The sequence below is a fragment of the Oncorhynchus masou genome, chromosome 28 (assembly GCF_036934945.1).
Source record: "Oncorhynchus masou masou isolate Uvic2021 chromosome 28, UVic_Omas_1.1, whole genome shotgun sequence".
In the NCBI taxonomy this organism is placed as follows: domain Eukaryota; kingdom Metazoa; phylum Chordata; class Actinopteri; order Salmoniformes; family Salmonidae; genus Oncorhynchus; species Oncorhynchus masou.
Genome location: NC_088239.1, coordinates 21,219,335 through 21,291,423, shown reverse-complemented (window position 1 = coordinate 21,291,423; position 72,089 = coordinate 21,219,335). Strand labels below are relative to the sequence as shown.

Here is a 72,089-nt window from a genome sequence, read left to right as displayed (position 1 = left end):
AGACAGAGAAACGTAGCCTGAGGAGAAAAGAGAGAGAGTGAGAAAGGAGGGAAAGCATGTCTTCTCTTTCCAACCAGCCGCCTGGCTCTCCGTTCTCAGAGTACAGTGAGCTGTGTAAGGTCCCCTCCATGGCCCCCGCCACAGCCCCCCAGGCTTGGGACTGGCAGCATGGAGACATGGGGCCTCCCAGGAGCCTCGGTGGGGCCCCGGGACTCACCGACGAGGACAAGCTGTGCTTCTTCGACCCGTCAACCGGTGTTGGCTTGGATGCGGATCTCAAGGTACCTGGCAGGGGGGGCTGTCAGGGGTTAGGCAGCGCTGGGGAGAGCCCAGAAAGCCAAGTGTCTTCCTCCCCCTCCCCTCTGAGCTGTGGGAACAATGGGGTCCTACATCCCCCCGTACCTGGTTCCCCAGCTCGACGCATGGAGTTACCCTCACCCTCTAGCCCGCCCATACCAGCCCCAGCCAGCACCGGTGTGTGGAACCCTGGATTCTCAGAGTCCAGCCCCAAGACCCTTCCACCCCAGAATATTGCCAGCCCTAATTACTGTGTCATCGGTGTTGTCAATGACAACTACCTGGAGAGGGGCGACGAGGACAGCGCATCAGCACTAGGCGGCCTCCAAATGACAGAGGGATCCTCGGAGGAGAGCGAGGACGAGGAGGAGGAAGAGGTGGAGCTTGAGCCGTGTTTCATGGGGCGTGCTGACCAGCAGCGGAAGGCTCTGCGGCGGGCCATGTCCGAATGCTCCCACCTCTCGGTACCCTCTAGCCTGGAGCTGCCCGACCATTACCCTGGAGCTGGGCTGGATGAGCTAACAACGCCCATGGGCGGTCCGCGCCGCTCCTGCCACTCTGCCATGAAGCGTTCACTGACTGTTTCGGACGACCAGCTGCCCCCCACTCTGTTTGCTGCAGGCGCCACCCGCTCCGACCTGAGGCAGGACCAGGAGCCCACCCTACACTTCTCACCCTTCCCCACAATGAGAGACTGTGGGGGCAGCTCTCCTCTCTCACCTCTAGAGGGCATCTTCGAGGGGCCCGGGGCAGACAAGAACCAGGACGTGCTGCTGCCTGTACCCCTCAGCAGCCAGGCCATCAGCGGGATGGGCACCGGCCTGGGCATTGTCACAAACCCAGGAACCGGCATTGGCACGGGTATGGGTACCAACATCTGCACAGGTATGGATACCAACCTTGGCACTGACGTTGGAGCAGACGTGGGCACCAACTCAGGCACCAGCTTTGGCGCTGGTATGGGTAGCAACCCAGACAACAGCTTGAGAGCAGGTATGAGTACCAACCTTGGCACCGGCTTTGGTGAAGGCATGGTTACTACCAGTCCTTTCACCAGAATGGAAGGTAGGTAATGGTGATGCTATCTGGCTGCTACTAGCGCTGCCCTCTGGCAATGGCCTCCTCAAATGGCCTGCAGACTGCAGACAGCCCAGATTGTGTGTAGGGGGAAGATGTGGCATCACACTGTCTGATTTACAACTGAGCTGCTTCCACCAGTCTGAGGTGCCAGTCAAGTAGTGTGAAGAGAATGGGAAGGAGGAGGGAGAGAGGGAGAGTTTCTGAAGGATGGTATAGTGATTGATGGCATAGTACAGTATATGCCCAGTGTAGCCTTGTGTGTGTTTTGCTTGCTGGTGTATGTGCAGCAGGAGTGTACTTGTCACTTTGCACGTGATTCACTAAGCGTGTTGTATGCGGATGTACTATATCTAGGTGACCGTCAGCGGACCGGGAATGTGGGACTGGGTCATGCTGCCGACACAGCTCATTACCACAGACCAGAGTCCAGAGCTAGACTTGGCCTCTCTCGCTCTCTCTGGCCACCGACACGGTCATTAGTCCCCTGGGAGGAGTGGGGGAGAGGCAGAGCCAAGATGGCCTCGGTCACATCCGATAACTCCTGCCCCTTAGCCGAACAGGGTCACTGGAGATGTAAACCCAGCAACAAAATCCGTCTGTTTCTTCACTCGTCGCTTTTAATGACCGCCCGCTCTCTCTCTCTCTCTCTCTCTCTCTCTCTCTCTCTCTCTCTCTCTCTCTCTCTCTCTCTCTCTCTCTCTCTCTGTCTGTCTGTCTGTCGCTAAAGTGTGCCAGCAATCTGCCTCGTGGATGCTGGAGCATTAAAGGGCCAGCGTCCCGGAGAGCTCAGAATGAGAGTGTGTGAACTGGTCAGAGGAAGAGTGTGTGTGAGCATGCACTGGCTTGACAAGGTCATTCAAAGGCAGTTTGCACGTGTAAAAAGTGTTCATGTGGAGCGTGCACATTAATGAATCCACACACACGTCGGCCGGCTAGCTCTGTTCAGGCATTCGCCTTGGCTCCCCAATTGGGGTGTGGGAAATATCGATAAACAGATTTGCCATCTCTGGCTCCAGACGGGAGAGAGAGATACACAGAGTCATATAGAGAGAGAAAAAAAATAGTTTGTCCCAGTATAAGAATCAGCCTGAATGTATTTTTACTGACTACCTCAGTTCCATCCAGCCCCCTCTTTTTATTTCTCTCTCTCTCTTTCTCTCTCTCTCTCCGCCGCCCCCCCCCCTCCCCCATTTGGAGAGAGGGATTAGGAGATGATACTGGAGGAGAGATGCAGCGTGGAGAGACAAAGGAACTCGTACTCAAACAGGCTTTGAATCATTTAAGTGTCTTTCTTCATGGTTTGGAGTCATAGTGGGATGTTTCTCCCCAGAACGAAACAGATAATTGTCACCCAATGTTGCTCTCCTTATCTCCTACTAAGCAGAAGGATGAATGTGGCCCGTAATGAGTGCTCTGTAGTAAAGACTCTGGGCTTTGTTGGTCTGTTTCTGTACACACTTCTGTTTGTGTTTCTTCTTGTGTGCACAAATGTGTGGTACTGAGTGTGTGAGTGTTTTTCTTTGCGTCCATTTGTCTCAGATTAATTTAGCCTTACGTCAATACAATTAAAAGAAGAATTACCCATGTTTGTGACCTCAACATCCATAAAAATACCATAAAAAAGTTTGTTTCAATTATTAACACACTTGCAATTTGGGCAAGCTTTTAAAATAGGAGTCAAATGCGTAAAGGTGATTCGTATGCATGAATCATTTTCTACTTATGCCATTATGCTTAAGATATTTTGACACGTTCAAACGTTTGTCTCAGTGTTCCTATGTGGCTCTCACTTTGTGCGCATGCATATGTCTCTGTGAGTAAGTGATCGATGTGGGTACGCTTGTGCGTAAGAAGCCTGTTACCCAGGGGGACAGAAAGCTGTAGAACCTTCCAGATCTCATCAGCCCAGCTCAAGTGTTTTGTTTTGTCCTCTCCGCGCTTAAGTCAGATCCACTCTACTGTATATGATCATGCAGTTACCAAGGACACAATGCACTACTGTCTGAAAGGGGGAGTGGAGGAAGGTTCAGGTCTGGATGTGATGGATACTTTAGGCTCATATATTAGCAACACTTTCCTGACCTCCGTCACATACAGAGTAGATTAGATAAATCCCTCTGCAATGACATGTCTTGCAGTCAAGGCTGCGGTGCAGTGGTAGCGCTGTGTGTGTGTGTCAGAGAGAGAAATACATCCAATCCAGAGAGGACCCCGTAAGTGTTTCCATGGTCAATGTGGATCATCCTTGTGTGTACATGTCAGGTGTCATGCCAGTCTACAGTAGGTAATGCCTAAGTCCTTCCAAAAGCTGCCTGTCCAACCTGACACCGTATGGAATCACTTTGATTAATAGCCTGGGTTTTGTCGTTTATTTCTGCCTTTGAAGTTGCCTTGTTGGATACAAGCCGTTGTGGTGACGAGATCCGCACCTGAGCCACACACCAAGTGAGCAGCTTAACATGAACAAAGAAAGGCTCCGTTTTCTGACAGTTAAATACAGTGAAACGCAATGGCATCCACTTTCACTAAATCACTCCAAACATTCCATAGGCGGCCAGCAGCTTCTTTGACGTGTGGAGAATAGTCACTAAGGAGGATCGTTCCTTTGGAAGGCACAGATACGTTGTCAAGGATTCTGCCTCGTAGCGGCTTCCGGGTGAGGCTGGAGGTAATGACTGTCTTTTAATAAGGCCACGTTCGCCTCGAGGATTGATCTTGTCATCTGAGGAACCAGAGAGAAATACCCAAGAAAATGGTCAGGTTATGCCTGTTTAAAGTAACTGTCCAGTGTCTCCAGATATCTATGAAATATGACTTATAATTAATTGCAATATGAGTGAAATAATTGTCCTTCCAAAAAAATGGTAATTATTATGTTAAAAATGTGTGTGTGTTGGTAAGGTGTGGGCGTACACCAACAACAGAAAGGTGTGGGCAAATACCGGTCATTAAAAATATTCATGTGACTAGACTGCTGATTGGCCAGCTGGCCAGCTCATCCTCTTCTGGAGGATAACATCATCCTCTATGAGGAAATGGCAAGCATTTTTTAAACGTCTGTTTGAGATACAAGTTTGTGGTGTTTTTGAAATGTTTTTTTTTCCTTCTCCAATTCATGATTTGGCCACAAATACGAGTATAGGATAAGTCAACAACATTATTTGGTTATGAGTTAACAGAATATTAACTTTTAAAATGAGATTTTCACTGGACAGTTACTTCATTGGTAGTTTTGAGTGTTAGTGTTGGAGCAGTGAGGGTTTTTCCTTATCTGATGCGACTCTGAAAATGATAAGAAGCAATCCGATGGTCTCAACATCCATGTGGAGATGTTGTCTTATCGCTGTCATGTTTTTCTGCCATAAAAAAAAATCTTAATTAAAAAGACCATAAAAGTGGTTTAAAGGCTGTTTAGCCACCTTAACAGAGCTTGAATTGTGTCTATGCTAATGTGTGGTCTAATGAACTGACCCGGCATAGAAAAGACTTGAGAGTTGTCTCCCACTGTGTTAGTTGGCTAACTGAAATGAGAGATGAGGGTGCCAGGCGGCTGTCTGTGAGATTTATTGGGATAGATATAATGGATTCACGGGTGACCGCCACAATGTCATCATATCTCCAGAAAATGTCTTCCCTCCCAATGATATCAGCGTCATAGGCTCTAAGAGTGATGAATGCTTCTAATCAGATGCTCCATTCATGATGTATTAATTCCCTTCTACTGGAGGGTTCAAAATGGCTGCTTGTTTACATTTAGCCCTGCTGCTCAGTGGTGGGGAGACTGAGACACAAAGTTGGCTGTTGAGGTTGTTTGAGTATGTTGGCTTCAGCGGCTTTATAGGTCCCAGCGCGCTCGGAGTACTCTGCATATCACCTTTGTTGGTATTCACCGGGTAATCCATAATTACCTCGTGAATGTAGCTTGAAAATCCACCGTGCTAAAGCTTCTCACAGGCTTTCTCAGGCTGGGAAGGAGAGAAGAGTGGGAGCAGAGTTGATGAGGTTGTTTTGAGGGTGGCTCTTCATACTGCTTCATAAATCAACCAAATAATGGGTTTGGGGTCAGTAGAAGTCTATTGGATCTCCAATGTCTTAGCTAATTAAGATATACAGTTTATATATGATTTATTAAGTCTGTTAAAGCTGTGGACTACAGAGACGAAGCCTCGTGTTGTTGTGCCTTGCCTCCTTCCATTCCCTTTGTCTTGTCGTGTAGCTTGACTGGATTTGGGTAAGCACTTTGTTTTGTGCCTCCATTATATTAGTCCACCTATTGGGTTCTCTGGCTGTCCACTGTTGTCCTCCCTTCTGAAGTTTGTGGAGCACTGTACCCAGTTATGTATGGCGTCTACCCCCCCCCCCCCCCACGATCCCCCACTTCAGGCAGCCCTTTGCCCTCTCCAATCTCTCATTTGGGTGCTTAGACAAAACACTTGAAAATGTATTATACAAAGGTAGGGATTTAGGTCTGAAGTAATTGAAGCGGGGTCAGTGGTAAATGGGTATCCTGCTTCCTCTGGGGTTTACTCTGACTGATTATGCTGATGTGAGGGAGGCGTTGTTAGCGGAATCGCTAACACTGCTAAAGAGCCTTTTCACCATTTGTCATCACAGTGTAGCTAATAGACTTTTAAGCTAATGGGAGGATACAGGATTCCTCAGTTTCTAGATATTAAGGGTTGAATGTGGCCATAGTGATAGCTCTATGGTATTTGTCCTTTGTTTTGAATAGACTCCCACAGGTTGTACAGTCACTACTTTCAGTGGACTTCTCCCAGCAATATTATCCAAAGGTCAAGTAATGCAGATGCTTAATAGCGGGGAAATATGAAAGTCTACGATATCTAATCCTCATTTTGGGTTGTTTATAATGGTGGATTAACAGTTTAACTCGGTTGACGCTGACACACTGCACAGCTGAGATATTATGCATGGCTGTATAACTCCACAAATCTCTGGAACAATATTGATTTAGTTGGTTATTTAGCCAGCAAGATACCGCTCTATTTTAAAAGGACTGAGCTATTTGCGCTTAGCCAATGAGGATTTGCGATCTTGTGGTGTAGTGGTTTCATTAGGCCGTCCTCTTGTCCAGGTGTTTAATGGGATAATCCCTGTAGCTCCGTATCATTATATCAATATAGTACAAATAAACAGAATAATAACTATTGACATTCCTTATAACTGGACTGAAAGCCGGGGGTACCATCAGTCTAGTCATTGTCATGGCTTTTCCAATCAATCCATTGACATTTACACTATATATACACAAAAGTATATGGACACCACTTGAAATGACTGGATTCGGCTATTTCAGCCACACCCATTGCTGACAGGTGTATAAAATTGAGCACGCAGCCATGCAATCTCCATAGACAAACATTCACAGTAGACTGGCCTTACTGAAGAGCTCAGTGACTTTCAACGTGGCACCGTCATATGATGCCACCTTTCCAACAAGTCAGTAAGTCAAATTTCTGCCTTGCTAGAGCTGCCCTGGTCAACTGTAAGTGCTGTTATTGGAAACCACTAGGAGCAACAATGGCTCAACCGCGTACTGGTAGGCCACACAAGCTCACAGAATGGGAGTGCTGAAGCGTGTAACGCATAAAAATTGTCTGTCCCTGGTTGCAACACTCCCTACTGAGTTCCATACTGCCTCTGGAAGCAACGTCAGCACAATAACTGTTCGTCAGGAGCTTCATGAAATGGGTTTCCATGGCCGAGCAGCCGCACACAAGCCTAAGATCATCATGCGCAATGCCAAGTTTCGGCTGGAGTGGTGTAAAGCTCACCGCCATTGACCAACTAATCTGGGTTTGGTGGATGGCAGGGGAACACTACTTGCCCGAATGCCAACTGTAAAGTTTGGTGGATGAATAATAATGGTCTGGGGCGGTTTTTCTGGCTAGGCCCCTTAGTTCGAGTGAAGGGATATCTTAACGCTACAGCATACAAGGACATGCTAGACAATTCTGTGCTTCCAACTTTGTGGCAAAAGTTTGGGGAAGCCTTTCCTGTTTCAGCATGATAATGCCCCCATGCACAAAGCGAGGTCCATACAGAAATGGTTTGTCGAGATTGGTGTGGAAGAACTTGATTGGCCTACACATAGCCCTGACCTCAACCCCATCGAACACCTTTGGGATGAATAGGAACGCCGACTGCGAGCCAGGTCTAATCGCCCCACATCAGTGTCCTCACTAATGTTCTTGTGGCTGAATGGAAGCAAGTCCCTGCAGCAATGTTCCAACATCTAGTGGAAAGCCTTCACAGAAGAGTGGAGGCTGTTATAGCAGCAAAGGGGGGACCAACTCCATATTAATGCCCATGATTTTGGAATGAGATGTTTGACAAGCAGGTGTCCACATACTTTTAGTCCTTTCCATGTCATCTAATGTCAGTTACTACTTTGGTTCTGAGCATCATTCCTACCGTGTGAGCTTGAGGCGTTGTGGGAACATTAAGGGCCTGGGGCCCTCTGGTGTGGAGCGGGGCAGTACCCCAGATGGCCTGCCCTCTACTGAGGCACCCAGGAGTGAGAGAGGAGGTGAAGGATGAGCTGCCTCTGGAGAGGGGGCGGCGCTGACAGCTAGAGGGATGGGAGGGGGCAGAGCTTCAGGGATATGTCCGGGAGAAAAGAGTGAATTAGGTGGGGGATTGTGTTTCACATACTGCACTTTGCTAGAACACTGTGTCACTATTGTCCTCTTGATGATTATTATTATACTCAGTGAAAGTATCAAGGCCGCAGAGCTTGTGTTTAGGCTAATAGGCTGCCTCTCATCTTTATCTCTGGGTGCCTGTGCTATGGTGAATTAGCTGTGTCCACCCCTCAGGCTGCCATGTCTGTGTGTCCAGCCCACAGCTGCTCAGTGACTAATGTGGCAGGACAGGCAGGCTGGCCTTCCACACTCTCACGGCCATATTTTACTCGACAACCATACTTTACTAGGCAAGCAAAGCACCATAACACATTTGCGGTGACCAAAGGGTCTTTATAAACTACTGCCACTTTCTGTCTGTGGAGTCTGTTCTGGCCTTACTGAAAACACTTGAAGATACAGTAGGGTTGGTGGAATGAGTTCAAAGCGACACTATGTAGTAATGCAATATGTATTCCAAATGAAATTGAATTGAGTTTGTGTGTTTGTCTTGTGTGCCGGTGTATGTGTATCTGCGTAGATATGTTGGTGTATGCATACATGTCTCTGGAATGCAAATGAGATTGTGTGTGTGTGTGTGCATTTGTCTGCCTGACTGTCGATCTGTCTGCCCGGCTGAATGTTGGTCTGTCTGCCTGACTGTCGATATGTCTGCCTGACTGAATGTCAGTCTGTCTGACTGACTGAATGTCGGTCTGCCTGACTGTCGGTCTGACTGTCGGTCTGTCTGCCTGACTGTCGGTCTGTGTAGACCGTATTGAGAGATGGTCATGGTCATTGGTTATGGTTTTTCCTCAGCTCTGCTGGTTGGTTGATTGCCAGGGTCAATGGCCATCTCTAAATCAGGCTTCGCCCACAGGATAATTCCACTCCAGACTTCCTGTGTGTCCAAAAAATGTAATCAGCCTGAGCTACTGTTGATTCATTCCATTATCAAAGGTGATTCACTTGTTCAAACTTCAGCAGAGATTGATCTTTGCATGCCTTTGAGCATGACTTTGGGACTATAGGATATCGTATGTGTGTGTGTGTATAGTGGTTAATCACTTCAAATGACATTAATGTCATCCGGTTTGGTCGCTGGCCTGTCTGTGGAGGTACTTGAGGTCAGCAAGGCATTTGGTTCTTTGTATTAATGATGATGTCATTCACATGATTGGTATGATTCTAAAATATGTTGTTTGCTCTCTCTCCTCTCTGTCTCTCTCTCTCCCTCTCTCTCTCTCTCTCCTCTCGCTCTCTCTCTCTCTCTCTCACACAGTCAAATCAGAGAAGATGGACAAACCAGAGAAAGAGGAGACGATGGACCACTTTGAGAAGTTGGACCAATTTGACATGTTGGATAAGCTCGATAAAGTGGAGAAGAAGGATTCGACTGGGAAGACTGAGGCGTCAGTGAAGGTGGCGTATGCAGGACCACTGGACAAAGGAGAGGAGATGGGTCAAATGGACAGGGCAGAGAAAACGGAGACGCTGGAGCCGGCAGAAAAGGTAGACAAAGAAGAAAAACCAGAGAAGGTGGATAAAATGGATAAGGGCGACAACACAGACAAGGTAGAGAAAACTGACAAAGTAGAGAAGATGGACAAGGTTGAAAAGCCTGAGGAGACTGAACAGAATATTGAAAAAATGGAGAAGACCCCAGAGAAACCGGAGACAGAGGTAAAGTTGGACACATTTGACAAGATGGAAACACAGCCTGGCAAGATGGAAACACAGCCTGGCAAGATGGAAACACAGCCTGGCAAGATGGAAACACAGCCTGGCAAGATGGAAACACAGCCTGGCAAAATGGAAACACAGCCTGGCAAGAAAGAAACACAGCCTGGCAAGAAGGAAACACAGCATGACAAGATGGAAACACAGCCTGACAAGATGGAAACACAGCCTGACAAGATGGAAACACAGCCTGACAAGATGGAAACACAGCCTGACAAGATGGAAACACAGCCTGACAAGATGGAAACACAGCCTGACAAGGAGAAGACAGATCATGTTGGAAAGGTAACAGTAACAGGTGAGAAAGAAACAGAAAATGTTGAGAAGCCCAAAGACAACGTTGGGAAGGAGGATAAGAAGCCAGAGAAAACAGAGCTGGCTCAGAAATTAAACAAGCAGGTTAAGGTGGAGAAATCGGAGAAAAAAGAGCTGAAAAGTCCGGAGAAAAAGATGGACAAGAAATCAGAGACCATTGATAAGGCCAAAAAACCTGCAAGTAAACCCTCGACCAATGGGAGCAGTGCCGCACCAAGCAAGGACCTGCCCAGTCCAGACAAGAAGACCAAGGTAGGCCACAGTCTAGATTTAAAGAGGAACATTATCAAATCATACATCACTCATGCTGCTAACGCTTTTTTTGCTACTTTTAAAGCCACGTATAGTTGTGAGATAGGACTATTGAAGTTAACAGAATGAAGTAATATCTGTCATAATCAACAATATGAAGAACAAGGAAAGGATGTTGGTCTTTGTTGTTATAGTGCTGATTTTAACTTGATGTAACTGAATAGAGTTGTTGTTTTTGTTCAGCTGGCAGTTCCATTTGTTGGTATTCTGTTGATTATGATTAAGGCTGCTTCTGCTGCTTTCTCCTGCTGCTACTGCTACTATCTTGTGTTTTGTTGTTTTCTTTCTCGCCTTTGTTCTTTGTTTCGCTCTTCATTTGTCTGGTGTGCGTTCCATCTCGCAGCCTGTTGCCGGGGCAACCAAACTGAGCGCCGCTAAGCCGCGGCCGAGCTCGGCAGCATCCGCTGGTGCTGCCGCCCCCAAACGCCCCACCCCTTCCTCCACCTCCACCTCAGCCACCCTCCTCAACAAAAAAACGCCCGTGCCCAAGGCCCTTACCCCCACTGCTGGCCCCAAGCGGCCTTCGTCCACAGTCAGCCGACCCACATCCGCAGCCACCGCCTCCACCACTGCGCCACGTGAGGTCAAGCCCAAGGTGAGTGGCCCTGCCCTGCTTTAGGGACAGCCGCAGTCCCCTCCACCTCCATAGCCACCCCTGTGTGGTGTCTCTGTGTCGGGAGAGGTACCTACCACTTCTCCCATGGCATTTCTTTCAACCTCCTATTCATCATCTTGCTGATCAGAAGAAGGAGCAGGTTCAGTTCTGTTTAGCATAAGTGTTAGTTCAGCTACTATGTTCATTTCCACAGGAGCTATAGACAAAGGCTCTGTTTTACTGCAGTGGTGCTGCTCGGAGCCTAATCTGCCTGTAATGTATCCACCTTCTAAACATGTCTCCTAGTAAGCCCTTGTGTCCCAGGTGCTGTGTGGCAGGATTACTCAGTGCAGGGTTCATAGAGGGTTCAATCATGCCCCAGGGCAGTGATTGGGGACATCGCCATGTGTAGGGTGCCATCTTTCGGATGGGATGTTAAACGGGTGTCCTGACTCTCTGAGGTCATTAAAGATCCCATGGCACTTATCGTAAGAGTAGAGGTGTTAACCCCAGTGTCCTGGCTAAATTCTCAATCTGGCCCTCAAACCATCACGGTCACCTAATAATCCCCAGTTTACAATTGGCTCATTCATCCCCCCTCCTCTCCCCTGTAACTATTCCCCAGGTCGTTGCTGCAAATGAGAACCTGTTCTCAGTCAACTTACCTGGTAAAATAACAGATTAAAAAATTTTAAAAAAATAGCGGGAAGGTCGGGCTGGAGGGTAGGGGGCCAGAGGAGGTGCAGCCAGCATTCATCACTCCTCCCTTGGCATTTACTAGAGAGACCCAGGGCCAAGCATCAGTCGCTCAAGGCTTCCCTCACCACACCTAAGTCTCTCACCTTCAGCCGTCAGCACTGCAGATACACACTACAATGTACATGATGTACCGCCACTTCTCTATCCTGTGGGTGTATTTGCCTTTAATGGCATATTAAGTAGCCTTGCATGGGAGCCCATCTCCTGTTTCTGTAGCGGAAGGCAGCTTGATGTGCAAGTACACCCCCTGGACAGGACGCTAGTCTATCGCAGAGCCTTACCCCATATCTGTCTTAGTGCTAAGCAGTGATGGATCAGGTCCCATTTTTACAGTCCCTTGGTATGTCTCGGCCCAGGATAGCACTCCCAACCTTCCAATCTCAGGGCTGGCATTCTAACCAATAACTACATATTACACTGCTGTTTAATATTGGAGTACAGTAATACAGTCTAGGTCAAAAGAGCGGGCGACTCGAGAGATCGCAGGACACGTTTGAATGAGAGGGGGAATGAATGAGGAGACGGCGCGGAAATCCAAGCTGTTTTCCATGCAAAGCCTCCCTCAGGCAGTGTATCTATGCATGGGGAAATCAGACACACAGCGCATTGGCATTCTCTTCTTATCCCTGGTTCCTAGTGCAATCTTTACATCAGCGCCAAGGCAACACACACCATGTTGAGACCTATCAACAGTGTACCTGCTTGAGGATTCTGGCGCGTGCTCGTTGTTGCCTTCGAGTTCCGATGCAACACATGCTTCCTGGACAAGATTGACTGGAGCCTTCGTTTGATAATGCTAATCTGAACTGTGCACTCTGAGGTTATATCTGGTGTTGATTCAGAGCCAGATCTTGCCATACACTGTATATAAGTGGGCCTGTGAAGTAACAGTGGTTGACTTTGGTTAGTTCAATTAATCAGGTGTGTTACTGGTTGGTTGGAAAAAGGTCTGGACTATCACCAGCCCCGTATGTATGATAATGGCCACCCCTGTTGTACACTGAGTATACAAAACATTAAGAACACCTGCTCTTTCCATAACATAGACTGACCAGGTGAAACCAGGTGAAGGCTATGATCCCTTATTGATGTCACTTGTTAAATCTACTTCAATCAGTTTAGATGAAGGGGAGATAACAGGTGAAATAAGGATTTTTAAGCCTTGAGCCAATTGAGACATGGGTGATTCAAAAGGGTGAATAGGCAACACAAAATATTTAAGTGCCTTTGACCAGGGTATGGGGAGTAGGTGCCAGGCACACCGGTTTGTGTGCCTGGCACCAAAGGGCATCCAACCAACTTGACACAACTATGGGAAGCATTGGTGTCAACATTAGAAAGGTGTTCCTAATGTGATCTATACTCAGTGTATGTGATGGCCCATAGTTGTTAGAGTGAACTTTGAGTTCCATACACACTCCAGGCAGGAATTATCTGCCATTTCCCTCTAGTGGTTGCTTGTTTTACTACAGGCAGTGACATTATTGCTTGTAAATTAAATTACTCCTCTTTTTTGGCTAAACAACACACGAGGGGTGAGGCAATCTAGAGGGCCCACTCTGTTGTGAAAATGCCCTATAGAGCAGTGCATTGAGGGAATACTTTTAGACACCATGGAGCCTGGCCCTTGAATGTCCTGCTTGGATATGATTGCAGAGGATTCAGTACAGGCTGGCCAGATGGCAATGAGAGAGATATGATAGCAATTACTCTATGAGGATTTGCTGATGCTTTTGTTGTACATCAAATACTAGATAGGCAAGTGGTTTTATAAATATAACATTATCCAATGTTCCTTTTTAGTAAGGAATGTAACATTACGCAACAAAGAGGTTCTTTGCCACAGCTTCAGTTTATGAGAGCGCCATGATGTACATTCAACCTTTTATTTGTTATTAAACTCCATTACTCCATTATTTGTAACTGAATAGTGCAGCTCCATCCTTCCCTCCCTTATGTATCTGTTTACCAAACGTCTCCCATTCCCTGTCTGTCTCTCCCTCCAGACGACCACAGAGAGGCGTCCTCTAGTGCCAAAGGCCACCGCCGCCTCCACGGCTCGAATTGCTGCCCCCAAAAACGGCACTGCCACCACGGCGACCACGGCAACCAGTAAACCAGCCACGGCGACCCGCACGCCCCTTGCATCCCGCACTGCCGGCAGCGCACCTGCAACCAGACGCCCACAGGGTGAGTCGCTATGTTGCACACTTACACATTTTTGAACACGCGTACACACAAACACACACACACCATGACCTATTGTTTTGGTGATTCAAAGTGTCTGACGTCTAGCCAGCAGAGTACCAAACTGTTTCTGTATTCCACAACGTGACTCCACTGCTTTGCCAAACAAACTTTGACAAGACAATAACAGGGAGCAACAGGTTGAACTCTGATCTCTTCTGTTCTGCCTCTTAGCATCAAAGACTGACAGCAAGCCAGGAGAGGACAAGAAGCCCAGCACTCTGAAGTCAACAACAGGTACAGAAGCTCTCCTCTTCGCTCCCCCCCCCCATTTTCTCTCTTATCTCTTATCTCCTCCAGCGCTAGTCCTTCAGCCAGACAGCCACAGTACTGTAACACCAGTTGAGGGATTGGGGGCAGAGAGAGACAGGAAATGAAGAGTGACAGTGTCATGCAGGAACACACAGATGAAGCATGAGGCTGGGACAAAGAGGTGGTGAAGTCGTGGAGAGAGAAGAAAGCAGCAGAGTGTAAAAAGCTCAACACAGCACACTCTGAGGATTACACTCCCCTACTGTTGACATGAGCTGCTGACACTGCCACTACGTCTCAACGTTGCATAACCGGCAACGCAGGCAGAAGCCCGTTACTATACGCATAAAGAGGGGATGATTTTCTGATCCGAGCATGTCTTTCTGCTCAGAAATAAGACTCTTTCAGGACGGATTGGACGGATCTAAGACTTAAGTCCTCGGCAGGGTACATTTAGTTCATCACGTGATGTCCGTTAGACATTTGGGAAGTGGGATAATAAACGTTGCAGTGCATACTGGGGTTTATGTTGCTACAGAGCAGAAAGGATACCTGCCTGATGTATGTTCCCAAAAAGGGTTTTCAAATTGTTGCTAATAGCATATTAACCATCACCTGATCTTAATCACAGAATAGTAAGAGTAGCGAAGAGAGCAGGTCTATATAATTTCTCTGAACTGAGTTGAAGTATTTTAGCATCTAAACGGCTTCTTTACCTGGTTGTTGATTGTCCTCTTTTCTCCTCCTCCTCCCTCCGTTCTAGCAGACTCCACCCGGCCCCGGACCAGCACCACCCGCAGCTCTATAGCTAGCACCACCAGCGCCACCCCCCGTGTCCGCCCCTCCACCACCAAACCTGCCCCCTCCTCCTCCTCCACAGTATCAGAGAAGAAGACGACTGTGCCCCGCGTCCCCCGTCCCACCACCACCAGCACCACCACGGGCAGTGCCAACGCCACGCGTACCACCTCCCGCCCAGGCACAGCCCCTGCACCAGACATTCGCAATGTGCGCTCCAAGATCGGCTCCACGGACAACATGAAGTACCAGCCCGGAGGGGGGAAGGTAAGGGGTTGTGCATCAGTGGTAGATGCAGATACCCGTATCATTTATGCGGCTCCACGTTTAATATTTCCAAGGCTTATTGGTCAGGTTGTGTTTTAGTCATTATATTAGTAAAATAGATATTGTTTCACAGATGGGCTTGTTTTACAGACAATGTCATGATGATTTTGTGTAGGGCTCTGTAGTGATAGTGTTCACAGTCTAATGCAGGGGTGTCAAACATACGGCCCGGGGGTCCTATCCGGTCCTTGGGTGGTTTGAGTAAAAAATGAATTAACAGAACAAATTATTTTTTGGGGGGGGAATGAACTTGAATACTTTAAAATGATTAAATATACTTTTAAATGCAATGGAAACTGTGTATAAATAAGAATGGACCTACATTCATACAGTTTCTTGACTGTAACCAGCTCGAGAATAATCACCCAAATGACTATTAGGGAGCATCGGAAAATCAAAAACGATGGATAGAGGACTATTTTTTGCAAATTCTGGCGGCAAGGAAATACAACCAATTTTCAGTGCGGGACTCCAGATCTCATTGAAGACTGAATGCTGCCCCTGGGGCAAAATTAGTTTGACACCCCTGGTCTAATAATGGTTTTGCCTCCCTCAGACAGGTTATGTTCAGTAGTTGAAGCTCCAGCTAACACGGAATTTTCCATAGTGCACTTCTCCTAATGCCACATCCCGTAGCAGAGCTTTCCCTGTTAACAACCCCTCCTAGTTTCTTCTCCCAGACAACTGGTCCCAGCTTGTCTCATATTTTACCCTTTGCGATCCAAAATAGTTCCCAGTTAACTTCAGTTAACTCAGTGACTTCCTCCATAAATCTCCATTTGATTCAATTCACCATCTTGCACTCATGCTGACATCTCACCCCATTCTCTACATCCACCTATACACTACTTTACCTCTCACTTCCTTTTCTACGGCTGAGACCCCTTATACATTATAAGTCCTCCTAACACGCTTTTTAGCCAGATACACTATGCCTTCACTTCTACTGTCAAGTGTCAACATGGTGGCATAACCAAGTCCAACGTTGGAATGACCTATAACAACGTTGAAAGACATATGGTGCCACATGTTGAGCGATGGACCCCAAACTGCATGTCAAAGAAAATGCAGATTTTCTTTGTTCTCTGAAATAAACCGAGCCCTGCTGCTTTGGATACAGCATCAGAATAGAGGAGGTAGTTCTGCGGACTCCTGCTGCCCTATGTCCTGTGTGTTGTATTGACCCAGGTTGGGGCTTGTCTCCCCAGGTCTCTGGCAGGAGCGACGCCCTGGCCAAAGGCTCCTCCTCCAAAGAGACCAGCGAGGCCAAAGTGAGTTCACCCCCCATACCTACCCCTATCTCTTCAAATATCTCTCTCTTCCTCACCCTCTGTTTACTACTCTCACTTTCTGTCTCTCTCTCTTTGTATGTCTCATTGTGTTGTCTCTCACCCGCTCCTTCTCTGTCAACCTCTCTCTTTCTTCTCTTCCCCTTTCTCTCTCATTCTTTGTCTCTCTATCCTCTTGTCATTTTCTTCTAAAGTGAGATACATTTCCTCCAAGCTGTTCATCTCTCTGACCTCTGTTTTGTAGGTTAGAATATTGTGGTTTTGCAGGTTTTTTTATTGCCATATTTCATTGTTCACAAACACAAACACTCACTCATCTCTGGTTATCCCTCATTCACTGCATGGACTGACTGAAGGGCAGCTGTCTAAAACAGATGTTTAGGTGACTGACTCACCGACTGACCGACACCATACTGGTGCGCACCGGTGACTATGTCTTTACAGCCAGACAGTTCTGGAGTTACCAACATCAACGTGAGGTTTTGTGGGAGCGGACCACACCCGAAGAAGAATCATGCGTTTGAAATACAATCCTTCTGATTCATGTTGCGTCTTAGATTTCGCCTCAAAAACATTTGGTTAGGTTATTGTTTACAGTAGACATGGAAGAACGGTCAATGAGATACCAGATCAGGTGGCATACCCTCGGAGGGGAGGCACGCGTCCGTGGTAGAGCGCTAAGCATACTAACACACTGCCTTGCTACAATCTCTCTCCTCACAAGACTTCATACAGTAACGCAAGGCTAAAGCCAGACCCAGAGAGCCAGGAGTCCATATTAACAATGTTGCTTGACAGCAATACGAATACTGTATATCCCTGGTTTTAAAATGGTCCTGAACCTAAAGCAAAGTATTAAAGTTGGCCTACCCTGTGGCAAAGTAGGGGCTGGAGGGCTGTGATAAGTCATTGTACAGTAGCGTATGTCTGCACTGTAGACGGAGGATCCGGACGGAGAGACTTTCTGAGTTCTGCTCCGTCACAACCTCCACGAAAGCTCTCCATCCCCCTAATTGCCACAACATAATGATAACCAGAGGGCTCCTATGGCTGTCAAGGATCTGAGCTTAAGCCTGCTACTGCCTAGTATCTGTTTGTCTGTGTATGTGTGGTTCCTTTGCTTAACTGTCAGCTGTGATCTCTAACTAAGATGTCTGTATGAAATGTAGTACTTTTCCTGTCTAAACCTAACTACTGGGTTTGTGGGTTCATGGTACCAATGTCATGTTGTCACTGTGCGATTGTCCGTCTATGTGCCAACCAGTATGAATGTGTCAATATGGCAGAATATCACCAAAGTGAATTTTAAACGGAGACATTCACTTCAGCCATTCACTTAAGCCCATTAAAAGGGCATACAGTATGCATAGCAATATCACAATTCAGGCAGTCGGACACAGTTATAGTAATTATCACTGTAACAACACACGTTAGCGCCAACATACAATACATTACAGGTGAAACAATCACCGTGATAATACATTCACATGCCTGTTTCAATAATCTATTTTAATACCGTAGCAATTGAGCATCTTCAAAGGGCAGGTGTAGATGTGGGACCCCGCATGCGTGTGTCAATAGACGTCTGTGTGTGTGTGGCCTCTAGACGCTTCTGCGCTCCTTCTCTTCCTTCCTCGTCACAGCTCGCCCCCACCCGACCCTCCCTCTAACCCCCACAGTGAATCTACTCTTCCTCTCTGCCTGCTCTATGCTTTGTAGGTTCAGATAGTCTCCAAAAAGCTGGACTTCAGCCACGTCACCTCACGCTTGGGTTCCAAGGACAATATCAAGCATGTTCCTGGTGGAGGGAAGGTTAGTACCGGATTGCGGCTTAGCTTGAATGGCCCCCAACCCTACACGGCCGACCGCACGTCATGACCACTAAAGAGCTCGGGGCGGGGGGGTTATCTTCTGAAGACCCCACTGGAACAGGCTGAACATCACTCATACAAAAAAAAAAACTTCTGCAGACCTCAAAATGTCTGAGTCACGGTTCTATCATTGACAAATTTGGTTCTAGTCTAGGAAATGCTACAGTGCTGCCGCCCTTTTGGCACTGGCACAGTCATTGCCTGAAAGCATCGCTCCTGCCGAATGACACCACCGAACGCTTTTAAGACGTCACTCTTATTCACCGTTTTTTTGGGGGGGGGGGCCTTGGCAATAAGAGGCTGTTTTATGATGTGGCTTTTGGACAGCATGGTGTCTCTAGCTAACCCTCCTCCGGAGTACCTGCTACTGTCCATGGCTTAGACCAGTGTTTCCCAACTCCAGTCCCTCCAACAGCACACATTTTTGTTGTAGCCCCAGATAAACTCACCTGATTTAACTCATTGAGAGCTTGATGATTAGTTGACAAGATTAGTTGACAAGCTTTTCCGGGGCTACAATTGGGAAACACTAGAGTTGTAAAACACTGGCATAGACTCTACCTGTCGCTGTTTCTAACTCACTCAACACCAATCAAACACCACCCTTACCTGTCTAACCTCTGACCTGCCCAGACACTCAACTCTGATTGGCTCTCTATGCAGACTTCCTCCTTTGATTGGTTGTGCGCGTGCTGCTACTGTATGCAGTGGACACATGAGTACATGAGTTTTCCCAAGAACAGATGGCTAAAGATAAAGCTGAATAGGTTCAACTGCATGGCGAAGAAGATGGCCGTCATGGATCTTTGACGGGTGGTCATTCATTTCCTCTTCTGTGTGTGTAACTGGGTCTAATGTATATTTGCAGGTACAGATACTCAACAAGAAGGTGGATCTAAGCAAAGTGACATCGAAGTGTGGCTCCAAGGCCAACATCAAGCACAAGCCTGGTAAAGGCCCTCTTGGTAGACCTGTTGAGTTGCCATACTGAATGTACACTGTAATGCATGTGTTGTGTATGTTTCTGTGTGTTTTATTGACCAGAGCACATTACTGTCATTATATGCTCAAGATGTTATTAAGGACCATTCAAATGTGACTACCAAAGATGATTATAATGATTAAGCAGAACAACAACTGATCTCTGTTCTGCGGACCTGTGCAGTGTGTATTGTCTGTGCTGTCCCATTGACTGTGTGTGTCCTGTAGGGGGCGGCGATGTGAAGATCGAGTCCCAGAAAGTGAACAACAAGGATCAGGCTAAGTCCAAAGTGGGCTCAATGGACAACCTCTGTCACGAGCCCGGCGGTGGTAACATCAAGGTGAGGTCACTGGACAAAGGACCCTCACACTGAGTGACTGCTTTATACTCCTACTTTCACGCTGACAGTTTACTGTCAGACACCTGTCCCCAGTATAGTCTATTACATCTGGTGCATCAGATCAGATGTTCAGCCTGTGTCAAATGGTAAATTCCAGAAAACAACTTAGAAATGTGATCTCCACAGTGATAGCATTCGGAAAACATTTTAGTGAAGATAGCCATTGAGCATGGCACAGGTACGGTAAGTTATTACAATACATTGTGGACAATACTGTCTGTGGAAAGTGTCGCTCCCCACAGGAGGGAGAGACTTTCTTTAATGATACATCCTCATTTCATTAAATCCTCACCACCACCACCCCCTTCAAAAAGACAAATATCCCCTGTGCTGCGTACTCACCTTGTCCTTTACCCCACGATACAAAACAACATCACACATCACAATAACCAAAACCTCACCAATTCTGCAACCGTATATCCAACCCATCTTCCCCAGCTATACAGACGGCCTCCCCAACACACCATGTATCCAACCCATCTTCCCCAGCTATACAGACGGCCTCCCCAACACACCATGTATCCAACCCATCTTCCCCAGCTATACAGACGGCCTCCCCAACACACCATGTATCCAACCCATCTTCCCCAGCTATACAGACGGCCTCCCCAACACACCATGTATCCAACCCATCTTCCCCAGCTATACAGACGGCCTCCCCAACACACCATATATCCAACCCATCTTCCCCAGCTATACAGACGGCCTCCCCAACACACCATGTATCCAACCCATCTTCCCCAGCTATACAGACGGCCTCCCCAACACACCGTATATCCAGCCCATCTTCCCCAGCTATACAGACGGCCTCCCCAACACACCGTATATCCAGCCCATCTTCCCCAGCTATACAGTATCCAACCCACAGACGGCCTCCCCAACACACCATGTATCCAACCCATCTTCCCCAGCTATACAGACGGCCTCCCCAACACACCATGTATCCAACCCATCTTCCCCAGCTATACAGACGGCCTCCCCAACACACCATGTATCCAACCCATCTTCCCCAGCTATACAGACGGCCTCCCCAACACACCATGTATCCAACCCATCTTCCCCAGCTATACAGACGGCCTCCCCAACACACCATGTATCCAACCCATCTTCCCCAGCTATACAGACTGCCTCCCCAACACACCGTATATCCAGCCCATCTTCCCCAGCTATACAGACGGCCTCCCCAACACACCATGTATCCAACCCATCTTCACCAGCTATACAGACGGCCTCCCCAACACACCATATCTCCTGAAACATCTTCCACAGCTATACAGACGGCCTCCCCAACACACCATATATCCAGCCCATCTTCCCCAGCTATACAGACTGCCTCCCCAACACACCATATCTCCTGAAACATCTTCCCCAGCTATACAGACGGCCTCCCCAACACACCATATCTCCTGAAACATCTTCCCCAGCTATACAGACGGCCTCCCCAACACACCATATCTCCTGAAACATCTTCCCCAACACACCATATCTCCTGAAACATCTTCCCCAGCTATACAGACTGCCTCCCCAACACACCATATCTCCTGAAACATCTTCCCCAGCTATACAGACGGCCTCCCCAACACACCATATCTCCTGAAACATCTTCCCCAGCTATACAGACGGCCTCCCCAACACACCATATCTCCTGAAACATCTTCCCCAGCTATACAGACGGCCTCCCCAACACACCATATATCCAACCCATCTTCCCCAGCTACAGACGGCCTCCCCAACACACCATGTATCCAAACATTTTCCCCAGCTATACAGACGGCCTCCCCAACACACCATATCTCCTGAAACATCTTCCCCAGCTATACAGACGGCCTCCCCAACACACCATATCTCCTGAAACATCTTCCCCAGCTATACAGACGGCCTCCCCAACACACCTGAAACATCATCTTCCCAGCTATACAGACGGCCTCCCCAACACACCATATCTCCTGAAACATCTTCCCCAGCTATACAGACGGCCCCCCCAACACACCATATCTCCTGAAACACCAGCTATACAGACGGCCTCCCCAACACACCATATCTCCTGAAACATCTTCCCCAGCTATACAGACGGCCTCCCCAACACACCATATCTCCTGAAACATCTTCCCCAGCTATACAGACGGCCTCCCCAACACACCATGTATCCAACCCATCTTCCCCAGCTATACAGACGGCCTCCCCAACACACCATGTATCCAACCCATCTTCCCCAGCTATACAGACTCCTCCCCAACACACCATGTATCCAACCCATCTTCCCCAGCTATACAGACGGCCTCCCCAACACACCATGTATCCAACCCATCTTCCCCAGCTATACAGACGGCCTCCCCAACACACCGTATATCCAGCCCATCTTCCCCAGCTATACAGACGGCCTCCCCAACACACCATGTATCCAACCCATCTTCCCCAGCTATACAGACGGCCTCCCCAACACACCATGTATCCAACCCATCTTCCCCAGCTATACAGACGGCCTCCCCAACACACCATATATCCAACCCATCTTCCCCAGCCAGACGGCCTCCCCAACACACCATATATCCAACCCATCTTCCCCAGCTATACAGACGGCCTCCCCAACACACCATATCTCCAACCCATCTTCCCCAGCTATACAGACGGCCTCCCCAACACACCATATCTCCTGAAACATCTTCCCCTATAAGACGGCCTCCCCACACCATATCTCCTGAAACATCTTCCCCAGCTATACAGACGGCCTCCCCAACACACCATATCTCCTGAAACATCTTCCCCAGCTATACAGACGGCCTCCCCAACACACCATATCTCCTGAAACATCTTCCCCAGCTATACAGACGGCCTCCCCAACACACCATATCTCCTGAAACATCTTCCCCAGCTATACAGACGGCCTCCCCACACACCATCTCCTGAAACATCTCATATCTCCTGAAACATCTTCCCCAGCTATACAGACGGCCTCCCCAACACACCATATCTCCTGAAACATCTTCCCCAGCTATACAGACGGCCTCCCCCACACCATATCTCCTGAAACATCTTCCCCAGCTATACAGACGGCCTCCCCAACACACCATATCTCCTGAAACATCTTCCCCAGCTATACAGACGGCCTCCCCAACACACCATATCTCCTGAAACATCTTCCCCAGCTATCTCCCCAACACACCTGATCTCCTGAAACATCTTCCCCAGCTATACAGACGGCCTCCCCAACACACCATATCTCCTGAAACATCTTCCCCAGCTATACAGACGGCCTCCCCAACACACCATCTTCCCCAGCTATCCCCAACACACCATGTATCCAACCCATCTTCCCCAGCTATACAGACGGCCTCCCCAACACACCATGTATCCAACCCATCTTCCCCAGCTATACAGACGGCCTCCCCAACACACCATGGCCTCCCCAACACACCATATATCCAGCCCATCTTCCCCAGCTATACAGACGGCCTCCCCACACCATGTACACCCACGGCCTCCCCAACACACCATGTATCCAACCCATCTTCCCCAGCTATACAGACGGCCTCCCCAACACACCATATATCCAGCCCATCTTCCCCAGCTATACAGACGGCCTCCCCAACACACCATGTATCCAACCCATCTTCCCCAGCTATACAGACGGCCTCCCCAACACACCATATCTCCTGAAACATCTTCCCCAGCTATACAGACGGCCTCCCCAACACACCATATCTCCTGAAACATCTTCCACGGCTATACAGACGGCCTCCCCAACACACCATATCTCCTGAAACATCTTCCCCAGCTATACAGACGGCCTCCCCAACACACCATATCTCCTGAAACATCTTCCCCAGCTATACAGACGGCCTCCCCAACACACCATATATCCTGAAACATCTTCCCCAGCTATACAGACGGCCTCCCCAACCCCATATCTCCTGAAACATCTTCCCCAGCTATGTATCCCCAACACACCATATCTCCTGAAACATCTTCCCCAGCTATACAGACGGCCTCCCCAACACACCATATCTCCTGAAACATCTTCCCCAGCTATACAGACGGCCTCCCCAACACACCATATCTCCTGAAACATCTTCCCCAGCTATACAGACGGCCTCCCCAACACACCATATCTCCTGAAACATCTTCCACAGCTATACAGACTGCCTCCCCAACACACCATATCTCCTGAAACATCTTCCCCAGCTATACAGACGGCCTCCCCAACACACCATATCTCCTGAAACATCTTCCCCAGCTATACAGACGCCTCCCCAACACACCATATCCCCAACACACCATATCTCCTGAAACATCTTCCCCAGCTATACAGACTGCCTCCCCAACACACCATATCTCCTGAAACATCTTCCCCAACACACCATATCTCTCATCTTCCCCAGCCATACAACGGCCTCCCAACACACCATATCTCCTGAAACATCTTATCACACCAGCTATACAGACTGCCTCCCCAACACACCATATCTCCTGAAACATCTTCCCCAGCTATACAGACGGCCTCCCCAACACACCATATCTCATGAAACATCTTCCCCAGCTATACAGACGGCCTCCCCAACACACCATATCTCCTGAAACATCTTCCCCCCAACACACCATATCTCCTGAAACATCTTCCCCAGCTATATCTCCTGAAACATCTTCCCCAGCTATACAGCCTCCCCAACACACCATATCTCCTGAAACATCTTCCCCAGCTATACAGACGGCCTCCCCAACACACCATATCTCCTGAAACATCTTCCCCAGCTATACAGACGGCCTCCCCAACACACCATATCTCCTGAAACATCTTCCCCAGCTATACAGACGGCCTCCCCAACACACCATATCTCCAGCAGAAACAACACCTGTACTTTTTTTGTTTTACAAATTCACCCAACAGACTCCTCTGACCTGCATCTCTGGCACCAATTAAATTAAGCGAGCCTAGCCAAAGAGTCTCCATAAAAAGTGGGAGAAAAGCCAGCAAAGAAAGAGACCAATAGCAAAGCTCAAAAAGCCCCAGTGCCAGAAAGAAACTATTCATCTAAACAGCATCTGAAGGTAGACCCTTACGCACGGTGGTTGTGACCAACTTCCTAAACCTAACACATTTCCTGAGTGAGAGGACACCATGCTCCTTGTTTTTCATAGTGTGTTTGAGGTGGGACCAAGCCATTGTTTTACAAATCACAAGTAAGTCTCAAGTCAGGTCTCAAGTCTTTAACTTTGAGTTTCGAGTCCTAAACAAGTCATAATGTGCTCTTCACCAAATGTAATAGAATTTCATATTTTTAACCAGAGTAATAGTTAGTATATTACATTTACGCAAATCATGAATGCTTTTAAAAATATCTATATATTTATTAGTTTCTAAAGAAATTTTATTTTTCCATGGAAACAATAGTGATCGACTATCGAGAATCGCTATGGGGCGCAGTCGGGCGATGTAGGCTTGTACTCAATCGCCCAACCTTGTTTTAGGAACATCAGGCAAGATTGAGGTTACCAAGTGGCTAGCCAGTTGTAGCTCAATCTGGGGTGGAATGATCACATTCCTACACTGACTGGCTGTGTGGAGGCTCATTGATTTAACGTTACATTAGCCTACATGATACACTAGTAAGGTAATAAAATATATAGCTCTCGGCTATATTAGCCGCGGCTTACCGTTCTTTGTGCAGCTTCAAATGTCAAACAAAGTTGGAAATTGTTGCGCCTCCGTCTGTAATTTTCTTCCTGCATGTTTTGCAAGTTACGATCTGTTTTTTTTGTTGATACAGCGTCGTCTTTATATCCGAAAATAATAATTTGGGGTATCATCTTTCCAAGGGCTCCATCTGAATTCACCTGCCGATGTTCCTCTACACTGCCACGCACTTTTTCTCAGCTGGCACAATTTGATTGGCTGCTGTCCGATTCCAACTGTCATCCGTTAAATGAAGAGTTGATGCGCTGCACACTTTTTTTAATAGCATCATTTTTAATATTTGGGCTTAGGGAGGATATCAAGTCAGGTCGAGTCATAAGGCTCAAATCCAAGTCAAGTCACGAGTCATTGATGTTGAAGTCAAAGTCGAGTTGCAAATCATCATATTTGTCCAAGTCATATGACTCGAGTCCACACCTCTGGCGTGTTGTACTGATCTTACAAACTTTACCGGATCACAAAAAAAAGCTTCAAGATTCCTTTTTCCCTTCGGGATTATTCAGGAACCTTGACAGTTCCCTAACCTTGTACTTTGACCCCTCTGCCTGACTGACTGTCAGCTCTGGACCCATTGAGTCTGAAAAGAAAGCGACCTTCTCGTCCTTAGACTCACCCTCCTCCTCCGCATCTCCATCTCCCATCCTGACCACCTGCCCTTTCTCTCTAGCTGCCCCCCCCCCCTGGCACCAAGCAAAGGTTCCTTAGTGCCTCTCCCCTCCCACCTCCTTTCTTCTCCCCCTTTTTCATTTTCCGCTTGATACCCTCCTCCACCACCCCTATTCACTTGCCCTTCCCCACTATACACTCCTCATCCACTAGCATAACCTGACTAGGCCCAGCCTCATCTACACCACCCTCCATTACATGACTAGACCCAGCCTCATCTACACCACCATCCATTACATGACTAGACCCAGCCTCATCTACACCACCATCTATAGCCTGACTAGATCCAGCCTCATCTACACCACCCTCCATTACATGACTAGACCCAGCCTCATCTACACCACCATCTATAGCCTGACTAGATCCAGCCTCATCTACACCACCCTCCATTACATGACTAGACCCAGCCTCATCTACACCACCATCTATAGCCTGACTAGATCCAGCCTCATCTCCACCACCCTCCATTACATGACTAGACCCAGCCTCATCTCCACCACCCTCCATTACATGACTAGACCCAGCCTCATCTACACCACTCTCCATAACCTGCCAAGACCCAGCCTCATCTCCACCACCATCCATTACATGACTAGATCCAGCCTCATCTACACCATCCATTACATGACTAGACCCAGCCTCATCTACACCACCATCTATAGCCTGACTAGATCCAGCCTCATCTACACCACCCTCCATTACATGACTAGACCCAGCCTCATCTACACCACCATACGTTACATGACTCGAGCCAGCCTCATCTACACCACCAATTACATGACTATATCCAGCCCCATCTACACCACCATCTATAGCATGACTAGACCCAGCCTCAGCTACAGCACCATCTATAGCATGACTAGACCCAGCCTCAGCTACACCACCATCTATAGCATGACTAGACCCAGCCTCAGCTATAGCACCATCTATAGCAGGACTAGACCCAGCCTCATCTACAGCACCATCTATAGCAGGACTAGACCCAGCCTCAGCTACTGCACCATCTATAGCAGGACTAGACCCAGCCTCATCTACAGCACCATCTATAGCAGAACTAGACCCAGCCTCAGCTATAGCACCATCTATAGCAGGACTAGACCCAACCTCCACTATAGCACCATCGATAGCAGGACTAGACCCAGCCTCATCTACAGCACCATCTATAGCAGGACTAGACCCAGCCTCAGCTATAGCACCATCTATAGCATGACCAAGGAAAGAATCAAGAAAATAAGTAAGGACAGAGCCCTCCACACGGCCTCTCAACTACAAAACACTCCCAGAGAGAGAGAGAGGCAATGCGGGGGAAAGCATAGCATTGAGTTTATCCATGTTTGTGCTCTTTTCTCACTGTGTTCATAACAATACTCAAAGAATGAAGTCCATTTATCAGTCACATGACCAGCATCTCCATGGATGCACCGTTCATCTCCTCTGGCACTGTGAATGAATATTGATATTTCTGCATGCAGTGCATACTGTACACAGTTGATAATGAACACATACACATATTGACATGTTCTCAGTTGGTCCTCAATCACACTCTTTGGACACATACTATATGACTATTTCAGAGATGTTATAATATACCTGCACATACAGTACCTTTCAGCTTGCACCAGCAGTATACGCAACACTTGCACAATCCATGATAACATGTTTAATTTGGTGCTCTCTATGGTTTAGGTATGCACATTTCTTTTGAATGAAAATGGTGATAAAACCCAGGGTTTAATGGTGCGGGTGATGTGTAGTGTTGTGTTGAAACACACACACGTTTACCAAACCATCTAGCTTCCCATGGATGTTGTTATTTATTCCTTCCCTTGTGGTCTTTTTGTGAAATAGAGACACGTGTTTTATGTACCCAGAGCTACTGGACACATAAGCCCCTGTCTAAAGATAATTATAATTATTATTATTCTAAAGAAATTTCAGATTTAGCTGAATAATATATTCCATATCCAAAGCCAGCTCTCATCTAATATGTTTGAGTAAATATAGCTCTTTTATTTTCCACAATATTTGATACCGTCAGACCACTGGACCTATTTTAGCTTTTATGATTTTCTACCATTTTTATTTCCCTCATTGAAGACATCCTCAGTGCCTACCATGTTTTGTTTGAGTACGCTTGTAGTTAATATCTCATCTGTCCTACTGTACACACACTGCAACCCCTTCTTCTATTCCATTGCAACCCCCCCACCCAATTGACACCCTGCTACTGTATGCATCTTTAGGCTGAGGGAGCCGAGGAGACGGCAGAGGAAAATGGGGCTCCCTCCAGTGATGCCTCAGCCAAGGTGCCAGGGCAGGCAAGCAGCCCCGCCCAGGAGAATGGGGTGAAGGAGGGTGCCCCCTGCGGAAGCCAGGGCATCCATGACCCCCAGGGCTTTGACTCGCGCATCCCTGAGACAAGTAAGTGTGCCGTCCAAACCGAACAGTCCTCTGCCTGTCCTCTCTCCACTAGGGCTGCGTCCCACTCCTTCCTCCTCATTCTCTCAGACTCCTATCCCTTGATGTGAGCTAATATGAGGCCTCCCAAATGTTCTTTATGATTGTCTGGTCTGGAGAGGGGCCTTATGAAGGGGCAAATTTGGATACAAAATAAGCAGAGATGGTCTCTTATCTAAATGACTTTGAGACTTTCATATTTATTTTGTGATTTACATGTCCCTGACCACCCCATTACCTTTGACTTCTTATTTTACAGGCTTCTAATTCTTCTTTGTGCTATCCATCTACCCTCTTCATATTAACCCCCTCAACATCTCCTATGTCCCCCACTCCTCTCTCCTTCTCTCCTCTTTCCCATTCTTTCTGTCCCATTTACACACTTCCTGCTGCAGATTGAGTCTTTGAAGCTCAACTTCCGCGAGAATGCCCGCTCTCGCACGGACCACGGCGCCGACATCATAACCTGGCCAGCCCTGGGAGACAGCCCCTCACACCCACAATGCAGCGTCTCTCTCAACGACTCCCTGACTTCTGCTGGCAACCCCCGCTGCCCCCTCCCTCCTCCCCCCGCTGGGACAGGGGGGCAACGGCACGCTAGCAGGACTCAGGTCATGACCCTCAATCCCACATCCAAACACCTCACCCATGTATCATTCTCTTACTACGCCTAAACCTGCGCTTACCTACCTACCGCTGTCCTGTGTTCCCATTGGATGAGCTGACATTGTACATACAGTAGACCAAGCTTCAAGCAGGTTGGGATAACATTGGGAGGGGAACGGAGGCTTGCCATGTTAACTGTGAAGTCTAATTCATGTTTCCTTACCTCTCCAAGAGCATAACATGGCAGTTGCAGCGTACAGTAGCAAAAATCAGTCTTATCTAGTATTACAGTACGTCCTAGTGCCGTTTTAGTGAGAGTAATCTACCAGGCATCGCCATCCCTGAACACACCTGTTTGGTTCACATAGACACCCCCAATGGGAAACCTTCCTAGACTCACCTGTGGGTTATGTACGCAGACTAATATGTGTGTAGAGCCCTTTTACTTGTGAGCATGTAGGGCTGTGGTGTGTTCCCAATAACCATTGATTAATTTACTCACTATTCACCAACCATCGACTCATTCACTCACTGCCTCACCTCCCTCCTCTCTCATATCCATGTACCCAGAGTCCAGGTCCCTCTTTTTCACTGTCCAAGGGTTAAATACATTTTGTTTTTAAAGAGCACTCACAAAATATTAGTAAACTAGTAGACTGTACTTGAACAGTAGGCTATTTAACTCTTTAAACGGTGTGTTTGTGATGGTGTGTTTGATTGAATAATACTGTAACAATGAGCTGTGGCGTTCTGTTCTGTTTACTTTTACATGAGTTTATTTTCCTCATCAGCTTAGTTTTAAGGTTTGTTTCATTATTTTCTTCTTTCGTTTTATTTCCCGTGTAAGAAATATGGTGGATGGTCTCTGCCAACAGGGCTCAGAAATCCTCTTGAATACACTCACATATATTTTTCTCGAAACAAAGGCACACAGTCATGAAGATGCGTCTCCGTTTAGGGCGTTGAGACTGAGAAAGCATGTCAGGGGTGTGACGAGGGAGACAGACAGATAAAAAAGGGAGACAGCGAACACTGAGGCGTAGTGACGTAAAGACGGGTCCTCTTCAGTGTGTTAAGACAACAATGTGATGTGTCAGAATAGTGCTGTCTAGGAAAACTCCAGAGGGTAATAGAATGTTAAGGTGAATTATGTGAAGGAAAGTGTCTTGGAGGTTGGTGGAGCGATGTGTCTTGTACTGTACGTGCCTCCTGTCCTGCTTACCTGAAACTGGGATGGGACTCGGGCTGGAAGCTCAAGCTGATGGACCCTTGTCCCTGGAGTGACACAGACAGACAGAATGTCATAGTTGAAAATGAAACCGCACGGTGGCACTGTAGTTGGATTAGGATTTAGAATAATCGTATTTTGTGACCAGTCCTGCTTGTTGTCCCATTTCAGCTGTTTTCTGAGGGTTCTGGTAAAGTGTTATTGACAGTTATAAGAGGACTTGCTGAAGGACTTGTTGGAACATTATTAGAGGTTCTGCTGAAGGACTTGTTTTTGTCAGGCTGTTGGCAGTGGAACATTCAATGTGGCTTATTTTACTTGTAGTAATGTATCCAACAATTGCCTCCAATTGCCTTTTTAGTGCATGGCCAGGTAATATCATGCCCAGAGCAGAAAGCCTATGTGCATTATGACTTGCAGTGTTGTGGTTCAGTATATTTGTCCTTGGGAGCAAATAGTCGGTGTTGTATTTTCTTTTCTTTTTTTTACAGTGGGCAGAAAGAAAATTGGGGGCTGTCAATTTGATTCTAAATTCTATTGCAGTTTGGTATATTATATAATTCAGCTATAAGTTCGTCATGTTTTTTAAATGTGTTGAGCTCAAAATAAGGACAGTACACCAGGTACTCTTTTTGAGGAATGATCCCCCCCCCCCCCTAATTCACATCAAGATGTAGACCTACTTTAATATCCTCTTAAAGAGATATGGAAACTATTAAAATGACCTTAAATTATTGAATATATTAAAGAGGGTGTGTGATGGTAATGTGTATTTGATGAAAGGTAAAGCTCTCTCTCCACACACTGATTTACTCCCATATTGTTCCTAGGATATCCATGAAATATTGTTTAAAAGACATTGTAATAATGTTTTTAAATTAAATTAATCACAATCTATTGAGATGTGTGGAATAGGCCTAAACCCAGAGCCAAAAAAAAGTCCATTTAAACGTTTTAAGAAAATGGGTCAATACATTTTATTGTTATCAACAAGATGTTATTTTAAAATTGGAGAGGTTTGTAGATATTGATATTTGAGCGGTTTTGTAGTACAGCAGTGATTGTTGTAAGAGGAACGGCAGCTGAGGTGGATCGTAGTATGGCCTCTGGTGACACGATCCTCATCTGATAAGAGACATTTCAATATTACCCCTGATCCTGACTTACCACACTCACCGGTATGTTCTCTCTGAGATTGCACACGGTTGTATATAAATAGATATTTTACTGTTTTATACACTTTCGCCACAGGGGAAAAAAATATATGAAAACAACAATGATGGTAATAAGGATGTTACAGCTTTTATGTTAATATGTCTTTAACAGTTTTAATGGTAAGGGGTATCATTATTGTTATTGAGCAAGTCTGCCTTTTTTCCAAGAAAAGGGCTGCTGAAGTGAAAGAATGTTATAGAGATATAATGTTCTATAGATGCAACACTTTTGTATTTATCATGTGTTCCCATAGCGACATGGTGGTTGGGTCAGTGGGGAGTGTTTGAGGGGTTATACGCATGGGAGGCATAATGAGGTCTGGTCCAGTTTGTGGATTGCTGTCTATTGAACAGTGTTTATTTCACAAATTGTAAGAGTTTTGTTAACTTTCACATAACCTTTGTCCATCCCCACAACCCCAGTCTTAAGAAATGAAAATACTCTTATTTACAGGTAGACCTTCAGTTGTGATTTTGACATTGTAGGATACAGTGACCTTCTTGCGTTGATTTGAAAACAAGATACGTGCAACATGGAAGGGATTGAAACTAATGTGTAGAATTGCACTGTATAACATGCCATTGTGGTGCAGGGCTTCCTGTTAAAGCAGGAAGTGGGATTAGAAGTCAGGTCATATGTCATTTAGGAATATTGTTGCCCTTGCCCTACATGCACGCACACACAGAAACACACACACACACACTGTCCTGGAGTGTCATGGAGACGTCCGCGCCCTAACACACCCTTATGTAAGGTTAACAGTAGCTGTCAGGTTTGGCTTGTGTTACTTAGAGCTCTCCAGTAATGCTACAATGAGCTCCATAGAGCTGCTTCTTCCGCTAGCGCACACCCAATGTGCAAGTGTACTCATAGAAAACACCTATTTAAGAGCATGCAGAAACAAATGAAATGTGTTCAATAGACTTATGTCATTCGCAGAATTTGTCATTTGCAGAATTTGTTTTCTTGTTTTTCATTCATTTTGAATTGACATTTTTGGTTTGAAAGAAGTGTTTATTGTGATTAATTGTTAATTAGTGATGTGATTATTGAACATTAAAAAACAAAATGTTTAAGATATTGTGCTTGTCTTTTGATCAGTTACATTATCCTCTCTGTCCTCTTAGACATAATATAAGCCACTTGGCCTATAAGCCAGGTAACTGCTAAAATAACTGAAACACTTGAGTAAATGAGGTACAAAGTATACTGAACAAAAATATAAACACAACATGTAAAGTGTTGGTCCCATGTTTCATGAGCTGAAATAAAAGATCCTTGAAATGTTCCATATGAACAATAAGCTTATTTCTCTCATTTTGTGCACAAATTTGTTTACATCCCTGTTAGTGAGCATTTAACACTTTGCCAAGATAATCCATTCACCTGACAGGTGCGGCATATCGAGAAGCTGATTAAACAGCATGATCATTACACAGTTGCACATTGTGCTGGGGACAAAATGTCACTAAAATGTGCGCTTTTGTCACACAACACAATGCCACAGATGTCTCAAGTTTTGAGGGAGCATGCAATTGGCATGCTGACTATATGAATGTTCACCAGAGCTGTAGCCAGAAAATTGAATATTAATTTCTCTACAATAAGCCGCCTCCAATGTCGTTTTAGAGAATTTGGCAGTATGTCCAACCCGCCTCACAACTGCAGACCACGTGTAACTACGCCAACACAGAACCTCCACTTCCAGCTGCTTAACCTGCAGGATCGAGAGTCTGAGACCAAGCCACCTGGACAGTTAATTATATTTCTGTCTGTACTAAAGCCCTTTTGTGGGGATAACTCATTCTGATTGGCTGGGCCTTGCTCCCCAGTGGGTGGGCCTATGCCCTGCCAGGCCAACCCATGGCTGTGCCCCTGCCCGGTGATGTGAAATCCATAGATTAGGGCATAATTAATGTATTTCAATTAACTGATTTCCTTATACTGTATGAGCTGTATCTCAGTAAAATCATTGAAATTGTTGCATTTTGCATTTACATTTTTGTTCAGTATATATTGAAAGCAGGTGCTTCCACACAGGCGTGGTTCCTGAATAGTGCCGATTTTAGCATGTACATCTTGGTGGGGAAAACTCAACCAATTTTTTTAGATGCATGCCAGCAAAGCCACTACACAACATTTTATTATTTTATTCGATTACAGTGCATTCAGAAAGTATTCAGACCCCTTGACTCTTTCCACATTTTGTTACGGTACAGCCTTATTCTAAAATGTATTAAATAATTTTTTCCCCTCATAAATCTACACACTGCTTTTGCAACAGCTAATGGGGATCCTAATAAAATACCAAATACCCCATGATGACAAAGCGAAAATAGGTTTCTAGAATTTAAAAAATTCAGCTGAGATGCATCCTGTTTCCATTGATCATCCTTGAGATGTTTCTACAACTTGATTGGATTCCACCAGTGGTAAAATTAATTGATTGGACATGATTTGGAAAAGCACACACCTGTCTATATAAGGTCCCAGAGTTGACAGTGCATGTCAGAGCAAAAACCAAGCCATAAGGTCGAAGGAATTGTCTGTAATTTTGGAACTACCAAGACTTACTTGAGCTGGCGGTCCGATCAAACTGGGCAATCGGGGGAGAGTGACCTTGGTCAGGGAGTTTCTCTTTGGAGATGGGAGAATCTTCCAGAAGGATCTTCCAGAAGGACAACCATCTGTGCAGCACTCCACCAATCAGGCCTTTGGTAGAGTGGCAAGACGGAAGCCACTCCTCAGTAAAAGACACATGACAGCCCACTTGGAGTTTGCCAAAAGGCAAAGACTCTTAGACCATGAGAAACAAGATTATCTGGTCTGATGAAACCAAGATTGAACTTTTTGGCCTGAATGCCAAGCGTCATGTCTAGAGGAAACCTGGCACCATCCCTACGGGAGACTAATCAGGATCAAGGGAAAGATGAATGGAGCAAAGTACAGAGAGATCCTTAATGAAAACCTGCTACAGAGCGCTCAGGACTTCAGACTGGGGTAAAGGTTCGCCTTCCAACAGGACAATGACTCTATGCACACAGACAAGACAACGTAGGTGTGGCTTCAGGACAAGTCTCTGAATGTCTTTGAGTGGCCCAGCCAGGGCCCAGACTTGAACCCGATTGCACATCTCTAGAGAGACCTGGAAATAGCTGTGCAGCGACGCTCCCCATCCATCCTGACAGAGCTTGAGAGGATCTGCATAGAAGAATGGGAGAAACTCTGCAAATACAGGTGTACCAAGCTTGTAGTGTCATACCCAAGAAGACTCAAGGCTGTAATCGCTGCCAAAGGTGCTTCAACAAAGTACTGAGTAAAGGGTCTGAATACTTATGTACAGTACCAGTCAAAGGTTTGGACACACCTACTCATTCAACGGTTTTTCTTTATGTTTATGATGTTCTACATTGTGGAATAATAGTGAATACATCAAAACTATTAAATAACACATGGAAACATGTAGTACATGTTTCTTCATAGTAGCCACTCTTTGCCTTGACAGCTTTGCACACTCTTGGTATTCTCTCAACCAGCTCCATAACCTGGAATGCATTTCAATTAACAGGTGTGCCTTGTTCAAAGTTCATTTGTGGAATTTCTGTCCTTAATGCATTTGAGAACAATCAGTTGTGTTGTGACAAGGAAGGGGTGGTATACAGACGACAGCTCTATTTGGTAAAATACCAACTCCATATTATGGCAAGAACAGTTCAAATAGGCAAAGATAAATGACAGTCCATCATTACCTTAAGACATGGAGGTCAGTCAATCTGGAACATTAAGAACTTTGAAAGTTTCTTCAAGTGCAGTCGCAAAAATCATCAAGTGCTATGATGAAACTGTCTCTCATGAGGACCGCCAAAGGAAAGGAAGACCCAGAGTTACTTCTGCTGCAGATGATAAGTTCATTAGCGTTACCAGCCTCAGAAATTGCAGCCCAAATAAATGCTTCACAGAGTTCAAGTAACAGACACATCTCAACATCAACTGTTCAGGGGAGACAGCGTGAATCAGGCCTTCATGGTCGAATTGCTGCAAAGAAAACACTACTTAAAGACACCAATAAGAAGAAGAGATTTGCTGAGGCCAAGAAACACGAGCAATTGACATTAAACCGGTGGAAATCTGTCCTTTGGTCTGATGAGTCCAAATTTTAGATTTTTGGTTCCAACCGCCGTCTCTTTGTGAGACGCAGAGTAGGTGAACGGATGATCTCTGCATGTGTGTTTCCCACCGTGAAGCATGGAGGAGTTGGGATGGTGTGGGTGTGCTTTGCTGTTGACACTATCTGTGATTTATTTAGAATTCAAGGCACATTTAACCAGCATGGCTACCAAAGCATTCTGCAGGGATACGCCATCCCACCTGGTTTGCGCTTAGTGGGTCTATCATTTGCTTTTCAACAGGACAATGACCCAACACACCTCCAGGCTGTATAAGGGTTATTTGACCAAGGAGGAGAGTGATGGTGCGGCATCAGATGACTTGGCCTCCACAATCACCCCGACCTCAACCTAATTGAGGTGTAAGGGTCGACGTTTTTACGTCTTCACTATTATTCTACAATGTAGAAAATAAAGAAAAATCCTTGAATGAGTAGGTGTGTCCAAACCTTTGACTGGTACTGTAAATGTGATATTTCAGTTTTATTTTTAGAAATTAGCAAACATTTCTAAAAAACAGTTTTTGCTTTGTCCTCTTGGGGTATTGTGTGTAGGTTGATGAGGGAAAAAAATATTTAATGAATTATGGAATAAGGCTATAAGGTCACAAAATGTGGAAAGGTCAAGGGGTCTGAATACTTTCCGATTGCACTGTATGTGGTCTGAAAAGGAAGGAAAATACAATCATGAGGATCCACTTTTATAGACAATATATCAGCGCACAGAAAGCGCATTTCTCAAACAAAAAAACACATGCAATATCAACTGGAATTACATGGGTATATTACTGAACTTTTTGTTGGCAAAAAATATTTCAATGGGAAGAGACTGTCACTGACAAACATGGTTACAGACCCAACATCATGATAAATAACGGGGCATATAAGCAGACAATGAAAGCTCTTACAATATTCAATAATGCCATTTGTCTAAAACAGGCTATAGGCTGTATGTGCACCACCAAAAACAGTAGGCTCCATTCTGAGGAGAGGGACCACATTTTTAGTGTGAGACACAGGCTACTAACAGGTACACAATATACACTTAGTATTACTTTCTTAGCTACTGTATACTATACATATCTTCCTGCCATATTACATAATTTATGCAGCATACATATTTTTGGGACTCACCGTTGTGCTGTAATCACTTGAACGTGGCGTGGCGGTCCTTCTTGTGGGCAAACGTTGTCATCAAATCGTGTCATCAAAGTCTGGCATTCTCTGGATTTATGGTACTTTGAAAACAACTGGGAACTCGGGGGGAAAACAGGGTCGAATCATGACGTCAGTGATCTTCAGACACAATGGCTTCAAGTGATTCCTCTCGTCAACACAAATTCGACAATGGAGTATCTATTAGCTACATGGTGACATTCAACCATACATGTTTCTTTTGTTACATATATTTTTATTCAAGTTTTACAAAATGTTCATCAATGTAAGTACAAAGATATAGCCATATCCCAACTGCCCTCCCTCCACACAACACATCCACCAAACTTGCTTGGACTGGATAGCATTATGTTGATGACTGTATTATGTACCTATTATGTAATGACTACTGGAAATACCTACTGGGAAACCTTAAAGCATCTCATCAGAGGGGAGCCTCTGCAAGCCATTGAAGCATGATATAAATGGTTGCCATTTTCTAACAAATGTATCATTGGAACCCCTAAGAGAATACTTAATTTTCTCAAGCTTTGGGAAAAACATTACATTGTTAAGCCATTGAGAAATAGAGTGGGGCTGAACAGACTTCCACTGGAAAATAATTCTATGCCGAGCTGATAAGGATGTAAAAGCAACAATATCGGCATGTTTTGGGTCCAAGGAGAACAAGTCTTCTGGAATACCAAAAACAGCTATCGGGACATGGCTGCAGGTTCATTTCAAGCACCTCGTATACATTTTTCAAAATAGAATCACATTAATTTTGTAGTTTAGAGCATTGAATAAACATGTGACAAAGGTCACATGGTGAGACATGACATTATCACACATCATTTACATGTATTTCAGAGAATCTGGATTTGGAAAAATGCACTCTATGTAAAACCTTAAATTGTATGAGACCAAGACAAATCGCCTCATCCCACCACTACAGTGTAAATTCAACACCCATTTCTTGTTCCCAAGCATATTTTGTTGGTGGAGTGTTTGTCATATGACATAATACACAGATAGATCTGAGAAATGACTGCTTTCTGTTGAGGTAATAGAGTCGATATGCCATCCCAGGGTTGGCAAGGGGGTGGAGAAGGGTAGCCAGAAAATTGTGAGGAGACACAATGCCTAATCTGAAGGTAACGGAAAAAGTGAGATGGAGGCAAATATTATTTAGAGGCCAGGTTGGGAAAACTAGAAAAAAATTCCATTTACATGTCTTGGAAGGACTTAATACCTTTCCTTGTCCAGTAAGATAAAACATGATCTATTAGGGAAGCGGGGAATAAGTCATTCTTATCAATAGAACCTATAGTAGATGCAGAGGAGAAAATGTTGTCGAAACTGGTACCACATCTTAAGTGTGGAAAGCACTACAGGATTGCCAGTATAGCGAGAGTAGGGCGCTGGGAGAGAGATGCAGAAATACAAGAATGTGCCTGTAGGTGGCACCATGGGGTATCTGGAGCATGTAACCAGAATGGCAATTTCTGAAAGTTTGCTGCCCAGTACAGTAATAGCATAAAAAGTGCAAGCCCTCCACTAAACTTGCATCTCTGAAGTAAAGAACTACTGACTCTGGGTACCTTTCCCCCCAAGAATATTTGGTAACAGCCTGATTGAACAACTTTGGTAAAAACAATGGGATAGATTGAAACAGATAAAGGGATTTGGGTAAACTGTTTATTTTTACAGTATAGTATAGTATAGTATAGTATAGTATAGTATAGTATAGTATAGTGGTAAGCTACTGTAACCCATCTCTGAAAATCAGATTTCATTTGCGTAAGGATGACACAGCCCCTTGACTAGGTCAGCAGAGTTCAGACCCATCAGATATGCAGCTTTGTCAATATCTGGAAAGGCAAAGTTTTACAACTGAAAGATTTTTAGATTTTTCAGATACTACTTTATAATGAAGTGAGAGGTTTTAAATCCTCAGCACTCACCCTCAGTGCCATCTGCCTCTGCTTGCTCCTCCCGCTGTTTATTCTTGAACTTCATGTTGCCGTAGTGCATGATGGCACCAGTCAGCTTATAAATGCCATTAATCTCTTCTTGGGCAAATCCAAGCACATTAAAGGCATCCTACTTCCAAATGAAAGGTCATTGTTTAGCATTGGAGAAAGGGTTGGAATATTATTGCATATACAGAGTATAGATACAGTGCCTTGCGAAAGTATTCGGCCCCCTTGAACTTTGCAACCTTTTGCCACATTTCAGGCTTCAAACATAAAGATATAAAACTGTATTTTTTTGTGAAGAATCAACAACAAGTGGGACATAATCATGAAGTGGAACGACATTTATTGGATATTTCAAACTTTTTTAACAAATCAAAAACTGAAAAATTTGGCGTGCAAAATTATTCCGCCCCCTTAAGTTAATACTTTGTAGCGCCACCTTTTGCTGCGATTACAGCTGTAAGTCGCTTGGGGTATGTCTCTATCAGTTTTGCACATCGAGAGACTGAAATTTTTTCCCATTCCTCCTTGCAAAACAGCTCGAGCTCAGTGAGGTTGGATGGAGACCATTTGTGAACAGCAGTTTTCAGTTCTTTCCACAGATTCTCGATTGGATTCAGGTCTGGACTTTGACTTGGCCATTCTAACACCTGGATATGTTTAGCAAAAGGTGGCGCTACAAAGTATTAACTTAAGGGGGCGGAATAATTTTGTACAGTTTTTCAGTTTTTGATTTTTGATTGATCTGGAAGAGTCTGGCTGACTAGCGGATCCTGGCAGACTGACGGATCTGGCTGCTCAATGCTGACTGGCGGCTCTGGCTGCTCCATGTAGACAGACAGCTCTGGCGGATTCTTGCAGACTGGCAGCTCCTTGCAGACTGGCAGCTCTGGCTGCTCCATGCAGACTGGCAGCTCTGGCTGCTCCATGCAGACTGGCAGCTCTGGCGGATTCTTGCAGACTGGCAGCTCCTTGCAGACTGGCAGCTCCTTGCAGACTGGCAGCTCTGGCTGCTCCATGCAGACTGGCAGCTCTGGCTGCTCCATGCAGACTGGCAGCTATGGCTGCTCCATGCAGACTGGCAGCTCTGGCTGCTCCATGCAGACTGACAGCTCTGGCTGCTCCATGCAGACTGACAGCTCTGGCTGCTCCATGCAGACTGACAGCTCTGGCTGCTCCATGCAGACTGGCAGCTCTGGCTGCTCCATGCAGACTGGCAGCTCTGGCGGATTCTTGCAGACTGGCAGCTCCTTGCAGACTGGCAGCTCCTTGCAGACTGGCAGCTCTGGCTGCTCCATGCAGACTGGCAGCTATGGCTGCTCCATGCAGACTGGCAGCTATGGCTGCTCCATGCAGACTGGCAGCTCTGGCTGCTCCATGCAGAATGACAGCTCTGGCTGCTCCATGCAGACTGACAGCTCTGGCTGCTCCATGCAGACTGACAGCTCTGGCTGCTCCATGCAGGCTGGCAGCTCTGGCTGCGCTGAACAGGCAGGAGACTCCAGCAGCGCTGTAGAGGAGGAAGGTTCTGGCAGCGCAAAACAGGGGGGAGACTCCGGCAGCGCAGGAGAGGAGGAAGGTTCTGGCTGCGCTAAACAGGCGGGAGACTCCAGCAGCGCTGTAGAGGAGGAAGGCTCTGGCTGTGCTGAACAGGCGGGAGACTCCGGCAGCGCAGGAGAGGAGAAAGGCTCCGGCAGCGCTGGAGAGGCGAGGCTCCGGCAGCGCTGGAGAGGCGAGAGGCTCCGGCAGCGCAGGAGAGGAGGAAGGCTCGGGCAGCGCTGAACAGGCGGGAGACTCCGGCAGCGCAGGAGAGGAGAAAGGCTCCGGTAGCGCTGGAGAGGCACACTGTAGGCCTGATGCGTGGTGCTGGCACTGGTGGTACTGGGCCGAGGACACGCACAGGAACCTGGTGCGGGGAGCTGTCACCGGAGGACTGGTGTGTGGAGGTGGCACTGGATAGACCGGACCGTGCAGGCGCACTGGAGCTCTTGGGCACCGAGCCTGCCCAACTTTACCTGGCTCGATGCCCACTCTAACCCGGCCAATACGAGGAGCTGGTATGTACCGCACCGGGCGATGGACCCGCACTGAGACACCGTGCGCTCCACAGCATAACACGGTGCCTGCCCGGTCTCTTTAGCCCCCCGGTAAGCACAGGAAGTTTGCGCAGGTCTCCTACCTGGCGTAGCCATACTCCCTGTGAGCCCCCCCCAAGAAATTTTTGGGGCTGACTCTCGGGCTTCCTAGCCAACCATGTTCCCTCGTATCGCCGGCTCCTCTCTCCGGCTGCCTCTGCTCTCCTAAGTGCCTCCACCTGTTCCCATGGGAGGCGATCTCTTCCAGCCAGTATCTCCTCCCAAGTGTAACAACCCTTGCCAATCAAAACGTCTTCCCATGTCCATTCCTCCTTTCGCTGCACCTGCCTGTTACCACGCCGCTTGGTCCTGTTGTGGTGGGTGATTCTGTAACGGCGTTCTTCTGTTGAAGGAGGAGCGGACCAAAATGCAGCGTGGTGGTTACTCATGTTTATTAATGAAAATAGACTAGACATGAAATAACTGAATGTACAAAACAACAGAAGGAACGTGAAAAACTATACAGCCTATCTGGTGAACATAAACATAGAGACAGGAACAATCACCTACGAAACACTCAAAGAATATGGCTACCTAAATATGGTTCCCAATCAGAGACAACGATAATCACCTGACTCTGATTGAGAACCGACTCAGGCAGCCATAGACTATGCTAGACACCCCACAAAACCCCAAGACAAAAACACACCACAATAACCCATGTCACACCCTGGCCTGACCAAATAAATGAAGACAAACATAATATATTTCGACCAGGGCGTGACACAGACTTTGGAGGCGCACACACCACACCTCGCTTCCGAGCATATTACTCGCTAATGTCCAGTCCCTAGATAACAAAGTTCATGAAATCAGGGAAAGGGTTGCTTTCCAGAGAGACATTAGGGATTGTAACATACTCTGTTTCCAGGAAATATGGCTCTCTTCGGATATGTCGGTACAGCCACCTGGACTCCATTTAGCTCCTCCCTTCCTATAGGCAGGAAGTACCCATGCTCAGGACTATTCAATGCTTGTCTGACCAATCGGAATCCACCCTTCAAATTTGTTTTGACCACGCGGACTGGTATAGGTTCCGGCTAGCCTCAGAGAATAATATCGACAAATACACTGATTCGGTGAGTGAGTTTATAAGGATGTGTATAGGAGATGTTGTACCCAACTGTGACTATTAAAACCGACACTAACCAGAAACCGTGGCTAGATGGCAGCATTAGAGCAAAACTGAAAGCGCTTACTACCGCATTTAAACATGGCAAGGGGCAAGGCGGCTGGGAATATGGCAGAATACAAACAGAGTAGTTATTCCCTCTGCAAGGCAATCAAACTAGCAAAATGTCAGATTAGAGACAAAGTGGAGTCGCTATTCAACTGCTCAGACACGAGACGTATGTGGCAGGGTCTACAGACAAACTACAAAAGGAAAACCAGCCACGTCACGGACACCGACGTCTTGATTCCAGACAAACTAAACACCTTCTTTGCCTGCTTTGAGGATAATACAGTGCCACCGACGCAGCCCGCTACCAAGGACTGTGGGCTCTCATTCTCCGTTGCCGATGTGAGTAAGACATTTAAACGTGTTAACCCTCTCAAGGCTGCCGGCCCAGACAGCATTCCTAGTAGCATTACAGACATATTCAATCTCGCCCTATCCCAGTCTGCTGTCCCCACATGCTACAAGATGGCTACCATTGTTCCTGTACCCAAGAATGCAAAGGTAACTGAACTAAATGACTATAGCACCATAGCACTCATTTCTGTCATCATGAAGTGCTTTGAGAGACGAGTCAAGGATCATATCACCTCCATCTTACCTGTCACCCTAGACCCACTTCAATTTGCTTACCACCCCAATAGGTCCACAGACGATGCAATCACTATCACACTGCATACTGTCCTATCCCATCTGGACAAGAGGGATATGTAAGAATGCTGTTCATTGACTTCAGCTCAGCATTCAACACCATAGTACCCTCCAAGCTCATCATTAAGCTTAAGGCCCTGGGTCTCAAACCCGCCCTGTGCAATTGGGTCATGGACTTCCTGACGGGCCGCCCCCAGGTGGTGAAGGTAGGAAACAACATCTCCAGTTCGCTGATCCTCAACACTGGGTCCCCACAAGGGTGCGTGCTCAGCCCCCTCCCGTACTCCCTGTTCACTCATGAATGCGTGGCCATGCACGCCTCCAACTCAATCATCAAGTTTGCAGACGACACAACGGTAGTAGATTGATTGATTACCAATAACGACGAGACAGCCTACAGGGAGGAGGTGAGGCCTCTCGGAGTGTGGTGTCAGGAAAATAACCTCTCACTCAACGTAAACAAAACAAAGGAGATGATCGTGGACTTCAAGAAAGAGCAGAGGGAGCACCGTTCTATTCACATCGACGGGACAGCAGTGGAGAAGGTAGAAAGTTTTAAGTACCTTAGCGTACATATCACTGACAAACTACAATGGTCCACCCACACAGTTGGTGTGGTAAAGAAGGCGCAAGAGCAACCTCAGGAGGTTGAAGAAATTTGGCTTGTCACCTAAAACCCTGACAAACTTTTACAGATGCACAATTGAGAGCATCCTATCGGGCTGTATCACCGCCTGGTACAGCAACTGTTAGATATTACTTGTTAGATATTGCTGCACTGTTGGAACTAGAAGCACAAGCATTTCACTACACTTGCAATAAACATCTGCTAACCATGTGTATGTGACCAATGAAATGTTAATTGATTTGAACATGGGACTTTTTTGACTTAGTAATGCTAATGCTTAAAATAATCATAAAAATCTTCTCATGGACGAAAGGTCAAATTCCCACAGAATGTGGTCTTTGGTCTCATCACAATAGTTTGATTAAATAACATTGATATATTCAAAGATGGCAACAATATACCAGTAGATTAATATATTTCAAAAATATTCTTCTCATGAACCATAGGACCAATTGACACCAAATGTGGAATGAAGGTCCATGGTACTTGTCTTAACTTAGTTTGAGTGGATATATATTCACTGGAAACCTTAGATGGCTGCACCAGACCAGTTGGTGGCACTACAGATGTCAATGACACCAGTGGCACCATAGGATACTAGAGCAATAACTATTGATCAAGTAGACCATGTCTTGTGTAAATTAATGATAGATTATGCAATGAAAATAATGCTGAACATTTTTCACAAATCTTAACATGAACTATTAGTCAAGTTGACCCCATAATTGGTTTAAAAGCAATAAGTGGCCTAGTGGTTAGAGTGTTTGGCCAGTGTTTGGTTAGAGTGTTTGGCCAGTGTCCTTTTTGTTGTCCTGTGAACCCGATTCATTGCTGCTCAAAGCTATATGTTATTTGTGTGTTTCCTGGGCTCCTGACTTGATTGTGTAATTGCTTGGTCTTGTAATGCAGGGATCCTTTGAAAAAGTGACTTTGGTCTCAATGGGACCCTCCTGCTTAAGCGGCACTCGTATCCTTTTCACCTCATTTAAAACCTGATACATTTTTTACAAATTATTAACCGAGACTCACATTTTACATATACATGGGGCCCTTCAGGGGTGTGTACTTAGTCCCCTCCTGTACTCCCTGTTCACGCATGACTGCACGGCCAAGCACGACTCCAACAACATCATTAAGTTTGCTGACGACACAACAGGGTCTGATCACCGACAATGATGAGACGGCCTATAAGAGAACTGGCAGTGTGGTGCCAGGACAACGACCTCTCCCTCAATATGAGCAAGAAAGGAGCTGATCGTGGCTACAGGAAAAGGCGGGTCAAACAGGCCCCTATTAATATCGACGGGGCTGTAGTTGAGCGGGTCGAGAGTTTCAAGTTCCTTGGTGTCCACGTCACCAACGAACTATCATGGTCCACCAACACTGTCTGAATTCCATTGATTATTTGGCTTCACATCACACAATAGTCCAGGGTAGGTTTGTTAGCAGATAATAAATAAATGCTACAATAGTTTATTTGCTAATATTGGTTCACCTGCATATATGATTTAATAATAATCCATTTTTGATTAAACCACACAAATCCTTAGTTTTATGCCAACAAAATATGATTTGCTCATTGGTATTGGTAGGTGTTTCACTTTGTCTAATTAGTTGTTGTTGATTAGTTGTTGTTTTTTTACAATATTTCTGTTCATTTAGGGGACCCAATTTGGCTCAGAAGCACCCCCAGACACAAACGTGAGAGATGTTTGTCTGTCTTCATGATTCCTTGTGAGGTAAGTTACCAGTATATTATGAAAACCAGTGTTAACTTAATTTTGTTGAATAATAGTGGATTCCATACCTGTTCATAATAGAATCAAGCAATACACAGAGGGGCTGTTTAACTTGACCTTATTCTTTATTCTGCTCATGTTACATGGAGAATAGAGAAACAACTAAAGCACTACAGTCAGGAGATTTTCAGAAAGGTCCATCCGAGAGCTTCACTCTTCATCATGTCCTTTCTGTAACACAAGATGGATGAAGGTTAAAATGTAATAAACACTAAAAACATTCTTACAATATTCTGTGCTTTGTCAACTATATATTAAACAATGGGTCTCCTTGTTTGAGTGTATAGAATACACTATAAATATCATGAATTACACCAACTCTGTCTAGTAGTAAATGAAATATTCCACAAAAATATTTAAATAAGCAAAGATGTCCGGCATTTATCACAATAAATATAAATGTGTTACTTGCCATCACACAGTAACTCACCACTGAAACTAAAATTTGTCATGCTTTTGAAGATTTTTTTAAAACCATGACAGGGCACAATAATATGAATGATAGTATGTTTATTGGAGATCAAATACTTAAAAAGCAATTAAGGTTGGGCCTGTCGTCATACATGATTTGAGTTTGCAAATGATAACCAATATAATTCATCTGATTGAAAGAACTAACCTGGGAGCCAGCATCACAACTCTTGGCCTCACTCCTCATCCTTTCCTTTCTGTGACAGAGTAGATAGATAGATTGATTAACAGAACATTTAAATGTGACTGTGTACTGTTTACTACCAAATATTGTGTACTCTGGTTAAAATTGTACCATGTGGAACTTCGAACAGGTATGTATAGTTACTTGGTAACAATGCAACAGATGATCCATGTATTACTTATTTTCTTCAGGAATCAATGAGTTAATATCGAGAATCCAAATGACCATTAAACAAGATACCACAAAGTTTAGGCTTTCCCATACATTAAATTGAAACAGCAACTTCACGGACCTTGGAACTGGCATCACGACTCTTGGCTCTCATCTTGTTGACCTGAGACTCTGCAATATCAGCCCTCTCTTCTGCCTCATCCAGTTCATGCTGAATCTTACGGAACTTGCCCAAATTGGAATTGGCTTGTTCCTCCTGTGAAAAATGTTTAATACGATTTAAGTTTCTAGCAAACAAAACAATTAGAAAATTACAGACGCATCAGTTGGATGATAGAAGGTTACTTACAGCCTCCTCTGAAGTTCTCTTGTAGGATTTGACCTTCAGCTGCAGTTTGTCCACCAGGTCCTGCAGGCGGCTCAAATTCTTACGGTCTTCCTCAGTCTGCACACAAAAAGAAGGGAAAAAATAGTAATGCTGTAGATATATCTTACATTTCATTCTGAGCATGTTAATGTATTTGTGCATTGTCAAATTAAAGTATATAATGTACCTGGTATGTGAGCTCCTTGATGCGTCTCTCATATTTACGGACTCCTTTCACCGAATCACTGCTCCTCCTTTGCTCCAGTTCCACTTCAGTCTCTAGCTCTCTCACCTAGAAAGATATGATCGATGTTAACACAACATTTACATTTATTTTGTTAGTTACCACTACTTTCAATATTGGAGCTAGAAATATGTGACATTGAATTAATAGAAGAGAATGTAGCTTAGACACTTACTCTGGCCTCCAGCTTCTGGATCTGCTTCTTGCCCCCCTTCATGGCGATTTGTTCAGCTTCATCCAGGCGGTGCTGCAGGTCCTTGATGGTCTGCTCCATGTTCTTTTTCATGCGCTCCAGGTGAGCACTGGTGTCCTGCTCCTTCTTCAGCTCTTCTGCCATCATGGCAGCATCAGTAATGGCCTTCTTGGCCTTTTCCTCAGCATTTCTACACTCCTGCACGGCCTCCTCCACTTCATTCTGAAGCTGGGATGTGTCGCCCTCTAGCTTCTTCTTCTGGCTCAGTAGGCTGGTGTTCTACACACATATATATGACAAATGATGTTTATATTACCTATACGTACCTCAAGTAGCAGACATTTAAAGATGGAATCCGTAGTAGAGGAAACAGTGGCACTGTCCTTCCAAATACCATTGTTATTGTTTTGTTTTGTTGACAAAGCAGAGGTGAGGAGCGTTGCACAACATGGTACAGTACATTTGCTGCTGTTTTATTGTGCTTGCAATGATGTCCAAAGGGACAAAACAGTGTTTGTTGTTTGCAGTAACTTATTTGTTGTTGTAATTTCGCAAACAGACATGGCAGTTTCCCCATTAAGGATTCCAGCTTCAAGGAGAACACTGTTATATATTACTGACTTACCTGTGAGTGGAGCAGCTGAACTCTCTCACTAACATCCAGCAGTTCCTGCTCAGCCAGTTTGCGGCCTCTCTCAGTCTGCTCCACCAGGGCTCTCAGCTCATCCAGTTCAGCCTGCATCAGGTTGTTCCGTCTCTCCACAATGGCAATGTTCTCCTTCAGGTCATCATTGCTACGAAGAGCATCATCCAGCTGCAGTTGAGAATCCTGTAGAAAGAATTACTGATTTTACTAGATTTACTATTTACTTTATATACATTTACTACACTAAACAGTGTGGTTTTTTCTTTTTCTGAATGCACAAGCAATGTTTTTAATTCAGTGGTGTGGAAGTAATACCTTCAGATGGGAATGGAGACCCTTAAGTTGCTTCTGGGCCTCTGATGCCTGCCTGTTGGCCTGGCTGAGCTGGATCTCCATCTCATTGAGATCTCCCTCCATCTTCTTCTTCAGCCTGAGAGCTTCATTCCTGCTGCGAGTCTCTGCCTCCAGGGAGCTTTGCAGGGTATCCACAACTCTCTGCTGGTTCCTCTTATTCATCTCCATTTCCTCATCCTTCTCTACCAGCTTCCTTTCAATGTCAGCTTTCACCTGATTGAACTCCAACTGAGCTCTCAGGATCTTGCCCTCCTCATGCTCTAGGGAGGCCTATGAGAACACAGCCACACATAGTTTGTAAACTCTTAATTAAATGTTGGTACTTTCACTATCTGTAAATGTTTTCTATTCTCACCTCAGCTTCCTCTAGAGCAGACTGTATCTCAGCCTTCTCCTGCTCCAGCTGTTTACGGATCTTCTCCAGTTCATGGATGCTCTTTCCTCCTTCACCAAGCTGCTCAGTCAGGTCAGAAATTTCCTCTGTGGAAAATATTGCTGTACATTAGAAACTTTTTGGCATAACTGATCTCCAAAAAGTAAAATTATTTTATTGACTAAGTTATATAGGTCAATTAATGCTAATGCTCTGACCTTGGAGGTTCTTGTTCTCCCTCTTCATGGTCTCCAGATGATCCAGAGACTCCTCATAAGAGTTCTTGAGTTTGAAGAGCTCAGTGCTGAGAGATCTGGCCTCTTTCTGGGAGCTCTCCAGCTCAGTCTGAGACTCCTCAAACTTCTGCTTCCACTCAGCCAAGACCTGAAAAACATACTTTTTTTTAAGTGGCTTGAATACAGTATACAGTATGGTTCAGATAAGATGGACAATATTGTCCAATAACTTACAGAGAACAGAACTGTGTCTTCATACTCACAATACAAACCCCCAAGACAAACGGGGTCTGGAAGCAATTGGTCAGGGGGTTAAGTGCCTTACTCAAGGCCACAATGGGAGGCAATGGTAGGATGTAGGATAATGCCAGCACAACCTTTTTTTGAACCATGACACTTTGTTGGGATAAAAAAATTCTGCAGCACAGCTAACATTTCCCTATTAATTTATTTAGTGGTAATGACCTCCTTCTCATCGGATCCATATTTCTAATAATCTATTTTCTGACAACATTTTTGAAGATTAAATAGGTTTTATTTTTAACGACACTGAACAAAAATATAAACGCATCATGTGAAGTGTTGGTGCCATGTTTCATGAGCAGAAATAAAAGATCCCAGAAATTTTCCATATGCAAAAAATGCTAATTTATCTCAGATTTGTGGCATGCTGACTGCCGGAATGTCCACCAAAGCTGTTGTCAGAGAATTTAATGTTAATTTCTCTACCGTAAGCCGCCTCCAACGTCCTTTTAGAGTAATTGGCAGTTCGTCCAACCAGTCTCACAACTGCAGATTAGTCTGCGCTAGAAATATTTTGCTTTAGCTCTGATAATATAGGTATTTAGTTTAACATAGGTTTGCGCAAGAGATTACCGGTTTTCTGCATTGTAAAGGTGCCGCAGCACACTGGTTGGAAACCACCGCACTAGGCTACCTGCCGCCCCTCATGTACTATAATGAAGGCTAATAGGACTTGTGTTTTTTTCTTACCTTGTCAAAGTTCCTTTGCTTCTTGTCCAGAGAGGCAGCAGCTGCATTGGATCTCTCCACATCCACCATGAGATCTTCAATCTCATTCTGGAGTCTGTGTTTAGTCTTCTCCAGGGATGAACATTTAGCATTTACAGCTTCCACAGCTTCCTCTGCATCCTGCAGACGCTGAGCCAGTTTCTTCCTAGATTGACATAGATGAGAAACACATTTCTGAACAGCTGCCATTTTTCTCTAATATATATTGGTAGTGTAACAGGTAATCCATCTATTATTTATCATGTACCTTTGTGTATCGCTCTTTCAGACAAGGTTCAATAGCCTGAAAAGTAAGAGAAAGTAATAAAACATCCTTACTTTGCGTCTTCAAGCTCCTCAGTCTTCTGGATGGCATCAGTTTCATACTTGGTTCTCCACTGAGCCACCTCAGCATTAGCCTTGGACATGCCACGCTGCAGCTCAGCCTTGGCCTCCTGCTCCTCCTCATACTGCTCCCTCAACAGATCTGAGTCATGGCGAGCAGACTGCACTGCATGGGCAAGTGCGTTCTTGGCCTGGTAAGGAAATTTATAAAAGGATCTGTAATTATGCCTGATGATGAATGTAGTTAGATAAGAGACACTGCATTATTTGTATAAATACCTTGACTTCCTCCTCCAGTTGTCTCTTGAGGTCTTCAATCTGCTGAACATTGGACTGCTTACCTCTGGTCAGTTGAGAGACCAGAGAGTCCTTCTCCTCCAACTGTCTGGCAAATTCACCTGTTTACATGCAATTCAAATTATTTTAAATTATATTACTTAATCGGGTAATTTATTGTGGTTGTTCAATTTATTCTTTTTTTGTAAATATACCATTCTCAGTTTGAAGCTTTGCTTTCTGCATGGTGAAATCATTGATGGATCGCTGTCCTTCCTCAGCTTTCGTCCTGTATTCACTCATCTGGTCCTCTAGAGTACGGCACATTTTCTCCAAGTTTGTCTAAAAACAGATTTGTTTTTGAATGACAGAACAGCATCACCAGATTGCATCTTTAAAAAGCATGTATACATTTTTTTTCTTTGATTTACCAATGATACCACATACTTTGGACTTGACAATCTGCTCCATGTTGGAGACCACATCATCCAGCTCCAGCCTGAGCTCACTCTTCTCTTTCTCCAGCTTCTGCTTCACTCTCTGAAGGTTGTCAATCTGCTCTCCCAGGTCAGCTACACTGTCAGCATTTTTCTTCCTCAGAGTGGCAGCTGTAGCCTCATGCTGCAGGGTAGCCTCTTCAAGGTCTCTGCGCACCTTCTGGAACTCAGCCTCCCTCTTCTTGTTCATCTCAATCTGGGCAGCAGTGGCTCCACCAGCCTCCTCCAGCCTCTCACTGATCTCTTCTAGCTCTCTGGCCAAGTCTGCCCTCTGTTTCTCCACCTTGGCACGGGCAGCTCTTTCAGCCTCCAGCTCTTCCTCTAATTCTTCAATGCGGGCCTAAAATAGTAGGAATTCAATTAAATCTAGTTCAAATGTGACTTTTAGAATTAAAATGTTTCAACAATTGTCTTGAATTACCTGCAGCTCCTTCAGTTTTTTCTGAAGCTGTGCACTCATGGCCTGCTCATCCTCAATCTTGCTGTTGAGTTGGCTCATCTCAAAGTCCTTCCTATTGAGATGAATATGCATTTTTAGTGTTTTCTATTGAATAATACTTTGTTAGCATATTTTGATCTCTGATCTTACTTCTTCATTCTCTCCTCCATCTGCTGCTTGTCATTCTCCAGGTCCATTAGGCTCTCCTGGGTCAACTTTAAATCTCCCTCCAGCTTTCTCTTGGCTCTCTCAAGGTCCATTCTCACCTTCTTTTCTTGCTCCAGAGACCCTTCAAGCTGATAAATTATATATTAAACAATATTTGGAGTAACCAATTCACTGGAGCTTGTTTTTAGGATAGTACTAATTTTGTTATACATTTGATGAATTCCTATTTGATACTCACATCATCAACTTGCTGTTCCAGTTTGGCTTTGGCCTTGGTCAGCGTGTTGACTTTGTCCTCCTCACTCTGCAGGTCATCAAGTGTTTGTTGATGAGCCTCTTGGAGAGCCTTCTTCTCCTTGGTCAGCTTGGCAATGATTTCATCCAGAGCTGCCATCTCTTCAGTAAGGTTTTTAACCTAAGAAAACAGTGTGTCATTACACTTTTATCCAAAATATTTAATTGTAGTTTTAACATCACAAGGAAGACCAACTTATTTTACCTTGTTCTCTGTGGCATGCTTTTCCTTCTCCACTTTAGCCAGAGTGAGCTCCAGATCATCAATGTCCTTTTTGAGTTCTGAGCACTCATCCTCCAGCTTCCTCTTCTTAGCGGTTAGCTCTGAATTCATCTCCTCCTCATCCTCCAGTCTTTCTGTCAGCTCTTTTGCTTTGGCCTCAAGCTGGATTTTGCTTTTGATCAGACCCTCACATCTCTCTTCAGCATCAACAATAGTGTCTTCTTGCTGTCAAGAAGTATATCAAATTCTCCAATGCTCAGATGTTTGCTCGGAGGCAAAATATTTGGACACTACAAATGATTGACAAATGGTGCACTGATTGTATGTATCTATTTAGAAAATCATGTCTCTTTTCTCTCTGTTTTTCCATTTCTCTTTATAGCTTATGGCTAAAAGCTAACTAGTAAGGCCATTTTGACCAAAGATGTGACTGCAGCAAAGTAACTGTAGTGCAGTTAATGTTACTCACAGTTTGGACAGCGAGTTGCAGGTCGTTCTTCTCTTGGAGAATGGAGACCATCTTCTCTTCCAGCTCCTTTCTACGGGCTTCACTTTTAGCATAAGCCTCTTTAAGCTTCAGGAATTCTTCCTTCATGTTGGCCATCTCCTTCTCAGTCTCTGCTGACTTCAGCAGAGGTTTGATCTTGAAGTACATCTTCATCCAGGGCCAATTCTTGACACCCATGAAGGCACGAATGTTCCATTGGATCACAAGTAAGGCATCCCTGCAAAAGTTTTATAAAATATAGTTCATTCAACCTTTCCTCACCCCATACACGTTGTCTGAAAAGGTTTAAGCTATTCTCATTCCTACCTGCGGTCAACCATTTTCTGGAACTCAATTCTGGCAAGTAGACCACGTGATCTGGCCTGGAGGCCAGTGATGATAAGAGCGAGACGATCGTCTCTCATCTCCTCCAGTAGACCCAGGAGACCAGCCTTGAAGAACACCTAATGATACACAAAGGCCTTCTTGTATTTGGTAGGATTGCATTTTTCTGCCAGATTACCATAAATAACTTGAATGTGGTATCCCACAGTTACCCAAAACTGTCATGCCTCTAGGAAAATGGCACACATTGACGACAAGGTGGCCCTGTAATGAGCAATTGATTTTACAATTTCCAAGCCAGCATGTTGACCAAGAGTTACTAAATTATAAAGGAAGTCTATCGCAAGCAGTATGGTCACTATGCTTTTAATTGCTCATTGTATATATGGATCTACTACATTATGGCACTATACCAAGTATCTATTTTTATCTCTTGACTCGACCCATTTGCCCAAGAGACATAAAATTAGATAAGCATGATCAGTGGTACATCAGAAGTTATTTCAAGAGGCATTGCTCAGGTTGGCCAGATGGTGATGTAGTGTTAATATACTGCTTGGACCCCCTAATTGCTGCTACGATTCCATCCTGGAATTTATGTTGCGTTCATAACCAAGTGGTAGGTCTGCATTTACCATTTGAATGCATTCACGTGCTTTGAAATCATAAAAAAAATGCTGATTGGCTAATGGCTTTCAAGCTGCGTGAACCATAAACTAAAAGTACAGCTATCAGGCTTGTCAACAAATTATAGTGTTCAAAAAACATATTAATAGATTGCTTTTATAAACTATGTTACGCCCGATAATGCTGTTATCGTGGTAATTTCCTTAGTAAGTCACGTCAGATGTCAGTATGTTGAAGAAGTGGGAGCTCAGGATGATAGATGAGTTTCCCACTAGTAATTACCAGCTGGAGGGGAGTTCAAGTGGATTATTTTGAGTCGAATGTGGTAAATTCCTACTTCCTACTTGGTTACGAACGCACCATTAGATAATTTACCTTCGTGTGTCCTAATCTGTACTGGGTGTGGTCAATATCCAAAGAGCCCAACAGTTTTTCTGATGCCTTCATGTTATCCATGAACTGACCCTCAGGGATAGCATTTGGATTGAGGATGCGGTATCTGAATTTAAATCAGAAAGCAATTATCTTAAAAAAGGGAACATTTGAATAGTTAAACAATTGAATTTTTTTTAGAAAGGAAATAAATGGTTATTTTTACCTTTGTTTGAAGTCGGCATACAGGATTCTGTTGGGGAAGCCCTTTCTGCAGATCCTGATGCCTTCCAGCACACCGTTACAGCGCAGCTGGTGCATGACCAGAGGATTCTCCATGGCCCCAGGAGTCTTGGTCTCATTGGGGATGATGCAACGCACAAAGTGGGGGTGAGTAGACCTCAAGTTGGTCATGAGTTTACCCAAGTTCTCCTGTCAGTATGACAAATGTAGAATTTTCCATCAGTGAATGAGTCTCCAAGTACCTCACGAGTCACAACGGCATTTAATGCTAACATGCCTAACACAACATACTGGAATCTCAAATTTAGTGCAAATATAATACATTTGTTAATATTCTGACACGTGAAAACATCATACATATATTGATTTAAGCTCAGATTTACCCTGTGCAATGCAGACACAGTCTGGAAGGAAGAGCCTTTCTTCTTTTTTCCTCCAGCCGCTTTTTCTTCAGGTGCTGGATGATAATGAAATAACTATTTAAATATATTATTATTACTACTATCATATACTGTGGATTATTTATTTGAGTGTGTTGTAGTCTTTTCAGATATAAACACATAGTACCTCCTTCTGCACCAGCATAGTTTGCAAAGAGGTTGGCCAGGAACTTAAGACTTGACTTCTGGAACAGTCCAACCACAGTCTCATTCAGGGGGTCCTTGTTCTTCACCAGCCAGTTACCAATGTTGTAGTCAACAATGCCAGCATAGTGAACCATGGAGAAATGGGCCTCTGGTTTACCCTTAACAATCCTAGGCTTCTGGAAGCATGCATTTTTGCCGAGATGCGTATCATACAGCTTAGCTTTGAATGTATTATCACTGGCCTTAGGAAACATGCACTCCTCTTCAAGGATGGACATGATACCCATGGGCTAGTGGAAGGAATGAATGAAAATGAATTAATGTTAAGGGAAAATCATTGTGAATAAATATCAGAATAATGTGTCATTGAAGCACATTTATGAAGACTGTCCTTTGTTTGTCCTTTCCTAAGTAATCTCAAAGATGACTTAGGATACATCATATAAACTACTGCACAACTGAAGATACCAACCCTTTCAATGAGGTCAATGCAGGCAGCCAAGTCCATGCCAAAGTCAATGAACTCCCAGATGATGCCCTCTTTCTTATACTCTTCCTGCTCCAGCACAAACATGTGGTGGTTGAAGAACTGTTGCAGCTTCTCATTAGTGAAGTTGATGCACAGCTGCTCAAAGGTGTTGAACTGAAATAGAAGTTCACAGTTACTTTATTTTGTCAGCTGTAATGTTCTAGATACATTTTTTCATGCGTCCTTTTTTAAAATCAAATTGACACTCACATCAAAAATCTCAAAGCCAGCAATGTCCAGCACACCAATGTAGTGCTGACGAGCGTTCTTAGTGTCCAGGGAAAGGTTGATTCTTATCACCATCCAGAGGAACATGTTCTCGTAAATTTTCTTTGCTAGTGCACCAACAGCGTAGTACACCTACAAAATATTGAGAATATAAATTATCTCAACATAGCCTCAACATAAACACATAGGGACAGTTTCCTAGACACACATTAGGCCTAGTCCTGGACTAAAAAGCATGCTCAATAGGTTATTCTAGGTATGAGCATCCTAGCAACTTTGTAGACAAGTTTTATGCTCAATATTATAAAAACATTTTGGAGACTCACCTGGTTGACATTCTGACCTTTGGTGACCCACTCATTTCCTACTTTGACCCTTGGGTGACACAGCCCCTTGACTAGGTCAGCAGAGTTCAGGCACATCAGATATGCCGCTTTGTCAAGATCTAGAATGGCAATGTTTTATGATTGGTGGAGGCAATCTAATGGATTTTTATTTATCAGATACTACTGCATAATGAAGTGAGAGGTTTTAAATCCTCATCACTCACCCTCAGTGCCATCTGCCTCTGCTTGCTCCTCCCGCTGCTTATTCTTGAACTTCATGTTGCCGTAGTGCATGATGGCACCAGTCAGCTTATAAATGCCATTCTTCTCCTCTTGGGAGAAGCCCAGCACATCAAAGGCATCCTAGTCCCAAATTAAGGTAATTGTTTTGCATTGGAGAAGGGGTTGGAATATTATTGCATATACAGTATATAGATATATTACTCACATCAGTAGCCATTAGCTCATCTGAATCATTAATGGAGGTTACAGCAATCTCTCCTTGGGAGATGAAGGCATAGTCATAGGGATTGCTGGTGATGAGTAGCATTTCTGAAAAGAATTGAACAGCTCAGTTTATGTGTGTTCATGCTGTGGTATAGGTCATAACATAATATACTTAGTATTAGGGTTGGGGTCAATTAGAAAATTGCCATTGATTTATATTATAAATTGACAGGAAGGCAAATTAGTCATTAGAGTTTCGAAAAACCAGTGGTGGAAAAAGGACCCAATTTTCATACTTGAGTAAAAGTAAAGATACCTTAAAAGAAAATGACTCAAGTAAAAGTAAAAGTCACATAGTAAGATACTACTTTAGTAAACGTATTTGGTTTTAAATGTACTTAAGTATCAAAAGTAAAGAATAAATGATTTAAAATGTCTTATATTAGGCAAACCAGATGACACAATTTTCTATTTTTATTTACGGATTGCCAGGGGCACAGTTCAACACTCAGACATAATTTACAAACGAAGCATTTGTGTTTAGTGAGTCTGCCAGATCAGAGGCAGTAGCAGTAGGGATGACCATGGGTGTTCTCTTGATAAGTGCATGAATTGGACAATTTTCCTGTCCTGCTAAGCGTTCAAAATGTAACTTTTGGGTGTCAGGGAAAATGTAAGGAATAAAAAGTACATTATTTTCTTGTAATGTAATGGAGTAAAAGTAGTCAAAAATAGAAATAATAAATGAAAGTACAGATACCCCCCAAAAACTACTTAAATAGTACGTACTTTAAATTATTTTTACTTAAGTACATTACACCACTGCGAAAAACTGCAGCTGGAGATTTTTTTGTGTGCATTGGATTTTAATGCTGTGTGCTTAAATGTAATTTAAATAATTGTTACTACATAAATCACCCTATATTGTGTTGTGAGTTTCACAGTGGGGGGATAGGGGTAGTACACTGCCTGGGCTGGCTATGCTGCATCATAAGAATTTAATTGGATTTCATCAGAAATGTTCAGTTTAATCCAGAATTGACATCAACCCTATTCAGTTTGATGTTTCAATACTCACCCAGAAGTTCTGGTTTCTGTTGGGACAGGATCTGGTAGAAGATGTGATAGTCTCTCTCAGCCTTGAGCTGGAAAGTTACACGTGACTTCTCCAGAAGATCTGATCAGTATGGAAAAGTGCTTTTGGTATTAATGTGTCTCCTGTCAAATAGATCTGTTCAAGCCTGGGCAAATTGAGTGTTGTACTCACAAGTCTCAATGTCAGCAGATGAAAGCTTCCCAGTGACTCCAAAATGAATTCGGATGAATTTACCCTGTAAGTTATTGTCAAAGCAGAAATGAATAATCATATTAGATCAGAGTTCAAGTAGTATTTGTTTTCTTTTTGAATACCTTAAGTGCACATGATTGAGCTTGCATGGTGTAATGGAACTGATGGAATAGTCCTACAAGTTTAAATTCCACCTATCTGGTTCTCAAGCAAACACAGAAAATATTTAAAAGAAAACAAATACTATTGAAACCCAGCTCTGTTGCACACATACATATTTGATATGATCTACAGTCCCAAAAGGGTTGATTAGCTGATGGACATGAGGACAATTAGCTGATGTCATGACATCAACTAATTGTATCATAATAAATGTCAAACATAAAATACAACAGATAAGATGAACATGTATGATAAGATTTAAGTTATATTTGACTGAGAACAAAGACCGAACGTACAAATCGGGAGGAGTTGTCATTCCTGATGGTCTTGGCATTACCAAAAGCCTCCAGGGCAGGATTGGCCTGGATGATTTGATCCTCCAGGGTCCCCTACAACCCAACAACCACACAGTGTTAAAATGCTGCAAAGATCTGTAGTCAACATATGCTTATCCAGCCGTGAGGAATGTTTAATTTAGGATTAATAATGATTGCATGTTTCATTTAGGGTTTTTTTCTGCAGGGGTTGCAAAGGTGTTTGTGTGTGTGTGTGTGTGTGTGTGTGTGTGTGTGTGTGTGTGTGTGTGTGTGTGTGTGTGTGTGTGTGTGTGTGTGTGTGTGTGTGTGTGTGTGTGTGCGTTGGGGGGGGCAATGCCATGGGACTAAGTTTATTATTCTTTATTTTTTAAAGCTAATTTCATTCAACAACTATACACATTATGCCATGGCTTATGCCTAGTTCTTATGCTTTGTTCTTATGCTATCTGAGTGACTCAAACATTATAACAAAATCAATGGTGGCCGCATGACAAAACACAGACTGTTTTGTTTTTACTTTGGTGATTGTTCGTTCTGAAAGATGATCTTATTAAGAAATATATTGCTCCATTATATTTTCTACATACTTATATCTGGTTTAATTTTGCCCAAAATTATTTATTTTATTATTTATTTTTTATATTATATAAATAAATAAAAAATGAAATTTGTGGTGGCCATGATTTAGTAACAGCTTTGCAATGCTGCTACATGCAAATTGAGAAATGCTGAATATTTGCATTCTATTTTACCTTTTTTTCTTCTGATACACTTTTCTTTCCGCTAACAGCAGCAATGCTGGCAAAATACTGGATGACTCTCTTGGTGTTAACAGTCTTTCCAGCACCGGATTCTCCACTGGGATTTAAAAATAAATATGTTAATGTCTCAGAATTTCTCTTAACTTTAAAAAGCTTCAAATGGATATAACCTTTGGTTGATGTACTTACGTGATAAGGACAGACTGATTTTCCCTGTCTGTTGAAAGAGAAGTATCAGTAAATGTGTCATTTAAAAACATTTTATGTCACTGTAGACTAGTGCAGAGCGATGAGTGCTTTTTGGAGTCAGTTCGGTTTCGGTTTGATTATTACATTTATATTTTATTTTTAAACATTAAATGCATTATGAAATAATAACATAAAAATAATTTTAGGTTTTTAACAGAAATTCCAAAAGCCAAATAGTGAAAATCCAGTTGCCAAAACATTGAAAATATCCAATTGTCTCACATTGGGTAGATCAATAGACATCAGTAGACATCAATAATAAAATATTTCAGTTGTGAATATGACTTCGTTTTTATTTAATGAATGTGTTATTATCATTCCTTAAAAGTCATCATCTCATCTCTGCTCAGGCAGTAGCAGCCAATCAGCCAAACAAAGTTCTCCCCTCTCCCCATACTGTACTGTCTTTAGTCATCCTATTTAGCTAGGCTAGCCTGCCTAAGCATGGTGAGAACTGTCTGAAGTAATAATACTTTCACAAACTGTCTCTAGCCCCCCTCTCCCTTATCATTGTGTTGTTTACATTCCTCTCTCATGTGGTCTTTGCTTCCGTGTGTATCTAACCTAACGTAACAGGGTCAATGGATTTTGGTAATTGTAGTTAATTTCCACGTTCCTGTGCTGAACTCGGTTGAATATTTGCTTAATGAAAACTACGACTCCCTTCAGCCCAGCGTCCCACTCTCTCGTTGATTTGAAACAGGCGTTGGGGTTTACGAAAATAATTAACGAAATGGAATTCAGGTAAAGACGGTCAATTATGTATTTAATCCCCCCCCCCCCCCAAAAAAAAAAAAAAAGTTGGTTAATCGCTCAGCACTAATGTAGATGAAAAGTTATATTTTTATTTTACCTGACAACATGTACTGGTAAGCATTGTCAGATATGGAGAAAATGTGAGGTGGCGCTTCACTCCTCTTCTTGCCTCTATATGCGTTGACTACCGACTGATCATACACTGGCAGCCATTTGTATGGGTTGACAGTGACACAGAATAGCCCTGAGTAGGTCTGTCAAAGACAAGGAGAATACCGAAGATTTAGTTTAATTCATTTGAATTAATACATTGATTTATTGGAGATATTAGCAGACAGGTCATTGCTTACATAGATCATCCAGGCTGCGTAACGCTCTTTGAGGTTAAACAGCACAGCGGGCTCGTGCAAGAAGGTGAACATCGCCATGTCCTCAATTTTATCAAACTTTGGCGGGTTCTGGGGGTGGACATCATCCTCCTTCACAGTAACAGTCTGAAAGAAGAGAAAATTAAATCGTTTTTTTTACATTTTCAATGTGCAGAAGTATTCCATTTGAGACAAATCTTAATTTGAGATTACACATTGTAACATTTTCACAAATCATCCATTTACATGTAATGCGAGATTTGCATGGAAGTTAAAGATTTCAAGTTAAGATTATGCTCTTTGTTGTCTCTTGTTAGAAAGATTTTAAACATTAAAGAGCATAACTCATTTCAGTTCATAACTCATTTTTCATTAATCATAGAGTTATCCTAGTAGAACAAATGATTATCTTGTGATTTTCCAGGTCATATATTTTCAGAAATGTTTTTCACCAAAATATTTACCTTTCCAAACTCCGTCTCAGCGGTGACTTTAGCCCCATCTCTGCTGGTGATTGTGGCCTTGACGTATTCTACCTCAGGGTCAGGCACATAGCACTCTCTCTTTATGTCAAAGGGTCTCGTCTGGCATTCCATACGCTCCTTGTCTGACTTACGCAGAAAGGAAGCTGCGACGCCAAACTCTGCCATCAAACTGTCCCCCATTTTTAAACCTGTAAAGGCAGGAAGAGTGTTGAATACATACATATGTACATATTTTATACACTACAAGGTTTGAGTTAATGCAGCCCCAAGCTCTGCCATCAACGCGGCCCCCATTCTTAAATCTGTGCAGGTATGTATCTATTATTATAAAGGTTGAATTTGCTAAACTTCCCAATTTACTTGTGCCAGTTCTCACTGTTGCCATGGTTTGTTGTATGCCAGGATTCTCATGATAAACGTTTCTCAAACTTACGAAAGAACAACCATTTAGAGCTTCATACTTTGCAGTATTTTTTACAATATCAACCATATTTTGATAGTTTTACATTTTATTCTGTTAATGACAAAGGGAACCATGCATATTGTGGTAATAACCTAATATCAGTGTAAAGCACTAATATTAAAGAATATTAAATACATCAACAACTTTAGGGCACCAGGGCTGTATTTCACTTCTCTCTGGTACCATTTTTGGAAAGCATAATGTAAATCAAACATTTGATCCCAAACATTTTCCACCAAAGACCTAAGTTAATTGGAAAATGGTATACTAGTATCACTACTGTATGTATACAGGTGTACTGTATATGAGTAATATATCGTACCATAGCATAAAGGTCATGGCAGAACAATAGAACTTTAAAATATAAGCCTAAAATAGACACAAAGGTCAAGGCAGAGGCAGAGTCAAAGATTAATAAGAGTTTAACTGAACAATATGTAGGTGAGTAAAGCAACATTGAATATAAATCAAAACATGTGAGGTTCAGAGCAGACAAAAAGTAACTAGGTCCACTGTAGCTGAAATCTACAGCTTGTGTAGTGATGACACTGACAACACGTAATTACTATACAGGAAATATGTATTATGCAATATAATCCTACAGCCAAAGGATTTGAACGTCCATAATGTTGCTTGATCGGTGGTTAGGCTATTATTAGCTGGCCAAAAGTAGGCTTCATGAACAGTTCATTTAACTGTATGTTAGTATTGGTTTTCAGTGAATTCATGTAACTCACAAAGCTCATCTGCCTTTCCTGCGTTGCATAAAAATTATCTTCAACAAAAGACTGTGTACATCTGTACAAATTGACTACATTGATGCGTACAGACACTCAAATGTTTTGCATTAATATGCATATTTGGCAAGCTGTTATAGTTTTCATGTTGTTGAACATCTATTTTAGAAGATTGTGATTCTTACCTGTTGGTCACCCCTGGGATACGTTTGGTGGAAAGGATCTCGACTGAAAATGAAGTAGACAAGTAGACCAATAGCAGGCTATGTGTGGTTATGACTATTGTTAGGTCCTGTAATGATTATCTTTGCCCTCCTCAGCAGACTGCCTCTATATGCTTACCTTCAGGCTGTCCGGTGTCTCGTGTCTCCCCCTGGTCTGTCTCCCCCTGGTCTCCATCTCTCTTTATAAAGAGTGTTACTCAGCCCTATATGGAGATGGGCCATCTATTATAATAAATTAGTCTGATTATTTTAGAAGATCTGTATTTGGGGATAGAGGTGTATACCTCTTTGACCTATCAGGCTGGTTGTAACAACAGGCCAGTCCAGGGTGGACAACGGATGCATTGAAAGCATGTTAGATGCATTGAAAGCATACCCATGTTTTGCTTCTGAGATTCTCATTGTGAGGTAGCATTGGATAGACAATAGCAAGCAGCAGGTCTTTACAGTTCTATTTTTGCCCCTTCGATCAAATTGCAGTCTCAGGTGATGTAGTCAAAGTTCATGGAAATTCTTCAAATTATGTATTTTGTGCAATGATAATTGCAAGTTTTAAAGATTGATTTAATTATTTTTATGCTAATTTGTGAACACTTGGGATTTTTTATGGGGCAGCAGGTAGCCTAGTGGTTAGTGCATTGGGCCAGTAACCAAAAGGTTGCTAGATCAAATCCCCGAGCTGACAAGGTAAAATTCTGTACTTCTGCCCCTGAAAAAGGCAGTTAATCCACTGTTCCTAGGCTGTCATTGTAAATAATCATTTGTTCTTAGCTGCCTTGTCTAGTTAAATAAAAGTTAACTACAAAAAAATGTGCTTGTACTGCTTAACACCATTATGTTGGATTATTAAGGTGACATGAGAAAGTGTTCTTGCCATGTGTAAGCTCATTTCATAATTGATTTATTATGATGTAGACAACTACAGCTGTCCTCCTGTGTTCACCAAGGCAAGGTCACTCCCCAATCCGTTGTCACCAAGGGTAATTACCCTAGGCCCTGTTGACCCGGCATTGTTCCCTTTCCTTTATTGTTGATGACAAAAACGATCCTGTGAATTTGTTCTTGGCTGTACTTTCTTGGAGTGTCTAACATTAGTCCCAAAATGATGAAAAATAAGTTAAAACATCCTAATTTAATTTCCTAAACTATATATTGGATGTACAGTATAATGCAGTTACATTAGCATTGACCTACTTAATCACACATGATTTACTCATCAGATGTTTAGAATAAGTTTGACTCCTCTAATGTTCACAAAGTTATAATAACCTCTGTAATGTGATGGGTAATGGATTTAGAGTAACCTGTGTAGAATATTTAAAGCTGCAATATGTAATTTTTTGGGCAAGCTGGCTAAATTTGTATAGAAATGTGAGTTATAAATATGTTGTTCTCATTGAAAGCAAGTCTAAGAAGCGGTAGATCTGTTCTATGGGCGCTATATCTATGCTTCCCGTTCTTAGGTAACATTTTTGTGTCTTTTACTTTCAGTTTTGTTCTCCAGCTTCAAACAGCTGAAAAGCAATTTCACTGCGGTTTATATGGTACAATTATTATCACATTGCTTGTTTTTTCACTAAACTGAAATTAGGCAAACTGTTACAATTTTTGAAACCAGGAAATGGTTGAGTGATTTCTGTATATTGCACCTTTAATAAGGAGTTGAACCAATGGGCATAAGGTCTTTGTTTTTTTAACGAGGTCGAGATAATTGGCAATGCATTCGTGTGAAGCTATCTAGAAGGTGATAATGTAGTGTTTGTCATCGCCGGAAAGTGTTCCCCTCCTTAAAGACCTGTGCAGGAGCCATAGAGGTGCCTTACAACTTAACACCTTGGGTCTCCTTTCAGCAGTGATGTTACCTAATTAGCATCCAGAGCTGAATATATCACATGCTACTCAATGACACTGTTAAGGGTCGAATTCCCAGCTGTCGTGTGTGGGTGTGTGTTAATATGAGATTGGAGGGGAAACATTTGTAGATTTCTATTTTAAAAAAAACATTTGTGTGAACCCACCCTCCCCTATGTATTTATTTGGACAGTGAAGCAAAAACGTTTCATTTGGCTCTATACTCCAGCATTTTGGATTTGAGATCAAACCTTTCATTTGAGGTGACAGTACAGCATGTCAGCTTTTATTTAACGTTTTTTTCATACATATCTGTTTTACTGTTTAGAAATGAAAGCACTTTGTATACACTTTATATACAAAAGTATGTGGACACCCCTTCAAATGAGTGGATTTGGCTATTTCAGTATATAAAATCGAGCACACAGCCGTTGCAATCTCAAAAGACAAAGATTGGCAGTAGAATGACCTTACTAAAGAGCTCAGTGTCTTTCAACGTGGCAGCGTCATAGGATGCCGCCTTTCCAACAAGTCAGTTCTTCAAATTTCTGCCCTGCTAGAGCTGCCCCGGTCAATTGTAAGTGTTGTTATTATGAAGTGGAAACGTCTAGGAGCAACAACGGCTCAGCCTTGAAGTGGTAGGCCACACAAGCTCACAGAATAGGATGGCCGAGTGCTGAAGCTCGTAGCACGTGAAAATCGCATGTCCTCTGTTGCATTACTCAATACCGAGTTCCAAACTGCCTCTGGGAGCAACGTCAGCACGATAACTGTTTATCGGGAGTTTCATGACATGGGTTTCCATGGCCGAGCAGCTGCACACAAGCATAATATTCCCATGCGCAATGCAAAGCGTCAGCTGGAGTGGTGTAAAGCTCGCCGCCATTGGACTTTGGATCAGTAGAAATGCATTCTCTGAAGTCATGAATCACACTTCACCATCTGGCAATCCGACGGACAAATCTGGGTTTGTTAGATGCCAGGAGAATGCTACTTGTCTGAATGCATAGTGCCAACTGTAAAGTTTGGTGGGGGAGGAATAATGGGCTAGGGCTGTTTTTCATGGTTCGGCCTTGGCCCTTTAGTTCCAGTGAGGGGATATCTTAACGCTACAGCATACAGTACAATGACATTCTAGACATTCTAACTTTGTGGCAACAGTTTGGGGAAGGCCCTTTCCTGTTTCAGCATGACAATAATCTTGTTCACAAACAAGGTCGATACAGAAATAGTTGGTCAAGATCGATGTGGAAGAACTTGACTGGCCTGCACAGAGCCATGACGTCAATCCCATCGAACACCTTTGGGATGAATTGTAACGCCGACTGAGCCAGGCCTAATCGCCCAACATCAGTGCCCGACCTCACTAATGTTCTTGTGGCTGAATGGAAGCAAGTCCCCACAGCATTGTTCCAAAATCTGGTGGAAAGCCTTCCCTCAACGAGCAGGTGTCCACATACTTTTGGTCATGTAGTGGATCTTGAAGGTGTCATAAATATTTGGACAAATTCACTTATATTTTTATTAAAGCAGTCAAAGCTTAGCATTTGGTCCCATATTCATTCACACAAAAGCTCTGACGAAGGCCAAAGCTTATTAAATATCAGTGATACTACCAAGAGTGATGTGCGGTTTCCTTTTTCCTTCGTCCCATATTCATTCCCATATTCTTAACACACAAGAATTACATCAAGTTTGTGACTCTACAAACTTGTTTCATGCATTTGTAGTTTGTTTTGGTTGTGTTCAGATTATGTTGTGCCCAACAGAGATCAATGACTAATAATGTTTTGTGTCATTTTGGAGTACATTTTTGTGTAAATAGGAATAGGATATGTTTCTAAACACTTCTACATTCATGTGGATGCTACCATCATTACAGATAATCAGGAATGAATTGTGAATGATCATGATCAAGTGTAAAAGTTACAGAGGCACAAAGATCATACCCCCAAGACATGCTAACCTCTCACCATTAACAATAACAGGGGAGGTTAGCATATTTTGGGGGTATGGTATTTATGCCTCTGTTAACTTTACACTTCATTATTCACAATTAATTAATAATTATCTGAAATCACGGTAGCATCCAAGTGATCAAAAACATAGTATAAAATATGGTGCTTTCCACTCAGTTATAAGGCCTCGGACAGGCCAGTGCGATGGTCGAGTGTCTGCCGGCCGAGAGAACTTAGCACCTTTGATCAGAGTGCAAGATGTAATTTGCTAAACGATTCTATACCGAACAAAAATATATACGCAACATGAAGATCTCAGAAATTTTCCTTACAAACAAGCTTATTTGTTTACATCCCTGCATTTCTCTTTTGCCAAGATAATCCATTGACCGGACAGGTGTGGCATATCAAGATGATTAAACCACACGATCATTACACAGGTGTACCTGGTGTTGGGGACGATTAAAGGCCACTCTAAAATGTGCAGTTTTGTCACACAACAGAATGCCACAGATGTCTCAAGTTTTGAGGAAGTGTGCAATTGCCATGCTGACTGCAGGAATGTCCAACAGAGCTGTTGGCAGAGAATTTTAATTTCTCTACCTTAAGCCACCGCTTTTTATAGAATTTGCCAGTACGTCCAACCAGACTAAAATCCGCAGACCACGTGTAACCCCGCCAGCCCAGGACCTCCACATCCGGGTTCCTCACCTGTGGGATCAACTGAGACCAGCCACCTAGACAGCTGATGAAAATGAGGACTATTTCTGTCTGTAATAACGGCCTTTATTTGGGAAAAACTCCTTTTGATTGGCTGGGCCTGGCTCCCCAGTGGCTGGGCCTATGTCCTCCCAGGCCCACACATTGCTGTGCCCATGCCCAGTCATGTAGCATCCATAGATTAGGGCCTAATGAATTTATTTCAGTTGACTGATTTCCTTATATGAACTGTAACTCAGTAAAATATTGAAATTGTTGCATTTACATTTTTGTTCAGTATACATGTAGAAACGGCCAAAAATTACATCCGTCAGTTGCCCGCTGGGCGGTCCCTATAACACACCGCACCGACAGCAAGCGAATGAACGGTGAACGAACGGACCCCAACTATGCCGTCCTACATTTTGTCTGGTGATTTTTCTCTTTTACAAAGTCACCCTTCAGTATTTCTTCTGAAATAAGTTCAAATTGAATTTTTTTGGGGGTATTTACATGTTTTTGTTTGATTTACAACTGCACAGTGCCATGTAAAAAAAATGGCCTGCACTAAATTATTTAAAATTCAAATTAATTTGGTTGGAGGCAATGATTCTTGTTTATTGTATAATTTCTCACCTGTGGTAAGTAGCAGGTGCCTACAGGGTAAAAATAGCCATTCAAGCAGTTTTGAAAAAACATAACATTTTTCTCCATTGCGCTCCTTTGTAAAATGCAAGGGTGCCAATATACTTGACCGTATCTGTAGCTAGTTAGCTGATGTTATACTACATCTAAACAAATGAATACTTCTATTCAGTTGAACAGTCTATTCTAGGCTCAACCTTTCTTTGTAGGTCCTCATTCTCAGCTGTCCAGTCTGCTTGTGTTATGAGCACTGTCTGTCAAACAGAAGAAATGATGGCTGGACACCTTACCACTGTCCTGCTGTTGAAATGTGTAACCTGACCCTCCTATGTGATTTAAAGACTGTACTATAATTAGCACCTGTTCTGACTGGAAGGTCATAGAGAACTCAACTCATGTCAGCTGATGACAATTGCGAAGTCATAAGCATGACGTGATTAAGGACACAGAGAGCAAGTCATAGTGTCTCCAGCTCCTACATTTTTTTACAAGGAGTACATGTGGTCTTAAGTTACAAAATGTAGGAGCACACAAAGACATGTACTGTAGGAGCACAATGAGAACTATTCAAGGTATTTATTTTATAATAAGAGCCTTCAGCAATGACAAAATACAGGGATTGTTGATATTGAGAATATAGCCTACATTATGAATCCTTGCTACTTTTGAAGCATATGTCTTGAAGAAGCTATGGCTTTTATTTTTGTTCCACAAAATTGTTACATACAGTACTACTGGGAAAGTTACCAGGTTATTAACTAGCTAATGCTTTAACATGACTGAACAAGGTGGTTTAAGTTTAGCGACTCGCGAGTAGTTTTAGAATGGCCCATGGACATATTTCATGAATGTAAAATGCGTCCCGCCAATCCGCGATAGAAAGAAAAAAAAGATTGTGCCTCATAACTTTTGAACGGTTTTCTCTATAGTAATTTTTCAACCACCACGGTCACAAGCTGCATTTGTTCATTGACAGGCTAATTGTTTTCTGTGTCCCACTGATATTTGCAGATATTTAATATTAGACAGTTGTGCAATATTATATCAATCACAATGTATTTGTTTATTAGAGAGGATGACATGCAACCTACATAGAATATGTTTTATTTGGTATATGTTTGCTTTGCCTTTAGTGTTCCTGACTGTGGCTTACTTACAATTAACAGGATGACATACGTGTTCTGTTTGGATGCAGACAGTTACTGTGTGATATTTACCTCATTTGAATGTATGATCAACCTCTCCTCCATGTGACTCACAGATGCAGGATGCCTCTTGCATTGGGTGAATTTCTGTCAGGGACAGCAAGCATGACCACACACAAGAGATGGTAAGAAGAATATCTGCAATATTGCAAGATCTGCAATCAGAATCAGGGTGGCTGTGCGAAGTCAAGTGTAGTGCAATAGTTGTTTATTTGCTTTTATACAATGGGTGGTAAAACCAAACTAAATGCAACTAGTTGGCAGTTTTTCCAACTTCCGTTTGAAGTGATTGTGTTAGTTGTGTTGTTGGCTAGTTCCTCTGAACAACAGTGTCCTGACGAAAAAGCTTTTTTATGAATGTATGCAAATAAATGTCACTCGAAAACACAAATGCAAACGCAATTACTTTGCTGTTAATCTGGCTGCACTGGTTGACGTGACTGTAAATTAGCCATAGTTGGATAGCTAGCAAGCAGAGGATAAGAAGGTTTCCCGCCAATATGGCAATTGAACATTTAAAATGAACGACTGGGTCACTTCCATAGATACAGAACAAAAATACTTAACAACTGGGTGGCGTCACTGGAAACCGAACAGATAGAACGAACGACCAGCAGGCTTGGGTTGCAACTGTAGATTTGTGTCAGAACTATACTGTATCTGGTGGAAGGATGGTATAGTACGAATACATTTATAACAAAGATTTGTCAATCATGACTTGAACATGCTGCTAACCCATTGTGTAAAAGTATTAATGTACTATGTATTTTTGTAAATAACAGCTGGTGCACAATATCTAGTCTCAAGGTTTTGCCCACCTGGCGTAGAGTATCTCATGATAAGTTGTAGACCACACTATCTACCTAGAGAGTTTTCATCTGTATTTTTCGTAGCTGACACCCAGAGGTGTCGCTCCTAGTGGCCGGGGACTTTAATGCAGGGAAACTTAAATCCAATCCTTAAATCCAAATTTCTATCAGCATGTTAAATGTGCAACCAGGGGGGAATAAACTCTGAACCACCTTTACTCCACACACAGAGCTGCATACAAAGCTCTCCCTCGCCCTCCTTTTTTAAAATCTGAACATAATTCTATCCTCCTGATTCCTGATTACAAGCAAAAATTAAAGCAGGATTCATCTGACCACTTTATTTTTGACCAGTGACGAGATCAAAAATAAAGTGGTCAGATGAATCAGATGCTAAGCTACAGGACTGTTTAGCTAGTACAGACTGGAATATGTTCTGGGATTCTTCCAATGGCATTGAGGAGTGCACCACATCAGTCATTGGCTTCATCAATTAGTGCATTGATGACATCGTCCCCACAGTGACCGTACGTACATACCCCAACCAGAAGCCATGGATTACAGGCAACATCCGCACTGAGCTAAAGGCTAGCGCTGCCTCTTTCAAGGAGCAGGACTCTAACCCAGAAGCTTATAAGAAATCCTGCTATGCCCTCCGACGAACCATCAAACAGGCAAAGCATCAATACCGGAATAAGATCAGATCGTACTACATTGGCTCTGATGCTTGTTGGATGTGGCAGGGCTTGCAGACCTTTACAGACTACAAAGGGAAGCAGAGCCGAGAGCTGCCAGACGAGCTAAACTACTTCTGTGCTCTTTTCGAGGCAAATAACACTGAAACATGCATGAGAGCACCAGCTGTTCCTAACGACTGTGTGATCACGCTCTCCGCAGCCAGATGGATTACAACGACGTGTACTGCGAGCATGCGCTGACCAACTGGCAAGAGTCTTCACTGACATTTTCAATCTCTCCCTGACCGAGTCTGTAATACCAACATGTTTTAAGCAGATCACCATAGTCCCTGTGCCAAAGAACACTAAGGTAACCTGCCTAAATGACTACCAACCTATAGCACACCTATAGCACTCACGTCTGTAGCAATGAAGTGCTTTGAAAGGCTGGTCATGGCTCACATCAACACCATTATCCCAGAAACCCTAGACCCACTCCAACTTGCATACCCCCCTAACAGATCCACAAATGATGCAATCTCTATTGCACTCCACACTGCCCTTTCCCACCTGGACAAAAGGAACACCTACATGAGAATGCTATTCATCGACTACAACTCAGCGTTCAACACCATAGTGCCCTCAAAGCTCATCAATAAGCTAAGGACCCTAGGACTAAACACCTTCCTGGACTTCCTGACGGGCCGCCCCTAGGTGTTGAGGGTAGGTAACAACACATCCGCCACACTGATTCCCAACACAGGGGCCCCTCAGGGGTGCGTGCTCAGTCACCTCCTGTACTCCCTGTTCACTCATGACTGCACAGCCAGATACGATTCCAAAACCATTAAGTTTGCCGATGACACAACAGTGGTAGCTTGATCACCGACAACAACAAGACAGCCGATAGAGAGGAGGTCAGAGACTTGGCCGTGTGGTGCCAGGACAACAATCTCTCCCTCTACGTGATCAAGACAAAGGAGATGATTGTGGACTACAGGAAAAAGAGGACCGAGCACGCCCCCATTCTCATCGACGGGGCTGTAGTGGAGCAGGTTGAGAGCTTCAAGCCCCTTGGTGTCCACCTCACCATCAAACTATCATGGTCCAAGCACACCAAGACAGTCGTGAAATGGGCACGACAAAACCTATTCCCCCTCAGTAGACTGAAAAGATTTGGCATGGGTCCTCAGATCCTCAAAAAGGTTCTGCTGCACCATCAAGAGCACTGGTTGCATCACTGCCTGGTATGGCAACTGCTCGGCCTTCAACCACAAGGCACTACAGAGGGTGTTGCGTATGGCCCAGTACATTACTGGGGCTAAGCTTCCTGCCATCCAGGACCTCTATACCAGGTGGTGTCAGAGGAAGGCCCTAAGAATTGTCAACAACTCCAGCCACCCTGGTCATAGACTGTTCTCTCTGCTACCGCACGGCAAGTGGTACCGGAGTGCCATGCCTAGGTCCAAGAGGCTTCTAAACAGCTTATACCCCCAAGACATTAGACTCCTGAACATCTAATCAAATGGATACCCAGACTATTTGCATTGACCCCCCCCCCATTCTTTTACACGCCTGGATAGTACAATATTTCCCCATTTATTCTGTTTAAAACACTTCAAGCTCTGTGAAATTGGTTGTTGATCATTGCTAGACAGCCGTTTCCAAGTCTTGCCGTAGATTTTTTATCAGATGTAAGTCAAAACTATAGCTAGGCCACTCAGGAACACTCAATGTCGTCTTGTTAAGCAAATCCTGTGTATTTTTGAAAGGTGAATTTTGCCTGTGCTTAGCGCTAATCTGTTTCTTTTTATCCTAAAAAACTCCTTAGTCCACCCATAACAAGATGCAGACCCCCATGCTTGAAATATGAAGAATGGTACTCAGTGATGTGTATTCAGGATTCAGATTTCCATTCAGGACAAAAAAAATATATCTTTGCCACATTTTTTGCAGTATTACTGTAGTGCTTTTCTTTAGTGCCTGATGGACATTCATCATATCATTGTTATAGTTGTAAATATGTACAGTTGAAGTTGGAAGTTTACATGCACTTAGGTTGGAGTCATTAAAACAAATTTTTCAACCACTCCACATATTTCTTGTTAACAAACTATAGTTGTGGCAAGTCGGTTAGGACATCCACTTTGTGCATATGTAAAAGTATATACTTTACGTCCGTCCCCTCGAACCAGGGATGCTCTGCACACATCAACAGTCACCCTCGAAGCATCGTTACCCATCGCTCCACAAAAGCCGCGGCCCTTGCAGAGCAAGGGGAACCACTACTT

General features: G+C 43.9%; 2 protein-coding genes across 7 annotated transcripts in view; one reads left to right on the top strand and one right to left on the bottom strand.

Moving 5' to 3' along the window:
• LOC135517353 (microtubule-associated protein 4) overlaps positions 1 to 29,238 on the top strand; it is a 134,310-nt gene extending 105,072 nt beyond the window's left edge. For 2 of the 6 annotated variants that reach the window (XM_064941571.1, XM_064941568.1), the window contains 11 exons: positions 9,304 to 10,328; positions 10,732 to 10,983; positions 13,749 to 13,932; positions 14,164 to 14,226; positions 15,005 to 15,306; positions 16,575 to 16,637; positions 18,375 to 18,467; positions 19,395 to 19,476; positions 19,736 to 19,848; positions 28,510 to 28,687; positions 28,983 to 29,207. In XM_064941571.1, the coding sequence (XP_064797643.1) occupies positions 9,304 to 10,328; positions 10,732 to 10,983; positions 13,749 to 13,932; positions 14,164 to 14,226; positions 15,005 to 15,306; positions 16,575 to 16,637; positions 18,375 to 18,467; positions 19,395 to 19,476; positions 19,736 to 19,848; positions 28,510 to 28,687; positions 28,983 to 28,990 (2,363 nt within the window). In that variant the 3' untranslated portion in view covers positions 28,991 to 29,207. Of the gene's footprint in view, positions 1 to 9,303; positions 10,329 to 10,731; positions 10,984 to 13,748; positions 13,933 to 14,163; positions 14,227 to 15,004; positions 15,307 to 16,574; positions 16,638 to 18,374; positions 18,468 to 19,394; positions 19,477 to 19,735; positions 19,849 to 28,509; positions 28,688 to 28,982 lie in introns of all 6 variants that reach the window. The other 4 variants (XM_064941570.1, XM_064941569.1, XM_064941573.1 and 1 more) reach the window with 4 other exon arrangements.
• A 16,264-nt stretch (positions 29,239 to 45,502) lies between these two features.
• LOC135517350 (myosin-7-like) lies at positions 45,503 to 62,102 on the bottom strand. Its single transcript, XM_064941566.1, has 40 exons — positions 62,073 to 62,102; positions 61,916 to 61,958; positions 60,510 to 60,718; positions 60,028 to 60,171; positions 59,775 to 59,931; positions 58,862 to 58,889; positions 58,664 to 58,769; positions 57,891 to 57,983; positions 57,412 to 57,475; positions 57,223 to 57,321; positions 56,146 to 56,249; positions 55,922 to 56,060; positions 55,698 to 55,816; positions 55,354 to 55,503; positions 55,087 to 55,257; positions 54,595 to 54,904; positions 54,411 to 54,484; positions 54,011 to 54,216; positions 53,788 to 53,911; positions 52,768 to 52,904; positions 52,423 to 52,678; positions 51,936 to 52,178; positions 51,675 to 51,851; positions 51,419 to 51,564; positions 51,251 to 51,341; positions 50,780 to 51,169; positions 50,548 to 50,674; positions 50,336 to 50,454; positions 50,051 to 50,247; positions 49,694 to 49,877; positions 48,683 to 48,848; positions 48,447 to 48,571; positions 48,053 to 48,361; positions 47,717 to 47,920; positions 47,074 to 47,370; positions 46,842 to 46,946; positions 46,637 to 46,732; positions 46,409 to 46,543; positions 46,081 to 46,129; positions 45,503 to 45,632 (listed from the first exon to the last, which is right to left on the bottom strand). Exons 3-39 carry the CDS (start codon positions 60,708 to 60,710, stop codon positions 46,109 to 46,111), a joined length of 5,814 nt encoding a protein of 1,937 aa, XP_064797638.1. The 5' UTR covers positions 60,711 to 60,718; positions 61,916 to 61,958; positions 62,073 to 62,102; the 3' UTR covers positions 45,503 to 45,632; positions 46,081 to 46,108.
• Positions 62,103 to 72,089: the final 9,987 nt, after the last annotated feature.

Bases quoted from the DNA above. Each gene is read 5' to 3' on its own strand.
- LOC135517350 (XM_064941566.1), bottom strand. From the start codon at position 60,710: ATGGGGGACAGTTTGATGGCAGAGTTTGGCGTCGCAGCTTCCTTTCTG. The intron at 50,675-50,779 runs GTATGTGGTATC...ATCTGTTTTTAG, and splicing joins AGCAGATTGTCAAGTCCAAA to ACAAACTTGGAGAAAATGTG. The intron at 46,947-47,073 runs GTAAGTGTCTAA...ATATCTTTCTAG, and splicing joins TCCAGAAGCTGGAGGCCAGA to GTGAGAGAGCTAGAGACTGA.